The sequence below is a fragment of the Lactuca virosa genome, chromosome 3, assembly GCF_052849685.1.
Source record: "Lactuca virosa cultivar CGN04683 chromosome 3, Lactuca_virosa_CGN04683_v6, whole genome shotgun sequence".
Taxonomy (NCBI): domain Eukaryota; kingdom Viridiplantae; phylum Streptophyta; class Magnoliopsida; order Asterales; family Asteraceae; genus Lactuca; species Lactuca virosa.
The window spans coordinates 219913241-219985329 of record NC_136428.1 but is presented as its reverse complement, the minus strand read 5'-3'; the positions used below and the strand labels follow the sequence as shown (position 1 = coordinate 219985329).

General features: G+C 37.9%; 1 protein-coding gene across 1 annotated transcript; it reads left to right on the top strand.

Annotated features, from left to right (window-relative positions):
- Positions 1–40251: 40251 nt before the first annotated feature.
- Positions 40252–43531, top strand: LOC145164420 (receptor-like protein EIX2). Its single transcript, XM_079083139.1, has one exon. It carries the CDS (start codon positions 40252–40254, stop codon positions 43444–43446), a length of 3195 nt encoding a protein of 1064 aa, XP_078939265.1. The 3' UTR covers positions 43447–43531.
- The last annotated feature ends 28558 nt before the right edge of the window (positions 43532–72089 follow it).

Here is a 72089-nt window from a genome sequence, read left to right as displayed (position 1 = left end):
AGAAATATATTTTGTTCATATTAAAACTTTGGGATGTCATCGTCAATACAGAAACATAAGCATAAACAGACATTACATTTATTTACTCTAGTGATCTACATCTCCTTTAAATCTCTCAGTATAAAGTAGCTTCGTATCGACACCTGTGATACAAATAAACTTGAGTGGGTCAGGTTGGAAAACCTGGTGAGTACATAGAGTTTTCAACCCACAATAATATAATTATTATATTTAATCATCAAACAATCAACCCAATTACCCACCCCCATTATCTTCTTTAATCTTAAGGATCTACCCTAAGAATCATCTATCCTTCATTCTTAAGGATTATCCTAAGGAATAGGTACGAAGTCCATCGCTGCCCGAGGTTTATACTACAAGCACTAACGAACGTCGATCCCCACGTATTGATCCTATACAATGATCTTACAAGATCTAGCCTAAAGGATCGATATGAACAACAAACTGACGAAGCTGCTTCGGAAATTCCCTAGCAGCAAACGAGGATCGATAAAAACATCAAATGAGGGGAATGGAATAGGTTTCACCATGAACCTTCGTTCGTAAAAGAAGGAACCACAAGACAATTAATTCAGGGGTATTTTACCCCCAGACTCACCCCATCCAGCATCGAACTTTGCCTAGCAGTGGTCTGAATATCATGAGGTATTTTATCCCCAGACTCATCCTATCCAGCATCGAGCTTTTCCTAGCAGTGGTCTGAATATCGCGAACGAAAACGCTGACACATGAAGCTCGTCCGATCACTTCATAAAAGAAACGAAGACTCCAAAGCTCTTCAAAATAAAAAGTATAGGGAAAATACTTATAAAGTACTCCCGTATACTCCTGTACCCCGACACGTAATAGTGTCAAAAAGAAGAACTATCGGATGAACTCATAGTTCAAAAACACCTAATGAACACATAGTTCAAAAACACCTAATGAACACTTTGTTCAACAATACCTACAGGTTACGAGTCTGCTAACGTTCCACTGGACTATCTAGAATAGTCTGTGGTCGTTTTCTATACTCTGCTAGATGACTAGATTATCTTAAACATCGATACCTCTCATAAATTTTTATTTCATCACACATCATCTAATTAATCTACCTATGTTTTACCCCAACATATTTGTATATATAAACTACATATACAGTTTAAATCATGTAAAACATGTATAATAGTGTTCATCTAACATAGATAACACGTATACAGAAAATATGCACACATAGCACGTAATTTATATAAAATACTTCATATCTATGTGTAAGATGAAAATAATATGCACTCACATTAGTAGCGTGAGTTGATAGAATCTAACTAGAAACGGTCAGCGGTTCGTGATCGTCGGGCTCGGGATTCGGAAACGCCTCCAGCAAACGAGAGAGAGAGAGAGAGAGAGAGAGAGAGAGAGAAAAGAAATGGTGTAGGGAATGAAAGGGCTGAACTTGCTATTTATAGGGTGATTTTTGGCCCCTCACATCGTGAGAATTCATTGCTCACGTCGTGAGCCATGCCTGATCACCTCGTAGCTTCGCCACTTGCGTTCTAGGCTTGCATAGTGTCTGTTTGACTCCTCGCGTCGTGAGAATTGATGCTCACGTCATGAGCCCGTTCCATAGACTTGCCATCTACATTCTAGCCTTGAAAAGTGGCGTTTGGACTCCTCACGTCGTGAGAATTAGTGCTTACATTGTGAGCCCATTCAGATTAGGGTTTCTAACACGTGTCACGCTCTTAGACAGCTGCATCTTCGGAAGGTCATAACTTTTGCATACGAAATCTCTCCTTTTGACGTTCTTTATATTCACGCGAATGTGGAGACATACTCTACAACTTTCATTTAGAATCCTAAGGCTAAAAAGTACTTTATCATAAACTCACTTTTTATGATTCCCGGTGTCGTGCCGGTTTTGTCGCGAAACTTCGACAGGTTATAACTTCTTCATTATAACTCAGATTTCATCGTTCTTTATATGTACGGAAACCTTGTGACATATACTACAACTTAGTTAAGTTTATTTATTCTAAATAATCTTCTATAAGAAATTCATTTTTTGACGCTTATTGTCTCAAAACTGACTAGCCCGAATCTGCGGGCGTTACAATTATATCGCCCTTAGGATGATTACGTCCCGTAATCATCAACAAAATAGGTCCGGTATAATGATTCCATATGTCATCTTTCCATCCTAAGCAATAACTATAATCTATATGTTTCTTCGAACGAGTATCTATCTTTTGGACTTCTCGATCGCAGGTAGTGCTCAATCCTGCATCTGCTCTTCGTACTATGTTGGACGCTCAATCGTAACCTTCGAGTTACAAAATTGATCCTTATTAGAGACTCCTTCTTCTTTTTAGGATAACTACTTTCCTTTATCTATTGTAACAGACCGATGGGTCATGCTCTAACGATCTCTCATCGTATGATGCAACGCTTAGACTCAAGTCTCTTAGAGTAAAATTCTAGAATGGAATATACCTTCCTTCATATTCTAATGTGATATAATCACATTTTAGCATGTAGCATTTCTAGCTACAAGCTTCTTTAACAACGAGCACGATGCTATTGATCGCATTGATTTCAATCTTCTGACTTAAGTCAGATGTTACATCGAACTTGGTTCTCTGAACCATGTAACAAGCTCATCGTAGTCGGGCTCAATTTAATATGACCACTAGGGTCGGAATAACAATCATCTCATTAGTCATTACCGAAACAATGGTAACGACATACTTGAATAAAACGAGACCAATCACGAGCTTCTTGGTAACCTTGTGACTTTCCCTGATCCAAACGTGAGTCCTGTGCTTCCAGTAGTATAGATCTCTACTACTATTCACACCTACTCATACTCGTCCAAAGTATTGTCTCGCAGTACCCAAGTCCTAAAATTATAAAAGAATTTAACACATACGAATGCGTCCAATTAATCATAAAAAAAATTTCCTAGACTCTACTAGGACTTCTTCCATGCGTATCTTCAATCATCAATTCTACTTCACCTCAGTTGGTGATGGAAATTCCAGACGATGGGACAACTTCAAGAATTACACCAATCGTTCCATCATCCTGCCAATCGAAGGTGTACTTCAGACGTACCATACCCCTCTAAACGTTCTGTTATATTATCAGACATATTCTAAAGGCAAGATACCACTCTTACGATATCTTCCGATATGTGTCATTCACTATCATAAGCCTTTCATTTCCTCCATTTACTCAATTCTCTACAAGTCTTCACCATAACATTTTGTACACCTAAGCAGACGTTCGGTGTACTAGGCGAGAATTTAAGATAGGAAATCTTTATTTACGATAGACGTATAAATCTCCTTATCACTCCGAAACGTTTACATGCTAGTTCTAATATCGTAGTTATACGCTTAAAATCCTGAACACATAAGGTTTCCAGATCCGGTCGGCAACAGACCATAGATCCGAACAAATAATATCATATATGGCAAAGATATAACATTTAGCACATAAAAGCATTTTAGGCATCTTTCCTAAAATATACTAGTACTCGTGTCTTAAAATATGGTAGACACTCATCTCACGATCATCACTTAGCATTCTAAGTTTAAGTCTAGAAAACCTACAAATTCCTAGTTCGCTTAAACTAATGCTCTGATACCAACTGTGACATCCCCAATTTCACGGCCCGATAAGACTGATTTTTGTTTATGCTTTATTTGAAAATCAGAGTATATTTCTAAATAAATATATTGCGGAATTTGTTCCCAGAAAAACATGATAAATATATTATCAAAGCATTTCCGAAGAAATTTATTTTTTTCATATTAAAACTTTGTGATGTCATCGTCAATACAGAAACATAAGCATAAACATACCTTAAATTTATTTACACTAGTGATCTACATCTCCTTTAAATCTTTCAGTGTAAAGTAGCTTCGTATCGACACCTGTGATACAAATAAACTTGAGTGGTTCAGGTTGGGAAACCTGGTGAGTATATAAGGTTTTCAACCCAAAATAATATAATTATTATGTTAAATCATCAAACAATCAACCCAATTACCCATCCCCATTATCTTTTTTAATCTTAAGGATCTACCCTAAGAATCATCTATCCTTCATTCCTAAGGATTATCCTAAGGAATAGGCACGAAGTTCATCGCTGCCCAAGGTTTATACTACAAGCACTAACGAACGTCGATCCCCACGTATTGATCCTATACAATGATCTTACAAGATCTAGCCTAAAGGATCGATATGAACAACAAACTGACGAAGCTGCTTCGGAAATTCCCTAGCAGCAAACGAGGATCGATAAAGACATCAAATAAGGGGAATGGAATAATTTCACCACGAACCTTCGTTCGTAAAAGAAAGAACCACAAGACAATTAAGTCAGGGGTATTTTACCCCCAAACTCTCCCTATCCAGCATCGAACTTTGCCTAGCAGTGTTCCGAATATCGTGAGGTATTTTACCCCCAGACGTACCCTATCCAACATCAAACTTTGCCTAGCGGTGGTCTGAATATCGTGAACGGAAACGCTGACACATGAAGCTCGTCCGATCACTTCATAAAAGAAACGAAGACTCCAAAGCTCTTCAAAATAAAAAGTATACGGAAAATACTAATAAAGTACTCCTGTACGCTCCCGTACCCCGACACGTAATAGTGTCAAACAGAAGAACTATCGGATGAACTCATAGTTCAAAAACACCTAATGAACACTTAGTTCAAAAATACCTACAGGTTACGAGTCTGCTAACGTTCCACTGGACTATCTACAATAGTCTGTGGTCGTTTTCTATACTCTGCTAGATGACTAGATTATCTTAAACATCGATACCTCTCATCAATTTTTATTTCATCACACATCATCTGATTCATCTACCTATGTTTTACCCCAACATATTTGTAGATATAAAATACATATATAGTTTAAATCATTTAAAACATGTATAATAGTGTTCATCTAACATAGATAACAAGTATACAGATAAAATGCACACATAGCACGTAATTTATATAAAATACTTTATATCTATGTGTAAGATGAAAATAATATGCACTCACATTAGTAGCGTGAGTTGATAGAATCTAACTAGAAACGGTCAGCGGTTCGTGATCGTCGGGCTCGGGATGCGGAAACGCCTTCAGCAAACGAGAGAGAGAGAGAGAGAGAAAAGAAATGGTGTAAGGAATGAAAGGGCTGAACTTGCTATTTATAGGGTGATTTTTGGCCCCTCACGTCGTGATAATTCATTGCTCACGTCGTGAGCCATGCCTGTTCACCTCGTAGCTTCGCAAGCTGCGTTCTAGGCTTGCATAGTGTCTGTTTGACTCCTCACGTCGTGAGAATTGATGCTCACGTCGTGAGCCCATTCCGTAGACTTGACATCTGCATTCTAGCCTTGAAAAGTGGCGTTTTGACTCCTCACGTCATGATAATTTGTGTTCACGTCGTTAGCCCAGTCAGATTAGGGTTTCTGACACGTGTCATACTCTTAGACAGCTGCATCTTCGGAAGGTCATAACTTTTGCATACGAGCTCTGTTTTTGACGTTCTTTATATTCACGCGAAGGTGGAGACATACTCTACAAATTTCGTTTAGAATCCTAAGGCTAAAAAGTATTCTGTCATAAACTCACTTTTTATAATTCCCGGTGTCGTGCCGGTTTTGTCGCGAAACTTCGACAGGTCATAACTTCTTCGTTATAACTCGGATTTCAGCGTTCTTTATATGGATGGAAACCTTGTGACATATACTAAAATTTAGTTAAGATTATTTATTCTAAATAATATTCTATAAAAAATTCACTTTTTTGACGCTTTTTGTCTCAAAACTTACTAGCCCGAATCTGCGGGCGTTACAATTATATCCCCCTTAGGATGATTACGTCCTGGAATCATCAACAAAATAGGTCCGGTATAATGATTCCATATGTCATCTTTCCATCCTATGTAATAACTGTAATCTATATGTTTCTTCGAACGAGTATCTAGCTTTAGGACTTCTAGATCGCAGGTAGTGCTCAATCCTGCATCTACTCTTCGTACTATGTTGGACGCTCAATCGTAACCTTCGAGTTACAAAATCAATCATTATTAGAGACTCCTTCTTCTTCTTAGTATAAGTACTTTCCTTTATCTATTGTAATAGACCGATGGGTCATGCTCTAACGGTCTCTCATCGTATGATGCAACGCTTAGACTTAAGTCTCTTAGAGTAAAATTCCAGAATGGAATATACCTTCCTTCATATTCTAATGTGATATAATCACATTTTAGGATGTAGCATTTCTAGCTACAAGCTTCTTTAACAACAAGCGCGATGCTATTGATCGCATTGATTTCAATCTTCTGACTTAAGTCAGATGTTACATCGAACTTGGTTCTCTGAACCATGTAACAAGCTCATCATATTCGGGCTCAATTTGATATGACCACTAGGGTCGGAATAACAATCATCTCATTAGTCATTACCGAAACAATGGTAACGACATACTTGAATAAAACGAGACCAATCACGAGCTTCTTGGTAACCTTGTGACTTTCCCTGATCCAAACGTGAGTCTTGTGCTCCCAGTAGCATAGATCTCTACTACTATTCACACCTACTCATACTCGTCCCAAGTATTGTCTCGTAGTACCCAAGTCCTAAAATCATAAAAGAATTTAACACATACGAATGCGTCCAATTAATCATAAAAAAAATTTCCTAGACTCTACTAGGACTTCTTCCATGCGTATCTTCAATCATCAATTCTACTTCAACTCGGTTGGTGATGGAAATTCCAGACGATGGGACAACTTCAAGAATTACACCAATCGTTCCATCATCCTGCCAATCGAAGGTGTACTTCAGACGTACCATACCCCTCTAAACGTTCTGTTATATTATCAGACATATTCTAAAGGCAAGATACCACTCTTACGATATCTTCCGATAGGTGTCATTCACTATCATAAGCCTTTCATTTCCTCCATTTACTCAATTCTCTACAAGTCTTCACCATAACGTTTTGTACACCTAAGCAGACGTTCGGCGTACTAGGCGAGAATTTAAGATAGGAAAGGTTTATTTACGATAGACGTATAAATCTCCTTATCACTCCGAAACGTTTACATGCTAGTTCTAATATCGTAGTTATACGCTTAAAATCCTGAACACATAAGGTTTCCAGATCCGGTCGGCAACAGACCATAGATCCGAACAAATAATATCATATATGTGAAAGATATAACATTTAGCACATAAAAGCATTTTAGGCATCTTTCCTAAAATATACTAGTGCTCGTGTCTTAAAATATGGTAGACACTCATCTCACGATCATCACTTAGCATTCTAAGTTTAAGTCTAGAAAACCTACAAATTCCTAGTTCGCTTAAACTAATGCTCTGATACCAACTGTGACATCCCCAATTTCACGGCCCGATAAGACTGATTTTTGTTTATGCTTTATTTGAAAATCAGAGTATATTTTTAAATAAATATATTGCGGGATTTGTTCCCAGAAAAACATGATAAATATATTATCAAAGCATTTCCGAAGAAATTTATTTTTTTCATATTAAAACTTTGGGATGTCATCGTCAATACAGAAACATAAGCATAAACAGACCTTACATTTATTTACACTAGTGATCTACATCTCCTTTAAATCTCTCAGTGTAAAGTAGCTTCGTATCAACACCTGTGATACAAATAAACTTGAGTGGGTCAGGTTGGGAAACCTGGTGAGTATATAGGGTTTTCAACCCACAATAATATAATTATTATATTTAATCATCAAACAATCAACCCAATTACCCATCCCCATTATCTTTTTTAATCTTAAGGATCTACCCTAAGAATCATCTATCCTTCATTCCTAAGGATTATCCTAAGGAATAGGCACGAAGTCCATCGCTGCCCAAGGTTTATACTACAAGCACTAACGAACGTCGATCCCCGCGTATTGATCCTATACAATGATCTTACAAGATCTAGCCTAAAGGATCGATATGAACAACAAACTGACGAAGCTGCTTCGGAAATTCCGTAGCAGCAAACGAGGATCGATAAAGACATCAAATGAGGGGAATGGAATAATTTCACCACGAACCTTCGTTCGTAAAAGAAAGAACCACAAGACAATTAAGTCAGGGGTATTTTACCCCCAAACTCACCCTATCCAAGAACGAACTTTGCCTAGCAGTGGTCCGAATATCGTGAGGTATTTTACCCCTAGACTCACCCTATCCAGCATCGAACTTTGCCTAGCAGTGGTCTGAATATCGTGAACAGAAACGCTGACACATGAAGCTCGTCCGATCACTTCATAAAAGAAACGAAGAGTGCAAAGCTCTTCAAAATAAAAAGTATAGGTAAAATACTAATAAAGTACTCCCGTACGCTCCCGTACCTCGACACGTAATAGTGTCAAAAAGAAGAACTATCGGATGAACACATAGTTCAAAAACACCTAATGAACACATAGTTCAAAAACACCTAATGAACACTTAGTTCAAAAATACCTACAGATACGAGTCTGCTAACGTTCCACTGGACTATCTTTAATAGTCTGTGGTCGTTTTCTGTACTCTGCTAGATGACTAGATTATCTTAAGCATCGATACCTCTCATAAATTTTTATTTCATCACACATCATCTAATTCATCTACTTATGTTTTACCCCAACATATTTGTAGATATAAAATACATATACAGTTTAAATCATTTAAAACATGTATAATAGTGTTCATCTAACATAGATAACAAGTATACAGATAATATGAACACATAGCACGTAATTTATATAAAATACTTCATATCCATGTGTAAGATGAAAATAATATGCACTCACATTAGTAGCGTGAGTTGATAGAATCTAACTAGAAACGGTCAGCGGTTCGTGATCGTCGGGCTCGGGATGTAGAAACGCCTTCAGCAAATGAGAGAGAGAGAAAAGAAATGGTGTAAGGAATGAAAGGGATGAACTTGCTATTTATAGGGTGATTTTTGGCCACTCACGTCATGAGAATTCATTGCTCGGGTCGTGAGCCATGCCTGATCACCTTGTAGCTTCGCCACCTGCGTTCTAGGCTTACATAGTGTCCATTTGACTCCTCACGTCGTGAGAATTGATGCTCACGTCGTGAGCCCTGTTCGGTAGATTTGTCATCTACATTCTACCCTTGAAAAGTGGCATTTTGACTCCTCACGTCGTGAGAATTAGTGCTCACGTCGTGAGCCTAGTCAGATTGGGGTTTCTGACACGTGTCATGCTCTTAGACAGCTGCATCTTCGGAAGGTAATAACTTTTGCATACGAAATCTCTCTTTTTGACGTTATTTATATTCACGTGAAGGTGGAGACATACTCTACAACATTCATTTAGAATCCTAAGGCTAAAAAGTACTCTATCATAAACTCACTTTTTATGATTCCCGGTGTCGTGCCGGTTTTGTCGCGAAACTTCGACAGGTCATAACTTCTTCGTTATAACTCGGATTTCAGCGTTCTTTATATGTATGGAAACCTTGTGACATATACTACAACTTAGTTAAGATTATTTATTCTAAATAATATTCTATAAAAAAATCATGTTTTTGACGCTTATTGTCTCAAAACTGACTAGCCCGAATCTGCGGGCGTTACACATTCAATTACAATTTACGTTGTTACATTGTTTCAAAACTATCAACTAACTACCAAAATATAGAATCTAATATCATCTCTTAGCCCAATGCTCCTAGCATGCTCAAAATGCTTCATCTTACTCAAACCCTTTGTGAGAGGATCAACATGATTATCCTATGATGATACACGATTGACCATGTGTTCGCGTTTTTCGTTTTGATGTCGAATATAATGATATTTGATTTCAATTTGGCTTGATTTACCATGATCCTTTGGATCTTTTGTCAAAGAAATTACACCTTCATTGTTGTAGAAAATCTCCATGGGCTAACTCCAAGGCCTGCAATGAAATTCTTTAACCATGCTTCTTGGAATTCTTCCATGTTACTGCTCCACCATTCAATAGAAAATCCCATCCTGATTGCAAATAACTATTATCCCGATCTGTTTGAAAGCTTGTGTCACTATAACCACTCAATTTAAGTTCATATTTTCCACCAAAAACTAAGATCAAATCTTTTGTTTTTCACAAATACTAAAGTATGTTTTTCATTGTTGTCCAATGAATTGCTCCAGGATTTCACTAATATCTGCTAACCATGTTAAAAGCATAAGCTACATCAGGTTGATTATAGGTCACAGCATACATATTGATCCATTTCCTTATCATTACCGGGACATTGAGCCTTACACAATTTAACAGTATGATGCATGGGTAAATCCCCTCTCTTGCAATTCTCCATATTGATCCGTTTCAAACTCTTATCCAAGTAAGTACTCTAGTTAAGCCCAATTAAACATTTCTAACTATCTTTGTAAGTCCTTATTATGAGAATGTACCTAGCCTCTCCTAGATCCTTCATAGCGAAACATTTCTTAATCCAAGACTACACTTATTGCAAGGTTAGAAAGTTATTTCCTATAAGCAGTATATTATCGACGTACAAAACTAGAAAGGTCACTACTCTCCCACTAGCTTTGAAATACACACAAGACTTATCCTCACTTCAGGAAAATCCAAAGTCTTTGACCTTATCATTGAAGCAAAGATTCCAGCTACGAGATGCTCGTTTCGGTCCATAGATAGACTTCTCAAGCTTGCACACCTAATTAGGGAATCTAACATGTTCAAAACCTTCCGGCCGATCCATGTAAACATCCTCAGTCAGTTTCCCATTAAGGAAAGCATTTTTTACATCCATTTTCCATACTTCATAGTCATGATAAATTACTATGGAAAACATTAACATAATTGAATTAATCTTGGAAACTAGTGAAAACGTCTCCTCATAGTCAACCCCTTGGGTTTGACTAAAGCCCTTTTCCACCAACCATGCCTTGAAGGTATGTATATCACCATCCATGTTAGTCTTCTTCTTGAAGACCCATTTACACCCTACTATCTTTTGACCAGGTGTGTGATCAACCAAATTCCATACTTCATTATCGTTCATGGATTGGATCTCACTATCTATTGCCTCTTTCCATTTTTCAGCCTCATGGCCTGCCATCTTTTCCTTGTAGTTAGTCAGCTCATCCACGTTTACTAGTTTGTTATCATTGATAAAAATGTCCCCGTCTGACGTTATATGGAAACATAAAACTCGGGTGGCATACTAACTTTATTAGATTCACGAAGAGGTTAAGAAATGTCAATGGGCTCAACAGGTTCATCCTTAGGTAGCATACTAACTAATTCTAATTAATATATTAATCATATAATATATTAATAAATCATTTATCTCTCTCTCTCTCTCTCTCTCTCTCTCTCTCTCTCTTAATATCAATCCAATCCATTTATTGGTTATGATGGCAACCCAAAAAGACTTTACTTTTATTCACTAAGATTACACCAATTTAGTTAAGGCCTTAGTCACTTAATCCAACAGTCTCCGTTTTAGATAAGTCGCCAACCATAATTGCAAGTATAGACTTTGAATAACCAGTAAAGAGTTCTTTCCAAAGCCACTGCCAAACTCTAACCAAGTTAGACATTAGATCTATGATAAGTGATCAGTTATCCCTTTATTCTTGAAGATACCGTATGGACATGAGATAAGGATACAAATAAATCTCATGGTCCAAGATTTTGTTTCTCAATTTCCTGATTTTTATGAAGTCATTAGACAACGAATTGAACACATTCATTTAGGTTTCTATTCGGTCCAACACTATAAAGTCAGCATCAAATCAATGAGGGTCCAAAGATATCTTGTGACAACCCAAAATTTTCTATTGCTTTGAAAGCTCAGCCAATCAACCCAAATTAGTGTCAGACTTATTCCTGCTATCATTTAGCACAATTTAGAGTCTGTTAGAGCGTTCCGAGCCTTGTACACTTAAGGGATAAGTGTCGGGGTTTATCTGCCAAAGCTATAGTACAACGAACGGGCCGGAAACACCTTGACCTGGAGTTCACGGCCACCACATGGGAGTTTACGGCCGTAAACTCCATGTGGGCCGTAAACTCCACCTTAAATGGTGAAAAGTTGGCCATTTGTTCATTCCACCCTTTCCTTTGGCTCAAATCCTCTCAACTATCATCCCGTTCTTCGTCCCCGATCTCCAAAACTCGTAAGTTTCTCATCCTAACTAGTTGATATCCTACTTGAACTAGTGATCTTACATGTTTTCATCCATGAAATTCATGTTTTCATAGATCTTCAAGTTTCACCAAGAACACACACTAGTGTTCTTGGCCAAAATCGACCATTCAAGCTCCTAGATCGTAAGTACTCTTGCTCTAACTCGTTGTATACTAGGTTTAACATGTTTAGGGCTTAGAAACATCAAGAATCAAGGAATGAATGAGAGTTTACGGCCAAGGCATGTTCTTGGGCCGTAAACTCCCTTTAAGGGTGCAATGATGCCCTTTCTTCCTTCCTTAAGCCCAAAACTTAACCTAGAACCAACCACCATTGAACTAGGGACCTTAAGCATCAAAGAAACCATGTCCTCATAGAGTTTACGGCCGTAAACTCATAAGGAAATGGTCCTTGGGCCGTAAACTCTATAAAGGGGTGATATTGTGCCCCTAACACCTCCTATGGCTTGTATAAATGACTAGAACCTTGCATGCTTAACCTAGAAACACCAAAACATGGAATGAGTGGGAAAACATGAGTTTACGGCCATAAACTCATGTGTTTACGACCGCAAACTCCACCAAGGGTCCATTTGGAGCCCTAGTCACATCCTAAGCCCTTGATTCGATTCTAGCTTAATTCCTTGAGTGGTATAAGATTTTTGAGCACCCAATGACACCACTTCCATGAGTTTACAGCCGTAAACTCATGGGGGAAGTGGTCTAGAAACCGTAAACACCCCTAAGGGCCACCATTTGAGGAGTAAACTCCAATGTGAGGCCATACTCTCTTTATATGCAACCCTTGGTACTCCTAGCACTTGTAGTAAAGTGTTTTCATGCATTAGGATGTCCTTACTTGCATAATTAGTTATTAAATGACTAATTAGATACTTAAATGTATCATTACATGTTAAATAGGATTCGCGTGTGTGGTCAAGTCCTCACTTGACACTTAGCATCCTATACCATCTGTTCATCCGAATCACCCATGTCAGGTGAGTTCATACCCCTGAATCAACCTTTTAAATGATTTTAAATGCTTTTATGGGGGGAATACAAGTTGAACTATAGGGTTATTATATCAATCACATGTGATTAATAACCGTATAGCAAATAGATTTTTGTATGTTAAACTGTTTTATCCAGCTTAAGGTTTTCAAATCTTGTTTTCAAATCTCTTTTAAAGTATGAAAATCCCTTTTTAGATTATTAAATCTTTTTCAAAGGTTTTACCAAAACTTCTTATATGCTTTTATATTGTAAAATGCATGCCTATATATGTATAGTTATATAAGTAATGTTTAAAGGACTTAGGAAGGCTAGCTCGCTTTAATTCCTTTTCCTTGTTTGGATGTGGCTTTAGGGTATCGGCTATCCGTCCGAAAGCCGTTTAAATATTAGTTATATATCATGTATACCTATATGGTCATAAAAGTTCCATCGGTCAGTTCATCACCTTTGGGTAGCAAAGGCATCTAGATAACCTCTCAAGTAAACTATAATAGGTATAGTTTACAAACCAACCATAACTTTCATGAAGGAGAACTTAGTTACATCTAGATTCTAAAAACTTATACTTTTAGTAAAAAGAAAGGTTTATAGAAATCAAAACACGGGATACATCCTCATGACGCGGATTTCACCGTTATCGAGCGGTAACCAGAGTCTCCTGGAGGAGAGCGGGCTTTGTGTGTGTAGATCTATACGGGACAGCCACTCCCACATCCTGACTGCTAGCTACAGTCCCGGCTGACCAAGCCAAGGGGTGACAAATGTCACATTCATTCCGACGCCAGCAGGTCATCAAGTATTCGATTGTCAATCAGTATGGTTACGAGTATCTTTACGCTTACCTTATAATTCATGGCTTTAAGGTAATAAGTATTATCACGGTATTTTCTATATAGGAAACTATCATAACCTATTTTCCTAGTTATACACTAGGCCACATTTTAAACCTTTAAACCAACCCACCTAGGATTAAGGGCTATTTTAGACTCTCCGAGGCGTATTGTTCATTTAATACTTCCTGGAGTCTGTATTTCATTGTTTTAGACTCTCCGAGGCGTATTGTTCATTCAATACTTCCTGGAGTCTGTATTTCATTGTTTTAGACTCTCCGAGGCGTATTGTTCATTTAATACTTCCTGGAGTCTGTATTTCCTTGTTTTAGACTCTCCGAGGCGTATTGTTCATTTAATACTTCCTGGAGTCTGTATTTCCTTGTTTTAGACTCTCCGAGGCGTATTGTTCATTTAATACTCCCTGGAGTCTGTATTTCATTGTTTTAGACTCTCCGAGGCGTATTGTTCATTTAATACTTCCTGGAGTCTGTATTTTATTTCTTTAGACTCTCCGAGGCGTATTGTTCATTCGATACCACCTGGAGTCTATGTTTTAATTTCTTTTAACCAGCAGTATTACTGCTGAGGTAAAATATTATTTTCCCTATTACTTTTGCTTGTGATCTTATCACATATTCCTTAAAGTATAAACTATATTTTGATAAATGATAGTACTTTTAGGGGAAAATACTCCTTAAACGATAAACAGTTGAGTCTTGGTAGAAGACTGCTTTCAGTAGGGTAACTCATTTGCTTAAAACCTAGAACCATCGAGTTTTGGTAGAAAACTACTTTTATTAGAAAATATAGTATTTTCTGGGAGAAATTCTAATACTCTGTAAATTCTAAACCACCATCTTTGACAAGATTATTTTGAAGAAAAACATGTATTTATATCAATGCCATTAAATACTTATGAACTCACCAGCATTAAAAATGCTGATACTCGCTTTCAAAATAACTTGTATTCTCAGGTCATCAATAGACAAGTACACTCCGGGAGCTTTTGCGAAGTCAGCCTAGTACCAAGCTGCAGCTTATGTTATTTCTTATATCTTCTTTGATGTTGTTGTTAAATGTAACCTATGTAAATTTATTACTATTAATGCAATGGTTGTTGTACTTTGATTACTATACTGCATATGTTGTGATACTTGACATGGCGTCCTCCACCCCAGAACGTTTCCGCCGTTCCGGTTTTGGGGTGTGACAGATTGGTATCAGAGCATTGTTTATAGTGAGCTCAGTATATCTAATCATAAAAGATATACAGCCTATAAATACATTGGGATAAAACACTCTGACCAAGAATTATACTTTAAAATATAACCATATTTTACAAAAGTATAAGAACATCCAGAATATAAAAACCCGAACAAAGTATCACAAGAAGAACAAGAATAAAAGTCTTCAGATGTTGAGCATTTCCATCAAACCTGGGCAGTTATGTAATCGTAAGCTGGAATAAATGTAACCTGATCAACTACATTTATTCGAGATGCGATTAACGTGTGCTTTGGAGTGATGGTGGTGTTGCAACAAATCTGAAACTTACCAAATAGGAATGCTAGAGCCAAACATAAAGTTTAAAATACTACAGGAGTATTTTAGGATACTAAAAGATTCACAATAAACCCGAAAGCATGTTCAGAAGATAAGAATCAAGCATGTAATTAAAATACCATAGGGGTATTTTAGGAACCATAAATAACCTTGCGTGAGTACTAAAAAGATCCTTATTGATATTCCTATGATTACAAAGTGTATACTTCCAAGATTATATATAGTAAGGATCTCATAGGCTAAGAATGTGTGGTTTCGCTCTACTTCCTTTTCCTTGTTTGGATGTGGATATAGAGTAGTATCACATATTCGAAGGCCTATCAGATCTAAGTTATATATGATTTGTGTACGCTATGTAATTGCAGCAGGACTCGATATGGATCACCCAGTGAAATGTTTTAATAATCTCTTAGGATTCTTTAGACATTTCCATTCTCGCACGAACCCTTTTAGAAGACCTTATCCACTTCAGTAATCGGCAGAAGAGTCGATGCAGACCCAGAAGAGATTCATTGAGAAGATTTCCATTTAGGAAATAAATGAACAGGGACGAGACTATTGAAATCACCATGTGCCTATGCCTTTTAGGGACATCGGTGGGAAATTCGCCTGAACTTCCGAGATTCCAGTCCTCCATTGTGAAGGGATGACACTCAGAGTCAGAATCAGAAGTAAGGCGGAGCAGAAATTCAATATGTCTGCAAGAGAAGAAAACCCTAGGAATATACCCGAAGAAAACCAACGCCGGTTCCAGTCAAGGATAAGAGGTGGACAGAGGGAGCCGATACATGGAACCCGAGAAGTGTCTTTTCCTCGTTATCATCACGCTAATAAATCCATAAAATAATACAATTTAGTGAGTTAGTGATTATACTACTCACACTATGTGTTAGGCAAATCGTCTTTCCCGTCGCGATTAATATAAATAGATCAGATCTCAAAACCTCGATTGAGAGTGTTTAGCCATAAGTTTTCATGAGCCTTTTCTTCCATGATCTTCATTCCGAACTTCCCTCAAATCTTTTTCAAGTCGGAGAGTGAACCTCTCCAGTATAAAGATAACTTAGTAGGAACGACTCCCATTTTATGGCTTTCCGATACGCCTACTCCTACCTTGTTTCCCGGACTGCATCATAGGAATGTAGGTCGACACTCAGATAACCATAATTCGAGGCGCGGGAAAATTTATGCCTATCATAGTAAAGAAAGATACGTCTAGGGTTAACCATCGTCTCTCATCATCTTGTGTTCCTTTTCGTGTAGGAAAAACCATGCCTCCGAAGAAACGTGACCAACCCGTTAGTAAGACACCGGTCCTTCAATTCGATGAAGCTACGTTCCGAGCTGCAGTTTCAGCAGCCGTAGCAGCTGTCATGGCTCACCTGAATGCTAACAACGCCGATGTTAGCAAGAGCCCTATCGGGAATCCCGATCTTAGCACTGGACAGCAGCAACCAGCACCGGTGTGTAAAGCCACCCAAGAACCCCGACCAAATCCACTGAAAAGAAAGTTTAAGAACGAGGAGGGAAGTACCTCGACTCAAGGACCTTCCGAAGGGCAGCAAGATGAGGTAGTCAATACCCCTGTCAACCCTTCCGTCTCGACTACAAGAAGACCATACTTAGGAAACCTTCCCCGCTGCAGCAAGTGTAACTACCACCATCATGGTATCTGTCGGGAACCCTTTTGTGTTAGGTGCAACATGAAGGGGCATACCGCTCGCAGCTGCAGAACACCGGTTGAGTTCATTACATCAACCACCAATGTGGGGACCAGTCCGGTATGCCACTTATGTGGTGAAATTGGGCACTTGAAGAGGGACTGCCCAACTGAAAGAAATGACAAGGGCGCGGGAGGAGTTTAACCCTAATGCCCAAGGGAAGCATCAAGGAACCCGGTAGAATTTTGGTATGTCTCTAAATCCTAAGTAGCTAACCGAGAACTTTAAATAAATCAATTCTAATTATAATTACTCCCTCGTTAAGGCGAAAGTCGCAGCACTGTTGTAAAATTCAAAAACCCATCAGGTAAAGCTATGATGGCTTAGTATATACGTTAAGGCCATTTATAATTAAGATCCATAGACCTCGAGTGAGTGATGCTGCCTTATCTCCTATTCCTCGTTTGGTTGTGGATTTAGGGCGGAGTTGCTCAGTCAACGATCCTTTTAATCTTAATTATACATGACTAGTGTATACTACGCGACTATAGAGAGGCCTCGTGAGAAATCCATTCATGAAAAATACATTATTCCGAAACATCAGGACCCCCTAGAGTTCCGCGTCAATTCTATCGGTCCAAGTATCCGTGATAGTGATACCATGGACGAAACCCGAGACGCTAAGAACTTGTGTGCCTTGTTCAGCACATGGTCCTATCGATCTTCATTCCATATCATGTCGATGTTTGTTAAATTCGACACTGCCGTCAATCATGGTTCGACTTGGTGCGACCATGTGAAAGTTCCTAGTGATGCGTAAAGAGAACTTTCACCATAGCCTATGCGTCAAATAAAGGTTCTTCCGAACCTAATAAGAAAACCTAATGCGATCCGTCAGTCGTCTCTCTTATCCAAACCTTCCGAAGTACCCAGGAGAAGGGTACCACGCACTGTTAACCAACCCCTCTTTAGACATTAAAACCAGAAGCGGAAGACACCGCAGATTCTCCAAAAGACAACAACCGCCCGAAACCTACTCGATAGATCCTCCAAAAAGGCCGTCAGCACCGCACAATCAGGTTCGTGAATCAAGAGAAAGAACTCATGGGATTAACTTACTACTACTGAGTATATGCATAAGAGTGGTATATAATTTAGATCAATAAGATTTAAGATGTGTGCTTCCTCCCTACTCCCTGTTCCTCGTTGGGTTGTGGGTCTGGGGTGGGGCCACACATCTGAACATCCCGTCAAATCTCAATTATATACGACTTGCATACACCGAGTATTAGTGATTAAGCCGAGTATGAGGTCTACCACGAACCTTATAATAAGACCCTTCATCCTATCCCATAGAAAAGGAGCTGGAGTCAAGAGAACCACTGTGGGTCGAGCTACTAAAATGACCACAAATTCAAAATTTGTTGTCATCCCGGTTAAAGCCAACATAGTAGCTAACACCCTCGGTTAGGAAAAATAACCCAAGTCGTAAGAGTCAAAAACATTGACTACGACCATCCATTCACGCTTAATCCCACAAGCTAAGCATCTCAACAGTAGGCCCAGAAACCTGAAAGTTGTGACAGGTTAAACTCTGGGGAGAATGGATGAAGAAATTAGAGGTTCTGTGTAGCAGAATCCATTTCTATCTAGATTAAATCTAAAAGGAGAATCCCGTTAACACCGGAAGAGTAGTTTCAAGGGATACTCGCACTACTCAGGCACTTCGTCCATCCCGTTACAGACGAGTAGTGCCTAGGACACACCGCCTCCTCATGTGAGAAAAGTCACCGTCGCCCTGTAGACGATAGACTGCATTCTCCGAAGTTAATACTAGGATGCTAAGAACCGCATAACCACCTCCACAACCACGAATAATTGAATAAAGTAAAATGGTATGTTGCGTTAAGCCTTATAACCCGGATCATAAAGAGATTGTAGACTCGACACCAGTCTAGGTGTTAGTCGATGGGTTATGCAAGAACACGCGCTTCCTACAAACTGGAGGGAGCCAACTCATTGAGAATAGGGCATGTCGTAGAGATTTGTTGGACTACTAGGTGTCCAAGGAATACTATCCCTAAAGAGATAGTAGAACCACCTCCTGAAATAGTCCAGCACTCCAGAAAATCTCTAAGGGCTAAGATAGCCCTGACCAGAGACTGCTATCCATGAAACAGCGAAGCGAGTAAGAGAATGATTCTTTCCAGTTAGGAATCATACTGTGAAAGCATCATCTGGTAAAACCCCCTATCTCACCGACTTTGAGGGTTTCTGTTAGAAACACCTCGAGAGTCAGAAGTGCAGGTCCATTTTTGCACTAGGTCGAGATAGATGTTCCGTAACCAATAGAGGCCAGTACATAGCCAATACCCCATTGATCCAGAAAACCTCCGAAAGCCAATCAGTAGGAGATACGAATCCGAAGACGACCTGAGCCTTCTAAGAACCAACCCGGGAACTACACCCTCAGTAAGAGAGAACTTTTGGAACTTCAAAATGGCGATCACGCCAGTGATGATCTCACCATAGAAGTACATTATGTTCTAAGTACTAGAAATCTCTATCTTCCCAAGAGCGTAGGACCATCCGAGATTCTTGATAAGAATTGGTCCGGCATCCGCCAGACCTCAACTACTTTAGAAAGTCCATAAATTCCACCCTAGTCTATTCACATCACCAACATGGACAAAGTGCTTGTCCGACGTGACTCGTATAATCCCACTCATCGAGATAGAAATCATTGAGAACCCCAACTTCGTAGATGAACCTGTAGGGATCATGGACCGAGAGTTCAAGCAAACGAGACGAATCTGCACCCCAATCGTGAAGGTTCGCTGGAACGCCAAGTGAATACCGGAGTTCACCTGGGAGCGCGAGGACCAATCGAATAGGAAGTAACCTCATCTCTTTACTCAATTGTTCATACCTACTTCCTTGCCTAAACTCTAATTTCGGGACGAAATTCCCTCTAACGGGGGGATGATGTGACAACCCAAAATTTTCTATTGCTTTGAAAGCTCAGCCAATCAACCCAAATTAGTGTCAGACTTATTCCTGCTATCATTTAGCACAATTTAGAGTCTGTTAGAGCGTTCCGAGCCTTGTACACTTAAGGGATAAGTGTCGGGGTTTATCTGCCAAAGCTATAGTACAACGAACGGGCCGGAAACACCTTGACCTAGAGTTCACGGCCACCACATGGGATTTTACGGCTGTAAAATCCATGTGGGCCGTAAACTCCACCTTAAATGGTGAAAAGTTGGCCATTTGTTCATTCCACCCTTTCCTTTGGCTCAAATTCTCTCAACTATCATCCCGTTCTTTGTCCCCGATCTCCAAAACTCGTAAGTTTCTCGTCCTAACTAGTTGATATCCTACTTGAACTAGTGATCTTAAATGTTTTCATCCATGAAATTCATGTTTTCATAGATCTTCAAGTTTCACCAAGAACACACACTAGTGTTCTTGGCCAAAATCGACCATTCAAGCTCCTAGATCGTAAGTACTCTTGCTCTAACTCGTTGTATACTAGGTTTAACATGTTTAGGGCTTAGAAACATCAAGAATCAAGGAATGAATGAGATTTTACGGCCAAGGCATGTTCTTGGGCCATAAACTCCCTTTAAGGGTGCAATGATGCCCTTTCTTCCTTCCTTAAGCCTAGAACTTAGCCTAGAACCAACCACCATTGAACTAGGGACCTTAAGCATCAAAGAAACCATGTCCTCATAGATTTTACGGCCGTAAACTCATAAGGAAATGGTCCTTGGGCCGTAAACTCTATAAAGGGGTGATATTGGTCCCCTAACACCTCCTATGGCTTGTATAAATGACTAGAACCTTGCATGCTTAACCTAGAAACACCAAAACATGGAATGAGTGGGCAAACATGAGTTTACGGCCGTAAACTCATGTGTTTATGACCGCAAACTCCACCAAGGGTCCATTTGGAGCCCTAGTCACATCCTAATCCCTTGATTCGAGTCTAGCTTAATTCCTTGAGTGGTATAAGACTTTTGAACACCCAATGACACCACTTCCATGCGTTTACGGCCGTAAACTCATGGGGGAAGTGGTCTAGAAACCGTAAACACCCCTAAGGGCCACCATTTGAGGATTAAACTCCAATGTGAGGCCATACTCTCTTTATATGCAACCCTTGGTACTCCTAGCACTTGTAGCAAAGTATTTTCATGCATTAGGATGTCCTTACTTGCATAATTAGTTATTAAATCACTAATTAGATACTTAAATGTATCATTACGTGTTAAATAGGATTCGCGTGTGTGGTCAAGTCCTCACTTGACACTTAGCATCCTATACCATCCGTTCATCCGAATCACCCACGTCAGGTGAGTTCATACCCCTGAATCAACCTTTTAAATGATTTTAAATGCTTTTATGGGGGGAATACAAGTTGAACTATAGGGTTATTATATCAATCACATGTGATTAATAACCGTATAGCAAATAGATTTTTGTATGTTAAACTGTTTTATCCAGCTTAAGGTTTTCAAATCTTGTTTTCAAATCTCTTTTAAAGTATGAAAATCCCTTTTTAGATTATTAAAGCTTTTTCAAAGGTTTTACCAAAACTTCTTATATGCTTTTATATTGTAAAATGCATGCCTATATATGTATAGTTATATAAGTAATGTTTAAAGGACTTAGGAAGGCTAGCTCGCTTTAATTCCTTTTCCTTGTTTGGATGTGGCTTTAGGGTATCGGCTATCCGTCTGAAAGCCGTTTAAATATTAGTTATATATCATGTATACCTATATGGTCATAAAAGTTCCATCGGTCAGTTCATCACCTTTGGGTAGCAAAGGCATCTAGATAACCTCTCAAGTAAACTATAATAGGTATAGTTTACAAACCAACCATAACTTTCATGAAGGAGAACTTAGTTACATCTAGATTCTAAAAACTTATACTTTTAGTAAAAAGAAAGGTTTATAGAAATCAAAACACGTGATACATCCTCATGACGCGGATTTCACCGTTATCGAGCGGTAACCAGAGTCTCCTGGAAGGAGAGAGGGCTTTGTGTGTATAGATCTATACGGGACAGACACTCCCACATCCTGACTGCTAGCTACAGTCCCGGCTGACCAAGCCAAGGGGTGACAAATGTCACATTCATTCCGACGCCAGCAGGTCGTCAAGTATTCGATTGTCAATCAGTATGGTTACGAGTATCTTTACGCTTACCTTATAATTCATGGCTTTAAGGTAATAAGCATTATCACGTTATTTTCTATATAGGAAACTATCATAACCTATTTTCCTAGTTATACACTAGGCCACATTTTAAACCTTTAAACCAACCCACCTAGGATTAAGGGCTATCTTAGACTCTCTGAGGCGTATTGTTCATTTAATACTTCCTGGAGTCTGTATTTCATTGTTTTAGACTCTCCGAGGCGTATTGTTCATTCAATACTTCCTGGAGTCTGTATTTCCTTGTTTTAGAATCTCAGAGGCGTATTGTTCATTTAATACTTCCTGGAGTCTGTATTTCCTTGTTTTAGACTCTCCGCGGCGTATTGTTCATTTAATACTTCCTGGAGTCTGTATTTCCTTGTTTTAGACTCTCCGAGGCGTATTGTTCATTTAATACTTCCTGGAGTCTGTATTTCATTGTTTTAGACACTCCGAGGCGTATTGTTCATTTAATACTTCCTGGAGTCTGTATTTTATTTCTTTAGACTCTCCGAGGCGTATTGTTTATTCGATACCACCTGGAGTCTATGTTTTAATTTCTTTTAACCAGCAGTATTACTGCTGAGGTAAAATATTATTTTCCCTATTACTTTTGCTTGTGATCTTATCACTTATTCCTTAAAGTATAAACTATATTTTGATAAATGATAGTACTTTTAGGGGAAAATACTCCTTAAACGATAAACAGTTGAGTCTTGGTAGAAGACTGCTTTCAGTAGGGTAACTCATTTGCTTAAAACCTAGAACCATCGAGTTTTGGTAGAAAACTACTTTTATTAGAAAATATAGTATTTTCTGGGAGAAATTCTAATACTCTGTAAATTCTAAACCACCATCTTTGACAAGATTATTTTGAAGAAAAACATGTATTTATATCAATGCCATTAAATACTTATGAACTCACCAGCATTAAAAATGCTGATACTCGCTTTCAAAATAACTTCTATTCTCAGGTCATCAATAGACAGGTACACTCCGGGAGCTTTTGCGAAGTCAGCCTAGTACCAAGCTGTAGCTTATGTTATTTCTTATATCTTCTTTGATATTGTTGTTAAATGTAACCTATGTAAAATTATTACTATTAATGCAATGGTTGTTGTACTTTGATTACTATACTGCATATGTTGTGATACTTGACATGACGTCCTCCACCCCAGAACGTTTCCGCCGTTTCGGTTTTGAGGTGTGACATATCTCTTTTCCTTAATAGGAAAAATGAATGAATAAACTTGACTATATAATCACACCTTTTACTCATCATATCATACATGGAATTACACTTTATAACATCCAGTTACGGATGCGTTGATGCGAACCAATGCAAAATAGATTTACAAACTATAACTTATATATCTTTGTTTGAAGAATAAAAGATATTATCATCTTATAATTACTCATGATTGAATCCATGAAGTAGTCTCTAAGCGTGATTTTAAGCAATACTCAAAATCCCCATTTTCCAAGTACTCATGAATATTGCAACAATCCCAATGCAATATCTACTCAAAATGGACGATCTACAAATATTCCATGACAGTCTTAAATCAATACATACTCCCTAAAGTATGATTGATTGTGGTATTTTGAAAGAAATTAATATTTAGGAAGTAAAACATGCAAAACGAAACACAAGAATAAATTATTTGACTATAGTATCAAACTCTTTGAACATAAATAAATCTATATTACTTAATCACCATTCAATTACAATTTATTGTTGTTACATTGTTTCAAAAATACCAACTAACTACTAAAATCTAGAACCTATTATAAACGCTTAGCCTAATGCTGCTAGCATGCTCGAAGTGCTTGATCTTTCTTAAACCCTTTGTGAGAGGATCAACAGGATTCTCCTCTGATGATACACGATTCAAAATGAGTTTTCCTTCTTCAACATGATGTCTGATATAATGGTATTTGCTTTCGATGTGCCATGATCTCCCATAATCCTTTGGTTCTTTATTCAAAACAATCGCACCTTCGTTGTGGTAGAAAATATCCATGGGATCTTGTATTGATGGAAGAACACCAGAGTATCAAATGAAATTGTTTAACCATGCCTCTTCATTTGCTGTCGTGCTTGTTGTGATGTACTCTGATTCACAAGTAGAATTAGGAACCGTTTGCTGCTTCAAAGTCTTCTCAGTTACTGCTCCACCGCTCAACAGAAATGCCCAATCAGATTGCGAATAGCTATTATCCTGATCTGTTTGAAAATTGGAATCACTATAACTACTCACCTTAAGTTCCTATTTGTCACCAAAAACTAAGATCATATCTTTTGTTTTTTGCAAATACATAAGTATATTTTTCATTGATGTCCAATGAGCTTCGCCATGATTTCCTGATATTTGCTACGATGCTCAAAGCATAAGCCACATCAGGTCGAATACACATCATAACATACATGAACGATCCTATATCCAAAGCATATGTGAATCGACTCATTACATTTATTTCCTTATCAATACTAGCACATTGAGCCTTGGTCAATTTACTAATATGATGTATGGGTAAATCTCCTTGGAATTCTCCATACTAAACAATTTTAGTATTTTATCCAAGTAATCTGGCTAAGCCCAAGCAAACATATATGCCTATCTTTGTATATCTTTATTCCAATAATGTATGTATCCTAGCCTAGATCCTTCATAGTAAAACATTTCTAAAGATAATACTTCACCTCTTGCAAAGTAGGAACGGTGTTTCCTAGAAGGAGTTTGTCATCAACATGAAAAATTAGAGATTTCACTACACTCCCACTAGCTTTGACATACATGTAAGACTCATCCGCACTTCTAGTAAATCCAAACTCTATGACCTTTTTATGGAAGCAAAGATTCTAGCTACGAGATGATTGTTTAAGTGCATAGATAGACTTCTCAAGATTGCACACCTTATTAGGGAATTTGGAATGTTCAAAACCTTCTACATGAGCCATGTAAGAATCCTAAATCAGATTCCCATTAAGAAAAGCAGTTTTAACATCCATTTTTGATACTTCATAATCATGAAAAGCTGCTATGGAAAGTATTACCCACACTGATTTGATCTTGGAAACTGTTGAAAAATTTTCATCATAATCAACCCCTTGGGTTTGAGTGAAGCCCTTCGCAACCAACCTTGCCTTGAAGGTTTGTATATTACCTTCCATCTCGGTCTTCTTTCTGAAGAGCCATTTACAACATATTGTCTTTTGACCAAGTGTATGATCAACCAAAGTCCACACTTGGTTATCGTACATGGACTGGATCTTGTTATCCATTGTCTCTTTCCATTTTGCAGTCTCAGGGTCTGCCATCGCTTCCTTATAGTTATCAGACTCATCCAAATTTACTATTATGTTATCGCTGATAAACGTCTCACCATACACTGTTATACAAAACCCGTATAACTCATGTGGAATGCTAACTCTACTAGACCGACGAAGAGGTAATGAATTATCAATGGGCTCAACATGTTCATCCTCTGGTTGAGAGATAGTGTTATCTAAGGTTCCTTTATTGGATAACTCTTAATATTTCAAGATCAATCACACTCATACCGTCCTCTTCGAACATCAGATCTCTCTCTCTCTCTCTCTCTCATGAAAGACTCTCGTTCGAAATACAAATACCACATTATCAGAATGTCTGTAGAACAAATATCCAAACGAATTATGAGGATAACCAATAAAAATGCACCTCTCGGCTTTGGGTTCTAGTTTTTCTTGCGTCTCATGCCTAACGAGAGCCTCACAATCCCAAACTTTAATATGTACGAGCGAGGGAGGTTTCCCTATCCACATCTCATGAGGCGTTTTGGCAACCTTCTTGTTAGGAATAAGATTAAGGATATGGGTGGATGTCTCTAAGGCATACCCCTAAAATGATATATGGAGTCAAGCTCGACTTATCATGGAACGAACCATGTCAAGCAAGGTTTGATTATTCCTCTCAGTTACACCATTAAGTTGTGGTGTCTTAAGAGGTGTCAATTATGAAATGATTCCACATTACTTAAAATAGTCGTTGAAGTCGATACTAAGATAATCCCCACTTCTATCAGATCGAAGCATCTTTATCATCTTTCGTAATTGATTCTACACTTCGTGGTTAAACTATTTAAAGCTTTCAAAACTTTCCAATTTATGCTTGATTAATATATATACCCATATCTACTATAATCATCAGTAAACGACACGTAGTAGCGATTAACATCTCTTGTGGTGAATCTGAAAGGACCACATACATCAGTATGGATGAGGTCTAAAGAGATTAACATCCCTTATGGAGGATCTGAAAGGACCACATACATGAGTATGGATGAGTTCTAATAATCCTTCACCTATTTCACAAGTACTATTCAGAGGTGAATTAGTCATCTCGACAACTACAGAAGATTCACATTCATCGTGTGATTTTAGGTCAAAAGATTCCAACACTCAATCCTTTTGGATTTGGGAGATGTGTTTCTTTTTAATATGCGCAAGATGACAATGCCATAAGCATGCCTTGTCTAAACCATTAGAGGAATCAATACTATAAACACAATTACCAAGTTCATTCACACACACAACAATTTTACTCACACCATTACAAGGATAAGATTTGAAAATAAATATGTTGTTTTTTACAAACTAAAATTTTACCATCATCATTTTCAAAACCATAATGATAACCATGTCTAAATAAAGTATGAAAAAAAATTATGTTTGTATTCATGTCTCACAAAATAACAAAAATTGTTCAAATCAACCCTAACACATAAGCCCTAATCTTGGTAACAACTAACTATTGCCTATTCCCCATGATCAGGTTCAACTTCCCGTGCTCAACCTCTTCACTTTCCCTTAGTCCCTGCATATAAGAACAAATATGGAAACCACATCCCGTATCAAGGATCCAACAATTTGAACACATAAGTGTTATTGATTTGGATATAGTACATACCAGATGTGGAGCGTGAAACCTTGCCCTTTGCGTCTCTCACTTCTTGTAGGTACTTGGGGAAGCTTCTCTTCCAATTTCCCTTTTGGTCATAATGAAATCTCATGACTTATTTCGGATCACCGACAGGAGGATAATTAAAGTTGACCTTTCCCTTTGACCCAATGAACTCTCCAATGGAGGCTTTCCCTTTCCATGTGGGATGGAAATAGGTATTCTTTTTCTTCCCCTTGCCTTGTTCATAGTCATAATTGGGCACTTACGGAACTGTTTGAATGGGACTTCTTCATTATAACTTCAACAGTTTGCAATAGATTGTGAAGCTTAATCAATGTGGTTTTAGTATTTTTCACATGATAAGTTAAGATAAATTTATCATAACTACATGGCAAGGAATTGAGCACCATTTTAATGGCAAGCTCCTTGTCGAAATTCACAATGAGCTTCTCTAATATTTCTACATGTCATTGCATCTTTTGCACATGAGCTCACAACAAATTTCCTTTCTTTCAACTTGCATGTCGTTAGGGCCTTGACATCTTCATAACACTCTTGCCTCACTTTCTTGGGGATCATTTGAGCAAGATCCAAGTTCATTTCGTGTGGCCATTAGTCCTCACATGACTTTTGAAGATCAGGTACCATTGATGCAATCATAATGCAAGCGACCTTAGTGGCGTTGCCAACGGGTTTGTTGTAATTAATAAGTTCCTCAGGAGTGGCAGTTGCTTTATCAATTTCATGAACTGTATTCTCGAGAACATAGTGTTGGGTGACAACAAAACAAGTTAAGCACTTCAAACAAATATCAAAACACAAACTTCGGTAAACACACAAACTTATGAAAAACATAAATCAAAAGAACACGATATTTAACATGGTTCTGTCATGGTGACCTACGTCCACACGCGAGCAAGCGAGTGAGAGAGAGAAAGAGAGAGAGAGAGAGAGTGAGAGAGAGTGAGAGAGAGAGAGAAATAGAAAAAGAAAGAGAGAGAGAGAGAGAGAGAGAGAGAGAGAGAGAGAGAGAGAGAGATAGAGAGGACTTTATTAACTTTCTGGAACAATTACAAGCACTCAAAATTGTATCTCACTTTGAGCTCTCATAGAAATGTAGCAATTTACAATGATGGGGGTACGAGCCTCATTATACTTGAGGGATAAAACCTAAAACCCTAAGCAACAGGGATATAAATGGCGCAAGAGCATCAAGTTGGGCACACAAATATCAAACTTCGAGAAACAACATCACCATGGAGCAACAGGCACATGCATGGCGCAACAAGGCCATGCATGGCGTAAAAAGTAGCATCTTGGCGCAAGAAGAGAACAATATGGAGCAAGAGGGAGTGCCATGGCGCAAGAGAATCCCTTTTGGCCCATTTCTTTATCAAATGGCGCAACAAGGACTCCTTGTTGCTCCATATCCCTCCTAAGTGCTCCAAAACTCTTCCAAGTGCCCCAAACCTCTTCCAGGTGATCCAAACCCCCTTGTACATCATCTGTTCCTTTGGCACTTGATCCATTCCTTTCTCAGAAGATTCGTTCCTTTGTCACATCCTCCATGAACCTCAAGTGCTCCATTGAGTTCTAAGTGCTCCAAAAGCTCCATGTTGGATAAGACGTCATACCCCAACAATCTTCCACTTGAAGGCTTAAACAACTTCATCTGTCATTCAAATTTCACCATTCCTCAAAGTACTCCCTCTCTCTCTCTCTCTCTCTCTGGAAAGCTCTTTTCTTCAAACTTATGAAAGTCCAGTTGAAGCCATGCAAAGCTTCAACTTCTCAGTGGTAACCACCTTGGTGAACATATCAGCTTGATTCTTCGTTCCAAGGATTTTCTTCAAGTTTAGAGTTACTTCATTGATTAACTCTCGAATGAAATGGTAAGTCATCTGAATGTGTTTCGTTCTGTTGTGAAACATTGGATTCTTTGCTAAGTGAACTGTACTTTGGTTGTTAGAATGCAATACACAATCCTCCTGCTGCATTCCAAGTTATGACAAGAAACTCTTCAACCATATGAGCTCTTTGGCAGCTTCTGCAAGTGCCATGTATTCTGCTTTTGTAGTTGAAAGAGAAACACTCTTTTGTAACCTTGAAATCCAGCTGATTGTTGTACCTCCAATTGTGAAAACATAACTTGTTGCGCTCTTTCCTGAATCTGCACATCCACCTAAGTCAGCATCACCGAACGCTTCTAAAACTACTCCTTTTCTTCTGAAACACAAAGAACACTCAGTTGTTCCTTTTAAGTAGCATAGCAACCATTTAACTCCTTCCCAATGTTGTCTTCCTAGATTTTACATGAATCTGCTCATAACTCCCACTACATGAGGAATGTCTGGTCTGGTGTAAACCAATGCATAAATTAAACTACCAACTGCAGATCCATAGGGAATTTTATCCATGTGTTCTCTGTCTTCTTTCATCTTTTGGGATTGTTTCTTGGTAAGTCTTAACTGACTCCCCAATGGTGTACTTCTGGCTTTCGCATCTGCCACGCTGAACTTTTCTAAAACTTTCTTGATGTACATGGCATGTGAATGTTTTAGTGTACCGGTAACTCTATCCCTGGCTATGCTCAAGCCCAATATTTGTTTAGCAGCCCCTAAGTCCTTCATCTCAAAATCACTGGCCGGCTGCTTCTTTAGCTTGTTTATCTCCTACATGTTGGATCCAACAATCAACACGTCATCAACATATAACAACAAGATGATATTAAAGGACTTGAATTTCTTCAAATAACAGTAGTGATCCATCTTACATCTACTGTACCCATTCCGTACATACTTTTCTTTAGTATACACACCAGATCTTCCTTGCCAACTGTGGGAAAACCTTCTGGATGTGCCATGTAGAAGTCTTCTTGAAGGTTGCCATGGAGAAAAGCTGTTTTCACATGTAGTTTCTCTAGATAGGGATCTTCAGAGGCCACAATTTCCAAAACCATTCTGATTGTAGTCATCTTCACAACTGGAGAGAATATCTCATTATAATAAATCCCCCTATTCTGTTGGAAACCCTTGACTACCAACCTTGCCTTGTATCTCTTGGTGGCATCAATGTCATCCTTAGCCTGAAACACCCACTTTTTTTGCATTGCTTTCTTCCCTGCAGGGATCTTGACTAAGGACCAAGTGTGATTCTTAACAAGCGAGCTCAATTCTTCTTCCATAGCCTTCTTCCACTGTATGGATTCTTTCATCCTCAAATCTTTTGGATAAGACTCAGGTTCACCATTCTCTGTCAGCAACAAGAAGTTTGCTGAAGGAGAATACTTGACTGGAGGCCTTCGTACTCTATTGGATCTACGGAAGGTAGGAGTTTCAGTCTCTACACCTTCATTCTCTGAGCTAGTATCATCCATGCTCCCTTTCTCTCTAGTTTCATTAGAGCTCCCATTGCTTCCTGAACTTTCACCTATCTCAAGAGTACTGACAGGTTTTATAATGTCGTCTTCTGAAGTTTCTCCTAACTCAACTTGTTCTTCATTTTCTGGTTGTTTGCTACTGCTTAAGCCCTTAGGAAGTTCATCCTTGTATATCACATTCTCATTGAAAACCACATCCTGACTTCTGATAACCTTTTTGTGCTTGTTATCCCAGAAGCGGTAACCCATGTCGTCTAACCCATAGCCTATAAAGGTGCACTTCCTTGACTTTGCCTCTAGCTTGTCTCTCTCAGATTCTTTGACTTTTACATACGAGACACATCTGAAGACCTTCATGTGTTTGAATAAAACCTCGCGACCTTGCCATTCTTCTTATGGAATCTTGAACCCTATGGGAACTGAGGGTCCTCTATTGATTAGGTATGCAGTTGTGTTGACCGCATCTGCCTAAAAAATCTTGGGCAAACCTGCATGTAGTCTCATGCACTTCTCCCTTTCATTCAATGTTCCGTTCATCCTCTCAGCTACTCCATTCTACTGAGGTGTTTTTGGAACGGTCTTCTACCTCCTAATTCCATGTTCAGTACAGAAATCAATGAATTCTTTGCTACTGTATTCACCCCTATTATCGGATCTGAAACACTTGATTTTCAAGTTAATTTCATTTTCAACCATCGCTTTCCATTTTTTGAAAGCACTGAAAACTTCGGACTTCTGCTTCCAGAAATAGACTCAAAGTTTCCTAGTGTAGTAATCGATGAAAGTAACATAATATCGGGATCCTCCCACTGAAGCAACTGAAGTGGTACCATAGACATCTGAAAGAACAAGCTCCAACTTCCTTGTCTTGGGTGGATGTTGTATTTGTGAAAGTAACTTTCTTCTGTTTGCCAAGAACACATGACTCACAGAAATCTACTGTCACATTGTTCAGATATGGAATTCTTCCTTTGGAGGCAAGCATCTTCATTCCTTTTTCACTCATATGTCCCAGTCTTTGGTGTCATAGAGTGGATGCCCCAACTTCTTCAACAGCATGTGCCTCATCATCAAAAACATCCACCATGTAAAATGTACCCCGCTTCTGACCTCTGGCAACCACCAAGGTTCCCATTGTCACCTTCCACTGATGATCACCAAAAGTTACATGGTTACATTCATAATCAAGTTGCCCCACTGATATCTAAATTCTTTTCAAGTCTGGAATGAACTTGTCATTCTTCAAAGTCCACTTTGTACCCAAAGTAGTCTTGAGAACCACATCCCCAACACTTGTATTATCAAGGCTCTTGCTGTCTGCTAGTCTGACCTTCCCTTGGTATTGCCTGAAATTCTACATCACATCTTTGGAATGACTAGCATGGAATGACTCACCAGAATCCATGATCCATGATTCAACTACACATATAAGAGCATCCCCTTCAGAGTCTGATGCAATGTTCATCTCATTCTCGCCTTTGTCTGCAAGAGGTTTTGGACATTGATTCCTAAAATGACCATTTTATTTGCAGTTCCAAAAGGTGATGTCCTTCCTGGTTTTCGATACACCTCTCTTCCTCGACTTTGATCTTCCTCTACCCAACTCCCTCTATTGGACTTCCTTCCTCTCTCCTCAGTAGCAAGAAGACTATTAGAGGATTCTCCAACATTTCTTCTGTGCACATCCTCACCAAGGATTAAGTCGTGTATGCCTTCGAATGTCAGCTTGGCACCTCCAACTGAGTTGCAGAGTGTTATCATTGTTCCTGACCAACTTTAGGGTAATGATGATAATAGTAGCAGTGCTTAGACTTCATCTTGAAATTTAATCTCAACTGATGTCAACCTTGACAAGATTGAATTAAATTCATTAACATGATCAGTCACTGAGCCACCTTCCTTCATCTTCAGATTTACTAATTGCCAAATCAAGTGAACCTTATGCGCCACTAAAGGTTTCTCGTACATATTAGATAGCACTTTAATCAACCCATAAGTTGTTTTCTCATTGACAATGTTGTAATAAACGTTCTTTGCCAATGATAAAGGCACCACAACAAGTGCCTACCGATATAAAAACTCCCAATCCTCATACTTCATAAGGAACGGCTTATCTTTTGACAACGGTTCATGTAAATTCTTTTGGTAGAGGTAGTCTTCAATTTGTATCTTCTAGAAACCAAAATCTTTTCCATTAAACTTGTCGTTATTAACTCTACCGTCTTCAGCCATAACTCTAATACCAGTTTGTTGGGTGACAACAAAACAAGTTAAGCACTTCAGACAAATATCAAAACATAAACTTCGGTAAACACACAAAACTTCTGAGAAACATAAATCAAAAGAACACTATATTTAACATAGTTTGGGCAAGGTGACCTACGTCCACGGGCAAACGAGAGAGAGAGAAAGAAAGAGAGAGAGAGAGAGAGAGAGAGAGAGAGGGAGAGAGAGAGAAAGGGGGATTTTATTAACTTTCTAGAACAATTACAATCACTTAAAGTTGTATCTCACTTTGAGCTCTCACATAAATCTAACAATTTACAATGATGGGGGGTATGAGCCTATTTATACTAGAGGGATCAAACATAAAACCCTAATGGGCGAAGCCCATTTTCCCAGAGGCCCATGAATGGTAACAAGCAATCACAATCCGCCATGAAACATCTTCTGGAACATTTTTCAGCATCATCATCTTCTAGGCATACTTAGATTAACATGGTACAACAAAGGAATCAATATGGCGCATCATGTACCAAGATGGTCCATGATGGCACAACAACTTCTTCATGGCGCAGCAACAACCCTAGATGGTGCAACATGGATATAAATGGCGCAAGAGCATCAAGTATGGCACACAAACATCAAACTTGGAGCAACAACATCATCATGGAGAAACAGGTACATACATGGCGCAACAAAGCCATGCATGGAGCAAGAAGTAGCATCTTGGCGGAATAGGAGAACAAGATGGCATAAGAGGGGGTGCCATGGTGCAAGAGCATCCCTCTTGGCCCATCTCTTTATCAAATGGCGCAACAAGGACTACTTGTTGCTCCATATCCCTCCCAAGTGCTCCAAACCTCTTCCAGGTGCTCCAAACCCCTTTGTACATCATCCGTTCTTTTGGCACTTGATATGTTCCTTTCTCTGATGATCCATTCCTTTCTTAGAAGATCCGTTCTTTTGTCAGATTCTCCATGAACCTCAAGTGCTTCATTGAGTTCCAAGTGCTCCAAAATCTCAATGTTGGACAAGACTTCATACCCCCAACACATAGTCTTTGTTCTCGTAGTGAAGTGTCATTTTCAAATTTTGCATTTAGTCCATTCAGTTTGTACCAGTAAGCTTATCTTATAGAGGATTGACAATAGACTGAATTTGTGAGTTGGTAGAGGAGGAGGAGGAGGAAGATCACCATTGCCAGACATCTAAAATAAAAGATAATATTTTAGTTATTTGATTCAATCCTTAATATTTTAACACTAAATTAAGAAGAGGGATGTCTAAATCTAGTTGCGAATTTATTTGAGGTAGGTAAAGAAATTTACCAGTTTTACTCTAATATGAAATCCCTAGATCTTGTGAGATTCATTGAACTTTTCAATAACATGTTAAATCTTAGATTATGGTGTTCGATTTGTGACTGGGATGCTGAGGATCACAAACAAGATGTGAATAACCATGCAAACCCGTGTCCCAACTTTTTTCTCATTTATGATCTCATATTGATGTGTCGGTTAACCACACACACTCCATGAACAATCGTAAACTCGAGATGTACCAGCATTTCTACTTTGTAGTCCCCAATTAGTATGTTGGTTAACCACACACGCTCCACTAACGACTCACAAATAACCAATATGCACTTTCATGGATTAGCATACAATTTCACATTTTTAGTAAGTAACTAGAATGGGATTTTTATGGAATGTTCTAGCACTTATACATTATACATTTAATGTGATTAGTGTCTTATCAAACCCTTTTAACTAACAACCCTCCACCACACAAAGAAGCGGTGAGTGAAAAGGACGCTCATTCAATGGTCATTTTACATGGTGTTTCATCATACCTATCTTATAATATGGCTTCATGAATGAGAACTACTAGCGATTTGACTGGATTTTAAAACCTTTTGAAATACAATGTTTAAAATTGACTTTCTTAACATTTAATTAGTTAATCTTTTAAACCATTTAGATTTAATATGTGTCTTTTAATTAAACAATTAATTAATTATATTAAATCTTGTAAGGATTAATCAATTATCTTAATTATCTTATCATTAATTTTTAGGTTTAGATTTCTAGTTTCATAATATGCACAATAACAGAAAATCCTAGGCTCTGATACCATTGACATGAATTTTTTAGGTTACAAAATTAATCAAACATCATTTACACATCGGATTTTTCATATAAACATTTATGGGTACATGCAACCTAGAACTTATATGACATTTTACTATTATAGCAACACACTGTAACGCCCTGTTCAGAATGGTTACCTTTGGGTATGGGTGATGTAATGTAGATGATTCGGGCGTTCAGATTTGGTTTTGGAGCCAAAGGGTATTTTGGTAAAAAGGCAGCAGGCTTTTATGGGAATTGGATTTTTGTTTGGGAAATTTTGTGCAAAGTATGAGTTGATAAAAGTGTAAAGCTTCTCATTACCTTTTCATGGATATAAGGATCGTCAAAATCAGATTTATAATGAAGAAGGTATGGCCTTCGGAGTATTTTAGAGTTTAAGAGGAAACCCTAGTACGCGGGGCGTACATAGGGAGTACGCAGGGCGTACTCGTGTGAAGGGCAGTACCTTGGGCATACATTGGTGTACGCTTAGTGTACCCAAAAGGAATGATCACGAACCTCGGCCTCGTACGCTGAGCGTACGAGGAGTACATTGGTCGTTCGAGGGATGCTTTAACCCTAATTTTTTAGCAAGTGTTCCCTATTTAAGCCTCTTAAGTCTTTAGGGATGGCCTCTTTACCAGCCCCCAAACATCCTAAAACCCAAAATCGACCCTTTAGCCTCTTGGTGGTGTTCTTGAGCTATTAAGAAGTATTTGGTGCTCATTTTTGCCTTTGTGAAGGAAGTACAGAAGCTTGAAGTTGCCTTGCTTGGTGAAAAGGCTTTGGATCCAGAATCATCATCTTGTGGGAAAGCTTTCTGAGGTATCAAGTTTGCATTTGGGCGTGTATTTTATCGGATCTCTTCATAGTTAGTTTGTTGTGCTTTTGGTCACTTTTGGGGTTAATGGATGAGTTAATTCGTTTAAGGGCTTGTTCTTTCAGATCTGAGTTTGTTTTGGTCTCCTTGAGCATAAAGGTGCAAGATTTATGAGAATTTGTTGTCATGCATGCATTAAGTCAATTATTAAGTCCCTTTTTTAAGCTTAATAGCTTCATTTAGCCATGAATGAACGTAAAGTTGGCAACTTTACGTGATAATCCAGCTCAAGGAAGTCAGATCTATGTTTTGGAGCTTTGTCTTAAGGGATTAAGTAATTAAATCAAGTTTGGGCTACATAGGGTGAGTACGATGGGTGTACAAGTAGGTACGCTTAGTGTACAAGCGTCCAAGTGAGTCGTTGTACGTACATGTTGAGTACGCCCCACGTACTTGGTCTGTTGGGCCTTGCATGTTTGGGCTTCGGGTTAGGGCTATCTTTTGGGCTTGGTTGCTTGGGGCATTGTTGGGCCATCTGAGAACAAGTGTTTTGGATTAGGGAAAAGTTAATGGGCTTTAGGGTAAGGCCCATGTAAGGGTTTGGGCACAATTTGGAAAATTGGGCCATAAGCGGGATTTTGATGATTATTTGGTTTGTAGGCCTTTTGATTGTAAGTTTGGACCTTAGTGTTGGACCAAACTAGGTGAGGGGTAAAATGATCTTTTTACCTCATATATGGATTGTTGGTTTTGGATTGGAACACAAATGTTAATTGCATGTTATTCATGTTTGATAGCACGGGGATTCTAGAGGATCTGCAGTTAGAGATTTATTTGTGGCTTCGGCTATCGAGGTGAGTCTCCTCACTGTACTATGGGTCGAAAGCACCAATGCCGACCCATTTGGTTTATGTATTACAGGAAGACCATGGGGTGGCCCTGGGCATTTGTATGAAAGACCAAGAGGTGGCTCCTTACAGATCTGTATGAAAGACCAGAGTTTGGGATCTGGCAGTTAAGTAGATAAGTTGTTGTAGATTATATGCTAGTTGTCTTTGTGATGCTTTCACGGAAGACCAGGAGGTGGCTCCTGGTACTTGTCTGTAAGACCCAGGGTTTTGGTCCCCGGCTTGGTAAGGAAAGACCAAGATTCGGCTCGTGGCATAATGTCAAGACTATGGTTGACACATAACACTTTCTATTGCATGTTTGATATGTATGACTCGTATGTTAGGTATGGTATGTGGTATTCAGAGAACTCACTAAACTTTGTGCTTACAGTTATTGTTTATGGTTTCAGGTACTTCCGGTTCGAAAGGAAGGTGTCCGGTTTGATCGCAGCGCATAAACCTATATTTTCTGCAAGTTTGAGATTTTGGGATTGTACTCTGATAACTGTTTTTATTATAAAATATCTTTAATGATTTGTTTAAATGATAAATAGGTGTTTTGATTGTTTTAAAAATGAAATTTTTACCCTCATATTTTGGGATGTAACACATACTTTATGAAACATCTTTAAACCCTACTAGATTAAAAAATAAGGGTGATAAACATACCTTTAGCGACAAACAATTTGATGCTAGAAACCTTCTTGTAGATCTCCTTGGAAAGCCTAGCTCTAACAATGTGGTAGGCTCTAATGTGTCACATCCAAACCCTAGGATCAAAAATTAAAGATAGAGGAGAAGAGGGATTTTGAAAATTTCTCTTAGAATTGCTAGGTTTTTGCAAACGATATAATGGACTTTACTTATAGCTATACGAAATCCTGATTTGAATATTAAAATAATAATACTTTAACCTATTTCAAATAAGTTACCATATCAATAAATTGAGGCTTTTAGAAACCCTAAAGATAGCTCCTAAAACCGTCCCCCATTAGGAGGTTCTAGAATGCCTTCCTTGTTCAATTATTGATTAATTGCATTCTAACCATTGCACCATTGATTAATTCTAATTAATCGAAAACCAATAACGAAATTAATTCTAATTAATCTAATTATTAACTATTCCCTGTTAATATATTAATCAGATAATATATTAGTAAACATTTTTTCTCTCTTTTAATATCAATCGTAGCTATTTTCGGGTTATAAGGGCAATCCAAAAATGACTTTACTTTTATTCACTAAGAATATATCAATTTAGTTAAGACCTTACACACTTAATCCAATAGTTTGATCCCTGGCTCCTTATTTATAGGCAACAACTAGAATTCTTAAGTTGATTAATGTCATAAGGGTAATTCTTATCCTTATCAAAAATTGCATTATCCCTATCCTAGGGATATAAAAATCGTCCACTATCATCTTCAAGAAGCTTTTGAAATATTTCAATTAATCTATAAGAATTAATTAATATTCAAGCTCTTTAATCAATTAGAACTATTTAATTAATTACCAAAATAATTTCAAATTAATTTATTAATTACTTAATAAATTAATAACTTATTTTTTTTAATTTCCTTATTTCTAATTGTGTTAACCACATTATTATTTATTTAGAAATATTACTAATTAGTTGATTTTGGGCACTATTTCTATCGGATCTTAACTATCTTAACTTTCCCATCTTTAGTCATAACCAAGGTACCCATTTGTTGGGACTCAACAAAACAAGTTAAACAACTTCAAACAAAAAGATAAATGATTTCGGTAAAACTCACGAAATAAAACAAGTGATGGACTACAAATGAAAATTCGTAAAATCAGATCACATTATATAACGTGGTTGGTTCTAACCTACATCCACGGGAAAACGAGAGAGAGAGAGAGAGAGAGAGAGAGAGAGAGAGAGAGAGAGAGAGAGAGAGAGAGAGAGAGAGAGAGAGAGAGAGATTGTATAAATATTAAAGAAATTACAATCATACAAAGCCAAATTATACTTGTAATCTGATTACAAAATATCACTCGTATTTTCTACTGTAAAAATAAGATCATACACAAAAGAAACTACCCCACTCTATATTTTCTATCTGGTATTTATATGTTGCTTTATGTTTTGGTTATATATTTTGTTGTTGCACCGCAATTATATATTGGCATTTTGATCATGCCATAGAAATCAATTTGGAGGAGAAAGTCTTCATCACAGTACCTACAATGTAGCCTGCCGAAAATTAACCTCCTTCCCTTCCCATGTGTACATTGAAAATAATTCATTTAACTTTGAATTTAATATTTCAGATTTGAAAACGGTTGAATAGGTGATAGTGACGTTGACACAAGTTCACACAACATTTCAATTGAATTGATAATTATGCCAAATTACACTTATCATCCTTCAACTATAAGTTTTTTGTCACTATTGGAAAGGCTTGACAATTTTATACATGGCTCCACTAACCTTACAGTTAGTACTATCAGCGGTGTAGTTCTGGTGGGATTTATTTTCATGAGTGTGTGTTTAGTGTTACGTTTCCTTTTGTTGTGTATGTCCTCATATATGGATGTGTGAAGTTATAGCTATTTGTGTTGTTGGGTAGGATTCCTCTTCGTCGGTCTATGTTTCCTATTTGTTTTCTTTTCGTGATATGAGTTTTGGTGATACTTCTTTTTGGTTGTACGTGTGAGTTTGGTGTTGTGTTCTTTATATAGGTGTTATTTTGAGTTAGATCGAATGAGGACATATGAAATGGATTTTGTATATTAATAAAACATGTTGTTCTAAAAAAATTAATATTAATCATAATCATTAAATTTTATTATAAGAAATATTTTTCAATATGATTATTTTGTTTCTATCACTTCATCCCATATAATTTTTATCTTTAATTATTAACTTAAATATGATTGTCAGGTCTTACTCAAATTAATCGTTCCCCATTAATTTAATTATGTTAAATTAAATGATTAATGAATTTCGGTGCCAAAAAAAAAAAAAAAACCTGAACCTAATGGCACTATCACAATAAATTCTTCAAATCCATTAGTTTAAGGTTTTCCGTAACAATTCATGTGGAACATACCCTTCGTATACTTTAGTCAAAGAAATGATCAATCAGTGACACATTCCCATCGGGTGGGACATTTCACATTTCTCACGACATCCCCTCAAATTGCCTTTCAGTTGTGATTTGTCAGTTAACTTACACGTTCCTTGTCTTCCACCACTCGTGAGTTGACTTCAAGTGTTCCATGATAATAGCTTCTCTTTGTTTCTGGGTTTATAAAATCAACTGCTTTCTTTCTCATCAGAACCTATCAGTTCATCATAACATCCCATCTTTTCACCACCATCTTTTCTTTTCCAAACTAAACTGAAATCCGATTGATAATGGGGAATCAATGGGGTTTGGGGCTCCATCTCATTTTCGTAAGTATTTTTTTGTGTGCACCCACTTATACTTGTTTGGGTTTTAATAATATAAGTGTCCTTTGCCCTGAGCAAGAGCGACTTGCTCTTCTAAAGTTCAAAGAGAGTGTCCAAGATGACTTTGGAATATTGTCATCTTGGGTTGGCAATGACTGTTGCAGGTGGGGAAGAATCCAGTGTGACGGTGTCACTGGAAATGTGGAAAGCCTTCATCTCAGAGGAGACTCGGAAGATAAATTTCTTCTTAAAAAGTTCTACTTAATTAGCAATGAAGTGAGCTCTTCTTTGGCAGAACTGAGGCATCTCAAATACTTGGATATGAGTTGGAATATTTTTCAAGGAAAGGTCCCTGTGTTCATAGGATCACTGAAACAGCTGACTTATCTCAATCTTTCTAATGCTGGTTTTCAAGGTATTATTCCTCATCATATTGGAAATCTTTCTAATTTAGAAGTTCTTGATCTCAGTTCAAACCGAGAGCTGATGGTAGATGATATGGCATGGACTTTTGGCCTTTCATCTCTCAAGCATCTTGACTTTAGTTTTGTTGATCTTTTTAGAGCAAAGCATGGGGATATGGTGTTTTACATGATTCCTTCCTTAAAAGTGTTAAATTTGCATGGATGTGACCTTTACTTTTCTGATCTTGGTCATTCTCTAAATTCGAGTAAAATACTTCCCAATATCAAACACTTGGATCTTGGGTCGTCCAATTTCAATGGACCACTCCCTCGCTTTTTACAAAACATGACATCCCTTGAATTCCTGGATCTTTCAGGCTTTAATCTTAGTTTGTCATGCAGTTTTGCAGACTTGCTAAACATGATACCTTCTGTCTTAGAGCTGCATTTGAGAGGTTGTGGGCTTCATAATACGCATCTATCTTCCCCTCATGTCAATTACACTACACTTTCTAACATCAAACACCTGGATCTTAGCCTTAATTGGATTGAAGGCATATTTCCATCTGTTTTAACAAACATGAGTTCCCTAAGAGTCCTTAACCTTTGTGGAAACATGTTGAATTCATCAGTACCTATTATGCCTAACCTCCTAGAGCTTGATCTTTCTTTAAACATGTTTAAGCAGATTGAGCATGTTGGAATCTGGAGACAGTGTCAACTGAAAAAACTGACTGCATATTTTAACCTTTTTGATGTAGAAATGACTGACTCCCTAAAAAACACATCTGAATGCTCTCAGTATGCTTTGGAGATGTTGAGATTAGGTTATAGTTTACATGGTACAATTCCCGAATCACTTGGTAAACTGACTAATTTAAGAGAATTACATCTACCCAACTGCGGATTGATAGGTCCAATTCCCGAATTTGTAACAAGGTTAAGATTTTTAGAAGTATTAGATCTATCTCATAACGAGTTAACCGGTCCAATTCCGACCTTCCTAGGGAAACTTTCCAATCTTGATCTTTCTTTTAATCAATTGAAAGGTTCAATTCCAGAATCTCTAGGAAGACTTTTTTCATTACAAGCCATTTCATTGTCTTCAAATAGGTTAAATGGGACTATTCCGGTGTCAGTTTTACAATTTCCAAAACTCCATTGTCTAGATATCTCTGATAATTTTCTAGAAGGAGTAGTTTCAGAAGCCCATTTTGCTAACCTTTCGATGTTGAAGCACTTGGATACTTCTTCTAACACCAGGTTAACTTTCAACATTTCACACAGGTGGATACCTCCATTCCAATTGGTTAGTTTCAGTTCTTGCAAGATAGGAAGCGAATTCCCGCAGTGGCTTCAGAATCAAAGGACGCTTATTAAGTTGGTGATGTCCAATGCTGCAATTTCGGGACCTCTGCCCCCATGGCTGCGCAAGATGCCCATCAGGTACTTAGATCTCTCTCGAAACAAACTCATCGGTCCTTTGACAAACCTCCCCAGTGGGGGGAAATTTGATGTGGCCGGATATGCATTTTACCCGACATTATTTCTGGAAGATAACCTTTTTAATGGGTCTATTCGAAGGTCATTGTGCCAAAGGAAAGATTTGGTCCTTCTTGATTTTTCCAAAAATAGGTTAACTGGAAAGATTCCAAAGTGTCTTGCGGACTTGAAAAGGTTGGAGGGTATGAAATTTAGCTCAAATATGTTGTCTGGTGTCATTTCGAGATTTATACCTTTTTTACCTTCGTCGTTGCGTGGGTTAAAATTGAATGACAATAAGTTTAGTGGTGAACTTCCTCGAGAATGGGGGAATTTACAAGGTTTAACGATGTTGGATTTTGGTGATAATAAATTATTTGGGAATATACCCAAACAAATTGGAGAAAAACTTCCACAATTGATTGTTTTAAGGTTGCGTGGAAATAACTTCATCGGTAGAATTCCTCCATCTGTGTGCAATATTTCAGTACTTCAAATTTTGGATGTTGCATTCAACAACTTAACAGGAGCAATCCCTCGTTGTCTAGGAGGGTTGAGTGCCATGGTATATCGTAGCCTAGAAGGGAGTCTTGGCTCTCCGGATGCTACTCACGAAAATGTGAATCAAGTTGTGAAAGGTGTTGATCGTGAATATACAACAAGTTGGCAAATAATGTTCAACATGGATCTTTCAAGCAATAAACTTGTCGGTGGGATACCGGTTGAGTTAACTTCTCTTTCAATGTTGATGGGTCTCAATTTATCTAATAATCATCTAAGTGGGCGTATCCCAGACAACATTGGAAAAATGGTAAAGTTAGAATCTCTCGATTTCTCAAAAAACAAGTTGACCGGGAGGATCCCTCCAAGCATGGCAGCTTTAAACTTTTTGAGCCACTTGAATTTGTCACACAACAACTTGTTTGGACAAATTCCAACAGGAAATCAATTGCAGACCCTTAATGATCCATCAATATATGTTGGGAACAAAGCTCTATGTGGAGCTCCATTGCAAAAGAATTGCTCAGGTCATGAAGATCCAACAATGGACAAGACGAAAAATGAAGCATCTGATGGACAGATGAATGTATGGTTTTACGTGGACATAATGTGTGGTTTTACAACAGGGTTCTGGGGTGTTATTGGAGTTTTGTTGTTCAAGAAGCAGTGGAGGCAGAAGCTTTTCATATTTGCAGAGGAAACCATTGACAAGATATTCATTGTAATTGTTATAAGAGTTGCCAAGATGAAGAGAGGAAGAGAAGCCTTATAGACAATCTAAAATGCATTTAAATCTTTAGTACATATTATAAGTGATGATTTTACTTTATTTATGATTAGAGTATTGTGCTTATTCATACTACTATTTGGATTTTATATATGTATGATATTTGTATTATGGGTTGTTTAAAATATCTATTTGGAAATTTTTGTTGGATTTGATATTAATATAAGAACAAGTTTCTCTATTAAATTATTATGGAATTTAATCCCTTGTAATTCTCAAAATCAATGAGTGGTAGGATTTCAACTTGAAATACTCTCCTCTCTCACCCTTAACCTTTTTTCGATATGGTATTTAACTATCATTATATACAAGATCAAGTTGTTAGATTATATTAGGTTACGGTTTTGTCTTGATTGATGTTTTATTGTTTTGGTTCTATTCGGTCTTGGTTGCCTTTTTGGTTATGCTTCAAACATTTGAACACCTAAAATCTAATCATCAGGTCACTATATTTATTTGTATGGAAATACTCACTTTTTGCTTCTTCTTTTTATGTTTCTGTTTTCTTGTTTTTTTTTTCCATATTTTTTATCATTATGTCTTTTTTCTTTGTAATCACCTTTGTTACTTGCTATTTGTATACATTTGGATGTAATTTGTATCAAGCTCTATGTTGTCTTTTTGTAGATATTGGCTGTTAGGTTTCACTTCCTGAGGTAAATAATAAAACAGGAGAATGCTTTCCACACAAGAATTAATAACGGAAATGTGATACATCCCCACTACAAGTCTACTCGAAAAGTAGGAAACGGGTCAAAGCATCAGCTGAAAAGGACCAATTTAGTTTACTCTTAAAATACTTATAGGACCAGTTAATTAACTGTCTTTAGCTATCTAGTTTTCAGCAAGCTTTGTAGTTTGTTTTGTTCATTCTGTTTTTATCATCTTCAAATTTAGTTCTGTAATTGGAGACTCAGATCCTCTCCAATCCAGCCTTATCTTTTTAATTCAAGTGTTAATTGCCTGCTAAATACTTTAGATTATATCATTGGTTCCATTGCCTGGAAATTTGAATGGCCCCTGCTACCCGGAGATTCTGATCCAATTGCTGCTCAACTGGATGCGTACACCCCCTTAAAGAAGATGTTGCAGCCCTCAAAAGTCATGTCGACACACAGGAAAACCACACAAAAGTTCTGGAAGAAACGACCAAGGAGATAGTTCTTGCAGATTTCAACATCACACCATTTACAAAAATTGATTTTCCGGCTTATGCTGGGGGAGATCCACGTGGTTGGATTTTGAAAGAAGAAAAATATTTTCGTTATTACCAAATTTCGGATGCATGTAGCTTCTATGCACTTGGAAGCTAATGCTTTAGATCTTTTTTCATGGCTCTCAGAAGATCAAACAATCACTCTCTGGGAAGAATTAGTTCTTGCATTCCATAAAAATTTTGGTCCAGCCAAATTCCAAAATCTGGATGAATACCTTTGTATCATCAAATAAACGAGATCCGTCCAAGAATACAGGCAGGAATTTGCTAAATGATCAGCTAGGGTTTTCAATTGGCAAGAAAATTGCTTGCTGGGAGTTTTACTAAACGGTCTCAAAGAAGAACTCAAAGCTGATGTACGCATCTAGAAACCCCGCATGGTGTATAATGCAGCGAGTTTAACCCTAGAGCATGAATCAAAAGTGGGTGTCTGAGACCGTGGACCACCCCTAGGTCCGCCACCTGGGTGTCTCTAAGTCCAATAAAGGAACCACATGGAGCCCAAGCCCAAAACCTTTTCCAAATGAAATTAAAAACATCGTACACCCTAATACACAGAATCCTATAATTCAACGAACGCCTTCTCGAATCTCTGAAAAACAAAACGGATTTCTTAAGGAGAGTGCTTTCTGTGTGGAGAAAAAGTATGGACCTGGTCATCGCTGTAAAACAGACACATTCAAACTATTGGAAGCTTCTGAAGATCAAGAGGAGCCAGTCAATACCAATAGACAAGGGGAATCGGGTGATCAAGAGGGCTTTGCTGAAATAAGCCTACATACTATCTTTAGCAAATCACACGTAACTACAATGAAACTACATGGTACTATAGGAACAACTGAAGTATTGATCTTGGTGGATGGTGGGTCTACCCATAGTTTTATCTCTCGGATACGTTGTTCGTGCATTGAAGATGGTCACTCAATTTGTTACCCTTTTTGTCGTCCAAATCCGGAACGGAGATATCATCAGGTGCAATCAACTGTGCAAGGACGTTTCTGTGAAACTACCTGATCTAAAGATTATTCAAGATTTTTACCCGTTCTCAATTGGGGGGAAGACCTCGTTCTCGGTAATCAACGGCTACCTACTCTTAATAAGGTTCAAGAAAATTGGAACGATGTTCATCATTTTTACTATAGATGGCGCAAAAAAAAAAATACAAATTACAATGTTTTTCTTCTAGAGAGATTTCGTCAAACAATCAAAGAGAATGTGGTGTTATTTGATTTATAAATGTGTTATTGAATCGGTTTCAACGAAAGTTCAAAGACGTGCAAAAATCGGTTTCAACGAAATCCGATCGATCGTATTATTTGTTATTTGATGTGTTATTTGATTTATAAATGTGTTATTGAATCCATTATATGGTCTTTAGAGTGTATCTTAGTTCAATTAAGAAGAAATAGCTAGCAAATCTAGATTTTTTCCATGGGTGCTATGAAGAACAATAGTTCCGTAACTAAGAACAGATCCGCAAAGGACATTTCTGCGGAACCATTGAGTCCTGTAACATCCCAAACTATAAGACCCAAAAATTTCATTCTTAAATTGATAAAACCGGTATTCAAGAAACATCATCATAAAAATCCAGATAAAACAAACGTATCAATCATCATATCATATCAGAGTAAATCAAGAAAATGCAGAACGAGGTGGTCTGCTCTGCAATCATCCTGAGCTCTTCCATTTGAAAACCGAAGTACCTAAAACATAAACTGAAACCGTAAGCACAAAGCTTAGTGAGTTCCCCAAAAATATCACACACCATACATACATAACACATAATAGGCCACGTCCAATGAGTGGATCGGGCCCTGCCCTAACTCGCATAACGAGCCCCACCCACATAAAATTCATATAAGCATAATAGGTAATAGCATACGAAATAACCATTGGGCCCTACCCAGTAACCATCTAAGCACATACACATGCAAGATTCACGCAGACATCTAGCACCCTACATAATAAACCATGGGTCGGCATTGGTGACTTCGGTCCTTTAAACACAGTGAGGAAACTCACCTTGCACTACCGAATCTCACAGACAGAATCTCTGGTTGCTCGCATGCTGTAACATACACGTTTTAAAATCGTGTTTAAAGTAAATAATATTATGAAATATTATATAATTATGAGTATTGAGTTCTAACGGATAGTTTTTACTAGAAAAGAAGTAAAACTATGTTTAGAATCAATCGGAAAATATTGGAAGTCTTATGAGATTCCAATTAAAAGACAAATATCGAAATTTAACGAAAATATAAAATTTGAAATAAGTAAAATTTTATTATTGAAAGTTGTAAAGAATCTCGTTAGAAACATTTAGGCGAAAACCTCATCGAAATCCGAGTTAATAGAAGAAGTTATGACCAATCGAAGATCCGCGACAAAACCGGCACGACGCCGAATGACGTAAAAAGTGAGTTTTTGATAAACTACTTTTTAGCCTTAGTGATCTAAACGAAAGTCGTAGTACTTGTTAAACCGAGAATTTTGATAAAAAGAATGCCAAAATCTGACTTCGTATGAGGAAGTTATGATTTTTCTAAGTTTCAGCTTAGCAGTAGACAGCTAAAAACTCGAATTTTAGATCGACTGATTTTTAGCCAACACAACCTAAACGAGAATCGAAGGTCTCGTTTATAGTAGTACAACGGTAAAAAGTATGACGAAAACGGATGTCGGATGAAGAAGTTATGAATTTTTAACGGATTTACGAGTCCCGGTCTGTTAAAAATAATAATATTAAAAATAAATTCAAAATTAGCCGACGAAGTCTAAACAGAAGTTGTAGAGCGTAATTTTGCCTACGCGTGCATATAAAGAACGTCAAAAATGGAGACCGTATGCAAACGTTATGGATTTTAGAAGATTTTGGCTCAAAAACCGAGAAATAGTGGATAATACCGGGAAATTTAGCATGTGTGGCTCGGAATTGGCCACGTCACCTCGCGTATGATCTCGCCCCGTGTCCGATGAGTCATGCATGCCACGTATCCGAAGATCCTCGCAGGTCCGACGCGTGTCCGCCAGCTCCTCGCATCCGAGCGCGCCACCTACCTCGCACCCGAAGCTCGCTGCTGCTGCCGCGTGTTCTTCCTTCGACCGAAGATCCGAGCCACGTGCCTCTCCCTCCTTGCTTCGGATCCGACCCTCGCAGCTATATATAGTGGCTGCGAGATCTCTCGGGTAAACTTTGGAAATTGCCACTTTTTACCCCAAAAATCAATATTTCTTGCAAATAAACTTCCCCCGAAGCCTCGGGATTATTTCCAACGCCCGAAACACGCCCCGAAGTTCCCGAGAAGCCCGAAAAAATTATCTTTTCGGTTTTGAAGCTCTACCTTCGCAGAGCCCGGTTTTCAATAAATTTCCCGGTTTTCAACAAAGGAAGTTATATTTGAAGCCGAAGTGCTGCCCAAATTACTATTTTAACCCCCGGTTATTTCACGGTGAGTTCAATATATAGGAACAATTGTATGTTATGTGTTATATGTGCAATGTGCTTTCCTGTGTTATTCTGGTTTTATACCTTTGGTTATGTAAAACATTATTTTTATACTAACGGAATACTAACGGAGCTATACCTTTGACTTGAAGTGTATGACATAAGCATCACTTGGGTATTGGTATGTAGCCTCTGCCCATGTAGAGCATGTCTCCGTAAGAGAATGACTTCTATTCTATGGCATTGGCAGATGGTTAGACAGAGCAATAAGCATGAAATCTACCGAAATGTTTTAATCAGAAAGTGTATGTCTTCTGTGCCATTTGGGCTGAAGCTTTATTGATCGTATAACTTTGTATCAAATCATTGATTGATAAATCAGAAAGTTTGTCTCATGATTCACATATGCCTATGTTGTTCCTTGTTCCTCTTTGCTTCTGCCATATTGAAGTTTATATATGGCATAACGTTATATTGTATCTATTGTTGAACTCACTAAGCGTCACCTCTTACCCCTCTCAGTGTTTAACAAATTGCAGGAGATAAGTAACCAGTATGGTTATATACTGTCGGAAGATGTAGAATATTTTTTACTATTACTTTTGTACTTCGGTTTACGTATGTATAAAATTACAATATCCTGGTTAGTTATGTAATATACTAAAACTTAGTCGGTTTGTATCCAGTCTTTTGTAATCACATTATCAATGTAAAATATTATTTATAAATATGCATGTAGCATGTTTTGGAGTAACAATTGTATTTAGTACGAAAGTTATGGTCTTTCAGTCATGGTATCAGAGCACTAGTTTAAGTGAACTAAATATCACGGATTGATATTTAGACTTAAATTGTCTAACGTTCAATATATGAACGGAGTCATTAGGAATATATGGATACAAACCATAGGAAAGATTTAAGTGGGGTATTGGGTAGTGATAAACCCTAGTATTTTAAAATATTAAATTACTTCAAAAATTTTAGAGAATTAGTTTAAGTGAACTAGGAATTTTGAGAATTTCTAGACTTAAACATGGATTGTTAAGTGATGATGATACGATGTGTATCAAGTATACTTTAGGTTGAATACCTAAATGGACAAGCACTAGAATATTAGAGGAGATATGCCTTATATTCTAATATGTGCTAAATGATAAATGAATATAGCATGCCTTAGGTTGCCTGCTTATATTGCTATTACTCGAGAGAGTTTAAGGTCTGTTGCCGACCATAGTATGGGAAAGGAAATTTTATGTACTCCAGATTTAAAAATTTCTATATTAGAACTGATATGAAACTTTTCGAAGTAATAAAAAGACTTATGATAGTCGACATCGATAATGTTAAAGATAAACAATCGAAGGATATCGTAAAATAATACTTATCAAGTGATATCGTAAATAGTGTATTAATACCTATAGAGTGGTGTTGTACATTCAAATTATATTTAGTAAAATAATAACACCGTTGGAAGAATGTTGTGTATTCGAAGTACACTCGGACGAGATGAATGTTTTGGCATAACCGATGAAGTTGTTCCACCGTTGTCGAGATTGAATCAATGATTACTTATAGAGTAGGAAGAACCGAAGATGGTGATAAATACTTCGACAATATCGAAACTGATGTAGTATGCAGTTCGAGTAGTAACCCTATGCAGGATGCTCAGACTTAGTATTTAATAATACTGAGTGACGATTGACTTCTATCACATCCTTATGAAAGTTCCATTATGTGTTAAGCCGACTTTAACATACATGATTAGGATGGTGAAATAGGTTATTTGGTTGTGAAAAAACTAAGTAACTTACTTGTTTAAGTAAGGTAGAATGCTTAGTTGAAGAAGCAATACCCCCATAGTATTGTATGAGAAGAGATGTTGTAGTTAGGAATGACAGTGAACCAAGTTGAAGCTAGTAGAACATGCTGAGATGCAGCTATAATGTGGACTTCTTAGGATAGACTCATATGAAAAAGACTTAAAAGATACAACCATGAGAAAAAGACTTACTCATATTGTGACAACCCGAAATTTTCATTTGTTTAAACTCCGCAATCAAGCACGTCAAAAATTAGCCAAATTTATCTCAAAACATTTTTGGCCGGAATTAAGCCCGCTTGAATATTTTAAATTATATCCGTCAAGCGATCAAATAAAAAGGAAGTGTACTTTAGAGTTTGCCGTGTATCACGTAAGCCGCGAAACTCCAAAATTTGGAGTTTACGGACGTAAACATGGAGTTTACGGCGTAAACCCCAAAGAGTATAAATATGACACTTAGTCATTTTTAGCTCATCTTACACTTCCAACTCCAAGAACACCTAAGAAACTCTCTCAAGTATCATAGCACTTTTCCGTCAAATCCGCCAAAAAGTAAGCGTTTTCTTCCTAGATTCGTTTATGTAACACTTTATCTAGTGTTTATACACGATTTCATCCATGAAATCTTGTCTTTTTCTTAGATCTTCAAGTGTTCATCAAGAACACCAAGAACACACACTAGTGTTCTTGGCCAAAATCGATCATTCAAGCTCCTAGATTGTAAGTACACTTGCCCTAGCTTCTTGTGTGCTTGATGTGAACTTGTTTACACTTGAAAATCATCAAATCCCCAAGGAAACATGAGTTTACAGTTTGGGGAGACCTCCCAAAACCGTAAACACCTTTTAAGGGTGTTTAAGTGCCCTTAACACCTTCCAATGCTTGTATAAGTGACTAGAACCTTGCATGCATAAGATAGAACCACCAAAACACGAAAGAAATGGGAAAACATGAGTTTACGGCCGTAAACCCATGTGTTTACGACCGTAAACCTCCCAAGGAGTGGTCCAAGGACCGTAAACTCCAAAGGAGGTTCATTTTGAGCCCTAGTCACTTCCTTAGCCCTTGATTCGAGTCTAGCTTAATTCCTTGAGTGATATAAGACCTTTGAACACCCAATGACACCACTTCCATGAGTTTACGGCCGTAAACTCATGGGGGAAGTGGTCTAAAAACCGTAAACACCCCTAAGGGCCACCATTTGAGGAGTAAACTCCAATGTGAGGCCATACTCTCCTTATATGCAACCCTTAGTACTCCTAGCACTTGTAGTTAAGTGTTTTCATGTATTAGGACGTCCTTACTTGCATAATTAGTTATTAAATGACTAATTAGATACTTAAATGTATCACTACATGTTAAATAGGATCCGCGTGTGTGGTCAAGTCCTCACTTCACACTTAGCATCCTATACCGTCCGTTCATCCGAATCACCCACGTCAGGTGAGTTCATACCCCTGAATCAACCTTTTAAATGATTTTAACTGCTTTTATGGGGGGGGATACAAGTTGAACTATAGAGTTATTATATCAATCACATGTGATTAATAACTGTATAGCAAATAGATTTTTGCATGTTAAACTGCTTTATCCAGTTAAAGGTTTTCAAATCTTGTTTTCAAATCTCGTTAAAGTATGAATATCCCTTTTTAGATTATTAAAGATTTTCCAAAGGTTTTCAAAGTTTGTTTTATAAACTGACATCAAGTCATAACTTCTTATTGATAAGTTTTCCAAAGGTTTTACCAAAACTTCTTTTATGCTTTTATATTGTAAATGCATGCCTGTATATGTATAGTTATATAAGTAATGTTTAAAGGACTTAGGAAGGCTAGCCCGCACTACCTCCTTTTTCCTTGTTTGGATGTGGCTTTAGGGTATCAGTTATCCGTCCGAAGGTCGTTTAAATATTAGTTATATATCATGTATACATATATAGTCATAAAAAGTTCTATCAGCCAGTTCATCACCTTTGGGTAGCAAAGGCATCTAGATAACTTCTCAAGTAAACTATAATAGGTATAGTTTAGAAACCAACCATAACTTTCATGAAGGAGAACTTAGTTACATCTAGATTCTAAAAACTTATACTTTTAGTAAAAGAAAGGTTTATAGAAATCAAAACACGGGATACATCCTCATGACGCGGATTCCACCGTTGTCGAGCGGTAACCAGAGTCTCCTGGAGGGAGAGCAGGCATTATGTGTATAGATCTATACGGGACAGACACTCCCACATCCTGACTGCTAGCTACAGTCCCGGCTGACCAGGCCAAGGGGTGACAAATGTCACATTCATTCCGATGCCAGCAGGTCGTCAAGTACTCGATTGTCAATCAGTATGGTTACGAGTATCTCTACGCTTACCTTATAATTCATGGCTTTAAGGTAATAAGTATTATCACGGTATTTTCTATATAGGAAACTATCATAACCTATTTTCCTAGTTATACACTAGGCCACACTTTAAACCTTTAAACCAAACCACTTAGGATTAAAGGGTATTCTAGACTTTCCGAGGCGTATTGTTCATTTAATACTTCCTGGAGTCTGTATTTCTTTGTTTTAGACTCTCCGAGGCGTATCGTTCATTTAATACTTCCTGGAGTCTGTATTTCATTCTTTTAGACTCTCCGAGACGTGTTGATCATTCAATACCACCTGGAGTCTATGTTTTATTTACTTTTAGCCAGCAGTGTTACTGCTGAGGCAAAAATATTATTTTCCCTATTACTTTTGATTGTGATCTGCTCGCATATCCTTTAAAAGTATAAATCATATTTTGATAATGATAGTACCTTTAAGGGGAAAATGTTTCTTAAACATAAAACAGATGGGTCTTGGTAGAACACTGCTTTTAATAGAGATACTCCTTAGTTTAAACATAAAACAATTGAGTCTTGGTAGAAGACTACTTTTATTAGAAAATATAGGATTTTCTGGAAGGAATTCTAATACTCTGTAAATTCTAATCACCATCATTGTGTAAGATTATTTTGAAGTAAAACACGTATTTATACCAATGTCATTAAATACTTATGAACTCACCAGCATTTAAAAATGCTGATACTCGCTTTCAAAATAACTTGTATTCTCAGGTCATCCGTAGGCAGGTACACTCTGAAAGCTTTTGTGAAGACAGCCTTGTACCGAGCTGCATTATATATAACTCTTTGGATTTACTTTGATGATGTTGCTATAAAATGTAACCTATGTAAAATTATTACTATTAATGCAATGGTTGTTGTACTTTGATTACTATACGGCATATGTTGTGATACTTGACATGACGTCCTCCACCCCAGAATGTTTCCGCCGTTCTCGGTTTTGGGGTGTGACAGATTGGTATCAGAGCATTGTTTATAGTGAGCTCAGTATATCAAATCATAAAAGATATACAACCTATAAATACATTGGGATAAAACACTCTGACCAAGAATTATACTTTAAAATATAACCATATTTTTACAAAAGTATAAGAACATCCAGAATCTAAACACCCGAACCAAGTATCACAAGAAGAATAAAAATAAAAGTCTTTGGATGTTGGCCATTACCGTCAAACCTGGGCAGTTATGTAATCGTAAGCTGGAATAAATCTAACCTGATCAACTACATTTATTCGAGATGCGACTAACGTGTGCTTTGGAGTGATGGTGGTGTTGCAACAAATCTGAAACTTACCAAATAGGAATGCTAGAGCCAAACATAAAGTTTAAAATACTATAGGAGTATTTTAGGATACTAAAAGACTCGCAATAAACCCAGAAGCATGTTCAGAAGATAAGAATCAAACATGAAATTAAAATACCATAGGGGTATTTTAGGAACCATAGATAACCTTGCGTGAAAACCAAAGAGATCCTTATTGATAGACCTATGATTACAGAGTGTATACTCCCAAGGTTATATATAGTAAGGATCTCATAGTCTGAGAATATGTGGTTTCGCTCTACTTCCTTTTCCCTGTTTGGATGTGGATATAGAGTAGTATCACATATTCGAAGGCCTATCAGATCTAAGTTATATATGATTTGTGTACACTGTGAAATTGTAGCAGGACTCGATACGGATCACACAGTGAAATGTTTTAATAATCTCTTAGGATTCTTTAGACATTTCCATTCTCGCACGAACCCTTTAGAGAACCTTATCCACTTCAGTGATTGGCAGAAGAGTCGATTCAGACCCAGAAGAGGTTCATTGAGAAGATTTCCATTCAGGAAATAAATGAACAGGGACTAGACTATTGAAACCACCATGTGCCTATACCTTTTAGGGACATCAGTGGGAAATTCGCCTGAACTTCCGAGATTCCAGTCGTCCCTCATGAAGTGATGACACTCAGAGTCAGAATCAGAAGTAAGGCGGAGCAGAAATTCAATATGTCTGCAAGAGAAGAAAACCCTAGGAAAATACCCGAAGAAAACCAACGCCCGTTCCAGTCAACGATAAGAGGTGGACAGAGGGAGCCAATACATGGAACCCGAGAAGTGTCTTTTCCTCGTTATCGCCACGTTAATAAATCCATAAAATAATACAATTTAGTGAGTTAGTGATTACACTGCTCACACTATGTGTTAGGCAAATCGTCTTTCCCGTCGAAATTAATACGAATAGATCGGATCTCAAAACCTCGATTGAGAGTGTTTAGCCATAAGTTTTCATGAGCCTTTTCTTCTGTAATCTTCGTTCCGAACTGTCCTCAAATCTTTCCAAAGCCGGAGAGCGAATCTCTCCAGTATAAAGATAACTTAGTAGGAACGACTCCCATCTTATGGCTTCCCGATACACTCACTCCTACCCTGTTACCCGGACTGCATCATAGGGATGTAGGTCGACACTCAGATAACCATAACTCAAGGCGCGGGAAAGTTTACGCCTATCATAGTAAAGAAAGATACGTCTAGGATTAACCATCGTCTTTCATCAGCTTGTTTTCCTTTTCATGTAGGAAAAACCATGCCTCCGAAGAAACGTAACCAACCCGTTAGTAAGACACCGGTCCTTCTATTCGATGAAGCTACGTTTCAAGCTGCAGTCTCAGCAGCCGTAGCAGCTGTCATGGCTCATCTGAATGCTAACAACGCCAATGTTAGCAAGAGCCCTATCGGGAATTCCGATAAAAGCAATGGACAGCAGCAACCAACATCTGTGTACCCAGCCACCCAAGAACCCCAACCAAATCCACTGAAGAGAAAGTTTAAAAACGAGGAGGGAAGTACCCCGACTCAAGGACCTTCCAAAGGGCAACGAGCTGAGGTAGTCAATACCCCTGTCAATCCGTCTGTCCCGACTCCAAGAAGACCATACCTAGGAAACCTTCCCTGTTGCAGCAGGTGTAGCTACCATCATCATGGTATCTGTCGAGAACTCTTTTGCGTTAGGTGCAACATGAAGGGGCATATCGCTCGCTTATGCAGAACCCCGGTTGAGTTAATTACATCAACCACCAATGTGGAGACCAGTCCAGTATGTCACCTATGCGGTGAAATTGGGCACTTCAAAAGGGACTTCCCAACTGAAGGAAATGACAAGGGTGCAGGAGGAGTTTAACCCTAATGCCCGAAGAGAACATCAAGTAACCCGGTAGAATTTTGGTACGTCTCTCTCAATGCCGAGTAGTTAACTGAAAACATTAAATGATTAATTCTAATTGTAATTACTCTCTCGTTAAGGAGAAAGTCGCAGCACTATAGTAAAATTCAAAAACCCATCAGGTAAAGCTATAATGGCGCAGTATATACGATAAGGCCATTTATAATTAAGATTGATAGACCTCGAGTGAGTGATGCTGCCTTATCTCTTGTTCCTCGTTTGGTTGTGGATTTAGGGCGGAGTCGCTCAGTCAACAGTCCTTTCAACCTTACTTATACATGACTAGTGTATACTAGGCGATTATAGAGAGGCCTCGTGAGAAATCCATTCATGAGAAGTACATTATTCCGAAACATCATGACCCCCTAGAGTTCCGCGTCGATTCCATAGGTCCAAGTATCCGCGATAGTGATACCATGGACGAAACCCGACACGCTAAGAACTTGTGTGCCCCGTTCAGCACATGGTCCTATCGATCTTCATTCCATATCATGTCGATGTTTGTTAAATTCGACACTTCCGTCAATCATGGTTCGACTTAGTGCGACCATGTAAAAATTCTTAGTGTTGTGTAAGGAGAACTTTCACCATAGCCAATTCGTCAAATAAAGGTTCTTCCGAACCTAATAATAAAACCTAATGCGATCCGTCAGTCGTCTCTCTTGTCCAAACCTTCCGAAGTACCCAGGAGAAGAGTATCACGCACTGTTAACCAACCCCTCCTTAGACATGTAGAACCAGAAGCGAAAGGCACTGTAGGTATTCCAGAAGACGATAACCACCCGAAACCTACTTAGTGGATCCCCCAGAAAGACCATTAGCACCGCACAACAAGGTTCGTGAATCAAGAGAAAGAACTCATGGGATTAACTTACTACTATTGAGTATATGCATTAGAGTGGTATATAATTTAGAGCAATAAGATTTAAGATGTGTGCTTCCTCTCTACTCCCTGTTCCTCGTTGGGTTGTGGGTTTGGGGTGGGGCCACACAACTGAACATCCCGTCGATCTCAAATATATACGACTTGCATACACCAAGTATTAGTGATTAAGCCGAGTATGAGCTCTACCACAAACCTTATAGTAAAACTCTTCATCCTATCCCATAGAATAGGAGCTGAAGTCAAGAGAACCACTGCGGGTTGAGCTATTAAAATGACCTAAAATTCGAAATTTGTTGTCATCCCGGTTAAGCCAACATAGTAGCTAACACCCTCAGTTAGGAAAGTAACTCAAGTCGTCAAAAACATTGACTACGACCATCCATTCACGCTTAATCCCACGAATTAAGCATCCCAGCAGAGATCCCGAAAACCTGGAAGCAGTGATAGGTTAAACTCTGAGAAGACTGGATGAAGAAATTAGAAGTCCCGAGTGATGGAACCCTATACTCTCTAGATGTAATCTAGATCGAGAAAACTCAGAAACACCGGAAGAGTAGTTGCAAGGGATACTCGCACTACTCAGGCACTTCGTCCATCCAGTTACAGACGAGTAGTGTCTAGGACACGCCGCCTCCTCATGCGAGAAAAGTCAATGTCGCTCTGTAGACGATAGACTGCATTCTCCGAAGTTAATACTAGAATGTTAAGAACCACATGATCACCACCGCAACAAAGAATACTTGAATTAAGTAAAAGGTTATGTTGCGTTAAGCCTTATAACCCAGATCTTAAAGAGACTGTAAACTAGACACCAGTCTAGGTGTTAGTTGATGGGTTGTACAAGTACACGCGTTTCCCACAAACGGGAAGGAGCCGACACCTTATAGAATAGGGCATGTCTTAGAGATTCGTTGGGCTACCCGGTGATCCAAAGAATACTATCCCTAAAGAGATAGTAGAACCACCTCCTGAAATAGTCCAGCACTCCAGAAATTCTCTAAGGGCTAAGATAGCCCTGACCAGAGACTGCTATCCATGAAACAGCGAAGCGAGTAAGAGAATGATTCATTCCAGTTAGGAATCATACTGTGAAAGCATCTAATAGACGATGATGAAAATTAAAACTCTCTAAACATCGTCTGGTAAAACCCTATCTCACCGACTTTGAGAGTTTCAGTTAGAAACACCTCAAGAGTTAGAAGTGCAAGTCCATTTTGCACTAGGTCGAGATAGATGGCACGTAACCAATAAGTACCAGTAGTAGCCATTACATCCGATGATCCAGAAAACCTCCGAAAGCCAATCAGTAGGAAATACGAATCCGGAAGACGACCTGAGCCTTCTAAGAACCAACCCGGGAACTACACCCCCAGTAAGAGAGAACTTTTGGAACTTCAGAATGGCGATCACGCCAGTGATGATCTCACCATAGAAGTACATTATGTTCTAAGTACTGAAAAGCTCTATCTTCCCAAGAGCGTAGGACCATCTGAGATACTTTGTAAGAATGGGTCCAACCCCCGTCAGACCTCGAATACTTTGGGAATTCCATAAATTCCACCCAAATCTATCCACGTCTTAGACTTGAAAAAAGTGCTTGTCTGATGCGACGCTCGAAATCCCACTCGTCAAGATCGAAATCGATGAGAACCCAACTTCATGTAGGAACCGTAGAAATCATGAACCGAGAGGTCAAGCGACCCAAGCAAGCTGTATCCCAATCGTGAAGGTTCGCTGGACCACCAAGCGAAGCCCCTGAATTCACTTGAGAGCGAGAGGATAAGACGAAACTAAAGTGTCCTCATCTTTTGAGTCGCTCAATTTGCATCTATGTGTGTGCTTGAACTCTAATTTCGGGACGAAATTCCCTCTAACGGGGGGATGATGTGACAACCCGAAATTTTCATTTGTTTAAACTCCGCAATCAAGCACGTCAAAAATTAGCCAAATTTATCTCAAAACATTTTTGGCCGGAATTAAGCCCGCTTGAATATTTTAAATTATATCCGTCAAGCGATCAAATAAAAAGGAAGTGTACTTTAGAGTTTGCCGTGTATCATGTAAGCCGCGAAACTCCAAAATTTGGAGTTTACGGACGTAAACATGGAGTTTACGGCCGTAAACCCCAAAGAGTATAAATATGAAACTTAGTCATTTTTAGCTCATTTTACACTTCCAACTCCAAGAACACCCAAGAAACTCTCTCAAGTATCATATCACTTTTCCGTCAAATCCGCCAAAAAGTAAGCGTTTTCTTCCTAGATTCGTTTATGTAACACTTTATCTAGTGTTTATACATGATTTCATCCATGAAATCTTGTCTTTTTCTTAGATCTTCAAGTGTTCATCAAGAACACCAAGAACACATACTAGTGTTCTTGGCCAAAATCGATCATTCAAGCTCCTAGATTGTAAGTACACTTGCCCTAGCTTCTTGTGTGCTTGATGTGAACTTGTTTACACTTGAAAATCATCAAATCCCCAAGGAATCATGAGTTTACGGTTTGGGGAGACCTCCCAAAACCGCAAACAGCTTTTAAGGGTGTTTAAGTGCCCTTAACACCTTCCAATGCTTGTATAAGTGACTAGAACCTTGCATGCATAAGATAGAACCACCAAAACACGAAAGAAATGGGCAAACATGAGTTTACGGCCGTAAACCCATGTATTTACGACCGTAAACCTCCCAAGGAGTGGTCCAAGGACCGTAAACTCCAAAGGAGGTCCATTTTGAGCCCTAGTCACTTCCTTAGCCCTTGATTCGAGTCTAGCTTAATTCCTTGAGTGATATAAGACCTTTGAACACCCAATGACACCACTTCCATGAGTTTATGGCCATAAACTCATGGGGGAAGTGGTCTGAAAACCGTAAACACCCCTAAGGGCCACCATTTGAGGAGTAAACTCCAATGTGAGGCCATACTCTCCTTATATGCAACCCTTGGTACGCCTAGCACTTGTAGTTAAGTGTTTTCATGTATTAGGACGTCCTTACTTGCATAATTAGTTATTAAATGACTAATTAGATATTTAAATGTATCACTACATGTTAAATAGGATCCAGGTGTGTGGTCAAGTCCTCACTTGACACTTAGCATCCTATACCGTCCGTTCATCCGAATCACCCACGTTATATAAGTAATGTTTAAAGGACTTAGGAAGGCTAACCCGCCCTACCTCCTTTTCCTTGTTTGGATGTGGCTCTAGGGTATCAGTTATCCGTCCGAAGGTCGTTTAAATATTAGTTATATATCATGTATACATATATAGTCATAAAAAGTTCTATCAGCCAGTTCATCACCTTTGGGTAGCAAAGGCATCTAGATAACTTCTCAAGTAAACTATAATAGGTATAGTTTAGAAACCAACCATAACTTTCATGAAGGAGAACTTAGTTACATCTAGATTCTAAAAACTTATACTTTTAGTAAAAGAAAGGTTTATAGAAATCAAAACACGGGATACATCCTCATGACGCGGATTCCACCGTTGTCGAGCGGTAACCAGAGTCTCCTGGAGGGAGAGCGGGCATTGTGTGTATAGATCTATACGGGACAGACACTCCCACATCTTGACTGCTAGCTACAGTCCCGGCTGACCAAGCCAAGGAGTGACAAATGTCACATTCATTCCGATGCCAACAGGTCGTCAAGTACTCGATTGTCAATCAGTATGGTTACGAGTATCTCTACGCTTACCTTATAATTCATGGCTTTAAGGTAATAAGTATTATCACGGTATTTTCTATATAGGAAACTATCATAACCTATTTTCCTAGTTATACACTAGGCCACACTTTAAACCTTTAAACCAAACCACTTAGGCTTAAAGGCTATTCTAGACTTTCCGAGGCGTATTGTTCATTTAATACTTCCTGGAGTCTGTATTTCTTTGTTTTAGACTCTCCGAGGCGTATCGTTCATTTAATACTTCCTGGAGTCTGTATTTCATTCTTTTAGACTCTCCGAGACGTGTTGATCATTCAATACCACCTGGAGTCTATGTTTTATTTACTTTTAGCCAGCAATGTTACTGCTGAGGTAAAAATATTATGTTCCCTATTACTTTTGATTGTGATCTGCTCACATATCCTTTAAAAGTATAAATCATATTTTGATAATGATAGTACCTTTAAGGGGAAAATGTTTCTTAAACATAAAACAGATGGGTCTTGGTAGAAGACATCTTTTAATAGAGATACTCCTTGGTTTAAACATAAAACAATTGAGTCTTGGTAGAAGACTACTTTTATTAGAAAATATAGGATTTTCTGGAAGGAATTCTAATACTCTGTAAATTCTAATCACCATCATTGTGTAAGATTATTTTGAAGTAAAACATGTATTTATACCAATGTCATTAAATACTTATGAACTCACTAGCATTTAAAAATGCTGATACTCGCTTTCAAAATAACTTGTATTCTCAGGTCATCCGTAGGCAGGTACACTCCGGAAGATTTTGTGAAGACAGCCTTGTACCGAGCTGCATTATATATAACTCTTTGGATTTACTTTGATGATGTTGCTATAAAATGTAACCTATGTAAAATTATTACTATTAATGCAATGGTTAATGTACTTTGATTACTATACTGCATATGTTGTGATACTTGACATGACGTCCTCCACCCCAGAACGTTTCCGCCGTTCTCGGTTTTGGGGTGTGATACATATACAGGAATGACGATGTCATAGAAGGAAATGAAATAAACAAATATGCATGATGACTTGCATGAGCTAGAAGATGATGCAGGTAGTTGGAGACCATTTGTCCCCACACTACTAGGGTAAATTCTGATATAGTGTGTCTTGCAGAGTAGACACTACCCGAGAAAGAATTTATATGAAAAATTTGGAAGTGAAATTCTTATCGACCTAGGAAAAGTATTAGGATATGCTAGATAGAGCATATGCGTAAAAAGAATTCTAGAAGGTGAAATTAAGAAATCCAATATATGTTTGATAGAAACATGAAATCCCTAGTTGATTCTAAGAGAAATTGTTGTATGTACTTGTTTGAACAGACTCAAGTGTGAAAAGTTTCTTTGTGAAAACTTATGAATGGTGACTTGAGAACTGCGAGACAATACTTGGGACGAGTATGAGTAGGTGTGAATAGTAGTAGAGGCCTACACTACTGGAAGCACAAGACTCACACTTGGATCAGGGAAAGTCACAAGGTTACCAAGAAACTAGTAATCGGTTCCGTTTTTGTTCGAGTATGTCATTACCTTCGTTTCGGTGATGACTAAGAAGATGATTTTCGTTCAGACCTTAATAGTCGTAAAGAATCGAGTCCGACTAAAATATATCTGTGAAGTGAGGTGATTGGTTCAGAGAACCATGTCTCGTGTAGTGACGAAATTTTAGTCAGAAAATTGAAGAATGAGATGGTCAGATGGAAAGAACAATTCAAACGGTAGAAGATATGCTTTATGCATATATCTTGGAGTTGGTGCACGTCAAGTGGAAACACCATCGAGGCCCAAATTATAATTAGGAAAATAAGAATGAGATAAGAGCGAAATATTCTGAGTCATTTTTATCGTTATGATTTCGGGGACGAAATCCTCAAAAGGAGGAGGTATTTGTAACATACACGTTTTAAAATCGTGTTTTAAGTAAATATTATTATGAAATATTATATAATTATGAGTATTGAGTTCTAACGGATAGTTTTTACTAGAAAAGAAGTAAAACTATGTTTAGAATCAATCGGAAAATATTGGAAGTCTTATGAGATTCCAATTAAAAGACAAATATCGAAATTTAACAAAAATATAAAATTTGAAATAAGTAAAATTTTATTATTGAAAGTTGTAAAGAATCTCGTTAGAAACATTTAGGCGAAAACCTCATCGAAATCCGAGTTATAACAAAGAAGTTATGACCAATCGAAGATCCGCGACAAAACCGGCACGACGCCGAATGACGTAAAAAGTGAGTTTTTGATAAACTACTTTTTAGCCTTAGTGATCTAAACGAAAGTCGTAGTGCTTGTTAAACCGAGAATTTTGATAAAAAGAACGCCAAAATCTGACTTCGTATGAGGAAGTTATGATTATTCTAAGTTTCAGCTTAGCAATAGACAGCTAAAAACTCGAATTTTAGATCGAGTACTTTTAGCCGACACAACCTAAACGAGAATCGAAGTTCTCGTTAATAGTAGTACAACGGTAAAAAGTCTGACGAAAACGGATGTCGGATGAAGAAGTTATGAATTTTTAACTGATTTACCAGTCCCAGTCTGTTAAAAATAATAATATTAAAAATAAAGTCAAAGCTAGCCGACAAAGTCTAAACGAAAGTTGTAGAGCGTAATTTTAACTACGCGTGCATATAAAGAATGTCAAAAACGGAGACCGTATGCAAAAGTTATGGATTTTAGAAGATTTTGGCTCAAAAACCGAGAAATAGTGGATAATACCGGGAAATTTCGCATGTGTGGCTCGGAATTGGCCACGTCACCTCGTGTATGATCTCGCCCCGTGTCCGATGAGTTATGCATGCCACATATCCGAAGATCCTCGCAGGTCCGACGCGTGTCCGCCAGCTCCTCGCATCCGAGCGCGCTACCTGCCTCGCACCCGAAGCTCGCTGCTGCTGCCGCGTGTTCTTCCTTCGACCGAAGATCCGAGCCACGTGCCTCTCCCTCCTTGCTTCGGATCCGACCCTCGCAGCTATATATAGTGGCTGCGAGATCTCCTGGGTAAACTTTGGAAATTGCCACTTTTTACCCCAAAAATCAATATTTCTTGCAAATCAACTTCCCCCGAAGCCCCGGGATTATTTCCAACGCCCGAAACACGCCCCGAAGTTCCCGAGAAGCCCAAAAAATTTATCTTTTCGGTTTTGAAGCTCTACCTTCGCAGAGCCCGGTTTTCAATAATTCTCCCGGTATTCAACGAAGGAAGTTATATTTGGAGCCGAAGTGCTGCCCAAATTACTATTTTAACCCCCGGTTATTTCACGGTGAGTTCAATATATAGGAACAATTGTATGTTATGTGTTATATGTGCAATGTGCTTTCCTGTGTTATTCTGGTTTTATACCTTTGGTTATGTAGAACATTATTTTTATACTAACGGAATACTAACGGAGCTATACCTTTGACTTGAAGTGTATGACATAAGCATCACTTGGGTATTGGTATGTAGCCTCTGGCCATGTAGAGCATGTCTCCGTAAGAGAATGACTTCTATTCTATGGCATTGGCAGATGGTTAGACAGAGCAATAAGCCTGAAATCTATCGAAATGTTTTAATCAGAAAGTGTATGTCTTCTGTGCCATTTGGGCTGAAGCTTTATTGATCGTATAACTTTGTATCAAATCATTAATTGATAAATCAGAAAGTTTGTCTCATGATTCACATATGCCTATGTTGTTCCTTGTTCCTCTTTGCTTCTGCCATATTGAAGTATATATATGGCATAACGTTATATTGTATCTATTGTTGAACCCACTAAACGTCACCACTTACCCCTCTCAGTGTTTAACAAATTGCATGAGATAAGTAACCAGTATGGTTATATACTGTTGGAAGATGTAGAATAGTTTTTACTATTACTTTTGTACTTCGGTTTACGTATGTATAAAATTATAATATCCTGGGTAGTTATGTAATATACTAAAACTTAGTCGGTTTGTATCCAGTCTTTTGTAATCACATTATCAATGTAAAATATTATTTATAAATATGCATGTAGCATGTTTTGGAGTAACAATTGTCTTTAGTATGAAAGTTAGGGTCTTTCACATGCTAATATCCCCGCGCTATCACCAAAATAATCATGCATCAATAAACGGATATGACCCACACTAAGTGTTTAAATTAGGGTAAAAGACGTTTTTACCCTTTACCCAACATGACACAAAGCATAGGCCCAAACCAACAATCCAAATGCATAAATTCCAAATAATCACTCATGGCCCAAATATGGCCTAATTTTCCAAATTGGGCCAAAACCTTTTCATGGGCCTTCTCCCAAGAGAGTCCAACAAAATCTCAATAGCCTAACTATAGAATTCTGATGGCTCAACATATCTCATGACAACCACGCCCACTCTAGCGCAAAACTGAAGCCAAAAGCAACAAAACTCAACCTGCTTAGTACGTGGAGCGTACTCAGCTTGTACGCTTAGCATACTGCTAAAAGGGATTGTACGTGCAGCGTACAGGTTTGTACGCCCCGCGTACTCACCAACCTTGGCCAACTTTCCCCTATAGCTCTTAATCGATAATTCCTTACTTCAACACTTAGATCTGACTTCCTTAAGGTGGTTAATAACATAAAGTTGCCAACTTTATGTGCATGCATGGCTTAATGAAGCTCTTAAGCTCAAAAGGGACTTAATAAATGACTTAATGCATGCATGGGACCTTAAACACCATAAAGTTTGCACCATTAAGATTGAGAAACACATAATATGCCCAGATTTAAAAGAATAAGCCCCTCAAACAACTTAACTCATCAAACTAACCCAAAAAGGGACCAAAAGCACAAAAACCATGACATGAAGAGATCTAAACATACAATGATAAACGCTGGGACTTTATACCTCAAAAGTCACCAAAATATGGAGCTAAATCTGGTCTCTAAGCTTTCCTCCAATGGATGAGTCCACCAACTTCTTCTTCTTTCACTTCAAGGAGCATAAACCACCAAAAACAAAGTTAAGACTCAAGAACACACTAATAGGCTATTAGGGTTCTAGATTAGGGTTTTAGGGAAATGAAGGTTGGTAAATGGGCCAGCCCTAAGGACTTAAGAACCTTAAATAGCGTGCAACACCCTAAAATAGGGTTTTCTTATCCTTTTCGTACCGCCAACGTACCCCTCGTACGCCCAGCGTACGAGGCATCAGATTCGTGACCAACTTCCATTAGTACGCTAAGCGTACACATATGGTACGCCCCGCGTACTAGCTTTTCAACTAGTACGCCCTGCGTACTAACTCCAAGGACCAATTCTGCAAAAAATCAAATATGAAGGGCCAAAAAGAAACACACCTAATCAAGCGTTACAAGTCCTCTGCGGAACTGTCAGAATCGATTTAATTTCTTCAGCTACCATTTCCTCAGAAAGATTAATGATCCGCAGAGACAACACCATTTTCGTAGAGCCGCTTCTACAGAAGTATGAAAGATACTTTTTTTTTGTATTCATCACCTACCACCTCAATTCATCATTGTTATTCACATTCCTTTGAAGGTTTAAGGCTTTCGCAGAGCCCCCTCTGCGGAAGTCATGGTCATTCTACAAAACTTCATTTTTCATGGTTAAAAACTTCAAACACGCCTTCCCTTTGGTCATTTGATGAAAATTTTCTTTTTTCTAGTCCTAAAAAATCTGCCTCTTTTCAACATCTAGTTATCGATACAGATACCATGTTTGTCATAACAAATGAATTAAAACCACTGATCGATAAATACCAAGGGGTTTTCCAAGAACTTACTGTCATTCCTCCTTTCCGTTCCACTTCCCACTCTATTACTTTGTTACCTAATTCCACCCCACCTAATATATGCCCATAGCGTTACCCTTATTCCTAGAAGGTTGATATTAAGAAGCAGTTTGAACAAATTCTAGCAGTCGGATTTACACAACCTAACACTAGTCCATTTTCAAGCCCTGTTTTGTTGGTTAAAAAAAAGGATAACACATGGTGTATGTGCATGGATTACTGAGCCCTAAACAAAATTACAGTGGCCGGCAAGTACACGATACCTAATATTGATGAGCTTTTAGACGAGTTTTATGGAGCCTATGTTTTTTCCAAACTCGATTTACAATCTGGGTATTACCAAATCAGGGTCAATCCATCAGATGTTGCGAAAACAGAGTTTAGAACCCATTGGGGTCATTATGAGTTCAAAGTTATGTCATTTGGGCTGAAAAATGCTCACTCGACTTTTCAATCACCAATGAATGATCTATTTTGACCATATTTGAGGCGCTTTGTATTGGTCTTTTTCAATGACATAGTAATTTATAGTCATGATATGGAGCAACACATTGATCATTTAGAATAGGCCCTCGCGTTGCATCACGACCATCAATTATTTGCAAAGTTGTCCAAATGTTCTTTTGGGCAATCCTAAGTTGTGTTTTTGGTTCATGTTATTACTCCAGTAGGTGTACATGTGGAACAAGAAAAAACTCAGCGATTCAATCATGGCCAATTCCAAACTAGGTAAAGGAAGCCCGTGGATTTATGGGGCTTACGAGATACTATAGACACTTCGTTCGTAATTGTGGGTTAATAGCCCGCCCACGTACAACCCTCACTAAGAACGCCGATTTTTTATGGTCTACTAATGCCTTAACATTTTTTCAATAACTAAAACAAGCTCTAATTTTGGATTTTCTATGGTCCACTTAATAGCACGCCCACTTACAGCCCGCCTATTAATATATATATATATATATATATATATATATATATATATATATATATATATATATGTATATCAAGAGAGAGAGAGAGAAAGAGAGATGAAGGATCATTCGAGAACCTATAGTTTTCCAAGAACCTGAGAACTAAAAGTGGAGCATTAGATTAAAAAAAAGGGCTAAGATGCAAAGTGGCATTTTTATAGAAAATTAGAAAACTAAAGAGCTGGGGGTATCTTAATTAAACTAGACAAAGGCAATATTGGAAAAAATATATATAATTAAATTATTATCCTAATCAATTATAATTTTGCAAAATGATCTCTTTCACACAACCCCAACCCTCGTTCTCCTCCAAACGACTTTCTTCTCTCATGCTTCCTTCAACAACTTTCTTCTCAGGCTTTGGATCGTCACCTGGTCGCATCATCTCCACCTCCTCCTCCTCCTCCTCCTCTGACATCCTCCATAGATGATTCTCTTATTGAGTATGTCGATTTCCCCCAAAATCAACATCGATCACTGCCTCAAGATCTAGAATTAATCATCGTTCGTAATGTGATTTTGTTTTTTGAAGATTTTTTTTGATTTCATGTCAAACGAACTTTCCTTACCCATGTAATTTCTTAGGAATTACATGTAATTCATCCTTCGTTTGCAAGGAATGTCATAGGTTATTTTTATGCAGGCATGGGAGCAGCATACAGGACGGCGTAAAGGAAGCCCGTGGATTTATGGGGCTTACGAGATACTATAGACGCTTCGTTCGTAATTGTGGGTTAATAGCCCGCCCACTTACAACCCTCACTAAGAAAGACAATTTGTTATGGTCTACTAATGCCTTAACAGCTTTTCAGAAACTAAAACAAGCTCTAATTTTGGATTTTCTATGGTCCACTTAATAGCACGCCCACTTACTGCCCGCCTATTAATATATATATATATATATATATATATATATATATATATATATATATATATATATATATATATATATATATATATATATATATATATATATCAAGAGAGAGAGAGAGATGAAGGATCATTTGAGAACCTATAGTTTCCTGAGAACCTGAGAACTAAAAGTGGAGCATTAAAAAAGGGCTAAGATACAAAGTGGCATTTTTATAAAAAATTAGAAAATAAAGAGTTGGGGGTATCTTAATTAAACTAGACAAAGGCAATATTGGAAACAAAAATATATAATTAAATTATTATCCTAATCAATTATAATTTTGCAAAATGATCTCTTTCACACAACCCCAACCCTCGTTCTCCTCCAAACTACTTTCTTCTCTCATGCTTCCTTCAACAACTTTCTTCTCCGGCGTTGGATCGTCACCTGGTTGCATCATCTCCACCTCCTCCTCCTCCTCCTCTGACATCCTCCATAGATGATTCTCTTATTGAGTATGTCGATTTCCCCCAAAATCAACATCGATCACCGCCTCGAGATCTAGAATTAATCATCGTTCCTAATGTGATTTTGTTTTCTGATGATTTTTTTTCGATTTCACGTCAAACGAACTTTCCTTACCCATGTAATTTCATAGGAATTACATGTAATTTGTGACAACCCAAAATTTTCATTTGTATAAACTCCGCAGTCAAGCACATTAAATTAGAGCCAAATTCATCTCAGAACATTTTTGGCCGGTTTTAAGTCCGTTTGAGTATTTTATTTTAATTTTTCGCCAAACGAACAAAATAAATGGAAGTATCCGTTAGGAGTGTTATGTAACAAATACACAATTAACACCTTGACTAGGTGTTTACGGCCAAACAAGGGAGTTTGGTCCGTAAACTCCCTTTGACCATGAACTCATGCATATAGCATGAGTTTACCCTCCATTCCTCACTTTTCACTTCCTAACTCAAGAACACCAAAATTCTCTCTCAAGTATCATATCACATTTCTTCAAATCCGCCAAAAATGTAAGTGTTTCCTTCCTTGTTTCGTTCAAATAACACTTTATCTAGTGTTTATACTCGATTTCATCCATGGAAATCTCCTGTTTTCTTAGATCTTCAAGTGTTCTTCAAAACACCAAGAACACACACTAGTGTTTTTGGCCCTTAAACACTCCTACAAGCTTCCTGTAGGTAAGTACACTCCTCCTAGCTAGTTGTTTGCTTAGAATACATGTTAAACTCTTGAAGAACATCAAAATCCCCAAGAACATATGTGTTTACGGTTCAAGGAGATCTCCTTAGACCGTAAACACCTTCAAGTGGGGTTTAGGTGCCCCTAATGCCTTCTATGGCTTGTGTAAAGAACTAGAACCTTGCATGCATGAACCCGAAACCCCAAAACACGAAAATGTAGAAGTGACCAAGAGTTTACGGCCGTAAAATCCTGTGTTTACGACCGTAAACTCCCAAGGAGTGGTCCAAGGACCGTAAACTCCAACAAAGGGCCATTTCGAGCCCTAGTCACTTCCTAAGCCTTGGATTCGAGTCTAGCTTACTTCCTTGAGTGGTTTAGGACCTTAAAACACCCAATGGCACAATTGCCATGAGTTTACGGCCGTAAACTCATGGGGGAAATGGTCCAAGGACCGTAAACCCATATGGTGCTACCATATGGGGAGTAAACTCCAATGTGAGGCCATACTCTCTTTTGATGCAACCCTTTTGTACTCCTAGCACTTGAAACAAAGTGTTTCCATGGATTAGGGTGTCTTTACTTGATAAATTAGTTGTTAAATGAATAATTAGATACATAAATGCATCATTACATGTTTAATAGGATCCGCGTGTGTGTTCAAGTCCTCACTTGACACTTAGCATCCTATACCATCCGTTCATCCGAATCACCCACGTCAGGTGAGTTCATACCCCTTAATCAACCTTTTTAAATGATTTTAAATGTTTTTATGGGGGGGGGGAATACAAGTTGAACTATAAAGTTATTATATCAATCACATGTGATTAATAACTGTGTAACGAATAAATTTTTGCATGTTAAACTGTTTTATCCAGCTAAAGGTTTTCATATCTTGTTTTCAAATCTCTTTTAAGTACCAAAATATCTTTTTAATTACCAAGCTTTTATCAAAGTCTTTTAAACATATATTCTTGATAGATTCATGTCTATATAGATATAGTTATATAAGTAGGGTTTGAAGGACTTAGGACTGATAGCCCGCTTTATTTCATGTTCCTTGTTTGGTTGTGGACTTAGAGCATCCGGTTATTTGTCCGAGTGTCGTTGAAATCCTAGTTATATATTATGTATATCTGGTTAGATGCTAATACTCTTATTCCAGTTCAACACCTTTGGGTAGCAAAGGCATCTAGATAATCTCTCGAGTAAACTATAATAGGTATAGTTTAGAAACCAACTATAACTTTCATGAAGGAGAACTTAGTTATATCTATATTCTAAACACTTGTACTTTTAGTAAAAAGAAAGGTATATAGAAATCAAAACACGAGATACATCCTCATGACGCGGATTTCACCGTTGTCGAGTGGTAACCAGAGTCTCCTGGAGGGAGAGCGGACATTGTGTGTATAGATCTATACGGGACAGACCATCCCACATCTTGACTGCTAGCTATAGTCCCGGCCGACCAAGCCAAGGGGTGACAAATGTCACATTCACTTCAACGCCAGCAGGTCGTCGTGTTTACATCCGTCAATCAGTATGGTTACGAGTATCTTTACATTTACCTTATAATTCATGGCTTTAAGGTAATAAGTGTTATCACCGTATTTTCTACATATAAAACCATCATAATGTATTTTTCCTAGTTATGCAGTAGGCCACACGTTAAACCTTTAAACTAACCTACTTAGGATTAAAGGTTATGTTAGACTTTTCGAGGCATAATGTTCATTCGACACCACCTGGAGTCTACACTTCATTATTTTAGACTTTTCGAGGCGTGTTGTTCATTCAATACCACCTGGAGTCTATGTTTTATTTACTTTATATAACCATCAGTATTACTGCTGAGGTAAAGCATTATTTTCCCTATTACTTTTACTCGTGATCTTTTCACATATTCATTAAAGTATAAACTGTATTTGGATAATGATAGTACCTTTAAGGGAAAATACTCTTTAAACATAAAACCGTCGAGTTTTGGTAGAAAACTACTTTTATTAGAAAATATAGGATTTTCTGGGAGAAATACTAATACTCTATAAATTCAAATCACCATCATCTAGTGAGATTATTTTGAAGAAAAACATGTATTTATATCAATGTCATTAAATACTTATAAACTCACCAGCATTAAAATGTTGATACTCGCTTTCAAAATAACTTGTATTCTCAGGTCATCAGTAGACAGGTACACTCCGGGAGCTTTTGCGAAGTCAGCCTAGTACCAAGCTGCAGCTTATGTTATTTTCTATATCTACTTTGATGTTGTTGTTAAATGTAACCTATGTAAAATTATTACTATTAATGCAATGGGTGTTGTACTTTGATTACTATACTGCATATGTTGTGATACTTGACATGACGTCCTCCACCCCAGAACGTTTCCGCCGTTCCGGTTTTGGGGTGTGACAGATTGGTATCAGAGCATTGTTTATAGTGAGCTCAATATATCAAATCATAAAAGGTATACAACCTATAAAGACAATGGGATAAAATACTCTGACCAAGAATTATACTTTAAAATATAACCATATTTTAAAAAAGTATAAGAACATCCAGAATATAAGAACCCGAACAAGTATCACAGGAAGAATAAGAATAAAAGTCTTTGGATGTTGAGCATTACCGTCAAACCTGGGCAGTTATGTAATCGTAAGCTGGAATAAATATAACCTGATCAACAATATTTATTTGAGATGCGACTAACGTGTGCATGGGAGTGATGGTGGTGTTGCAATAAATCTAAAACTTACCAAATAGGAATGCTAGAGCCAAACATAAAGTTTAAAATACTATAGGAGTATTTTAGGATACTAAAAGACTCACAATAAACCCAAAAGCATGTTCATAAGTTAAGAATCAAACATGTAATTAAAATACTATAGGGGTATTTTAGGAACCATAAATAACCTTGCGTAAAAACTAAAAGATATCCTTATTGATAGACCTATGATTACAGAGCGTATACTCCCAAGATTATATATAGTGAGGATCTCATAGGCTAAGAATATGTGGTTTCGCTCTACTTCCTTTTCCTTGTTTGGATGTGGATATAGAGTAGTATCACATATTCGAAGGCCTATCAGATCTAAGTTATATATGATTTGTGTACACTTTGTAATTATAGCAGGACTCGATATGG

Excerpts from the sequence above, each read along its gene's own strand:
- LOC145164420 (XM_079083139.1), top strand. The coding sequence starts at position 40,252 with ATGGGGAATCAATGGGGTTTGGGGCTCCATCTCATTTTCGTAAGTATT.